This window comes from Odocoileus virginianus, chromosome 25, assembly GCF_023699985.2.
Source record: "Odocoileus virginianus isolate 20LAN1187 ecotype Illinois chromosome 25, Ovbor_1.2, whole genome shotgun sequence".
Classification (NCBI taxonomy): domain Eukaryota; kingdom Metazoa; phylum Chordata; class Mammalia; order Artiodactyla; family Cervidae; genus Odocoileus; species Odocoileus virginianus.
The window spans coordinates 50,472,125-50,543,981 of record NC_069698.1 but is presented as its reverse complement, the minus strand read 5'-3'; the positions used below and the strand labels follow the sequence as shown (position 1 = coordinate 50,543,981).

Genomic DNA, 71,857 nt, shown 5'->3' with positions numbered 1-71,857 from the left:
TCAGTTTGAACTGGTTTTGTTTCTCTGCCAGAAATTTGCTTGTTACAGATCACGTTTGCAATGGGTTCCACGACTGAATGTCTCTTCAGTTCCTGCCCTTCACTCTCACATAGTCTTCAGCAGGAGTGACTTGGCCTCCTCTTTCACCTGCCATCATGTAACATTCGGTTCATCTGAATAAGCCCATGTTCTTATGTGATGTTTCCAGAGACCTAAAAACGCACAGACCCAAATGACACTTTGGTGTTTCCAAACAGTGGCACAGCCTCAGCTGGCGGGGGATTCAGGCATGAGGCTTCAGATGGTTGGCATTTGTGATTTTGCCTTCTTGCCCAGCCTGCTCATGAACAAATACATAGCTGCTCCTCTGTCTCCAAGCTCTGGACAGGACTTAGACTGGGTGGCAAGGTGGCCAGTTTACAGCACTGGTTATTTAATGCATCTCCCCTTAGCGTGATGGGAGGGCCATCCCAAAGGAAAGTGGTATGTGAGCAGTAGGCTTCTTTTTTTTTTTTAATATTTATTTATTTATTTGGCTGTGCCGAGTCTTAGTTGTGGCACTTGGAATCTTCGATCTTTGTTGTGGCCTGGGAGATTGCAACATGTGGGCTCTAGCTCCCTGACCGGGGATTGAACCCTGGCCTGCCTGCATTGGGAGTGCGAAGTGTTAGCTCCTGTACCACTGGGGACGTCTGGAGCAGTAGGATTCTGAAGAGTCTTACTCTTTCCTGGAAGGGGGTGGGCCCTAAGAATGTGCTCGGGGCTAGAGGATGGGGGGCCCTAGGACTGACTTCACTGTTTAACTCTGGAGTCAGTTTCACCAGCCAAAATGGCAGAGCAAGGACTGGAAATTCTTGAGGATTTCAGCGACTCCATAGGAGTCAGAGGGGAGAGATGACTCATGAAGGAGGGGACTTGGGTTTCCCAGCTGGTGGTTCGCTCAGGGGCATCCCCCCCATCTTTGGGGCCAGAGAAATAGGAGAGCAAGTTCCCCAGAGGGGACACTGTGGGGCAGTGAAGGGGCGTGAACTGCTGGGTCCCTCGGGGAAGGCAGACTCTCAGGAAAGGGAGGCTCTGGGCTCCTCCTTGGGGAGGAGAGAGAGGAACCGTGGCCAGGAGGTGAGCCCAGACCCTTGGTCCTGGTCCCTGCCCCACACACCCAATGGGCAGGACCTGCCCTCCTGGGAGCACTTTCCACTAAAGCTGGAGAAAGGTCAGATGGCAAAGGAAGAGGTGTGATGTCAGCCAAAGGGCCCTGAACATGCTCAGCTAAACAAAGCTTGGATTCTCCTGACGGCAGCGTCAGACAGACCTTGGAGCACGTCACCAGTCAGCCCCAGAGCTGGTGAAGCGCCAGCAGGAAAGAGAACGCAGAGATTTGTCTCTCCCAAGGCGTGTGTTTTGTAGAGCCCACACTGCGCGGAGCCCAGGCGGTTATGCAATTGCCTTGTCGTTTGTGCTCAACCTGCTTCATGAAAATAGCCACCTGGCTCACATCACACCACGAGCTGCTATGTGGTTGACGTGAGAAGACACTTTTACCAGTGGTTACAGCCCTTTGGATTTTTCACTGTTGAAGACAAAGCGACATGTGGTTATTATGTTATAACCACACAGTATCAAAGGTTGCTTAGCTAAGTGTGAAAGTCATCGTAAGCACTGCAAACATCAAGAAGCTCAGGAAACTATTCCTCGAAGCTGTCTGAATACATCCAGTACTGGGTAAAAATCAAATAGGATCTTCTCAGGTTAAGATCAGGTGTTAAAGCCCCCTTCCCGGGTGCTGAGAAATCAGACCTTGGTGAAACAGTCTCCTTTGTACATTTTTTTTAAATAAATTTTTTAGTTGAAATGTAGTTGATTTATAATGTGTTGATTTCCGCTATACAGCCAAGTGACTCAGTTATACACATATGTACGTTCTTTTTTAGATTCTTTTCCATTATGGTTTATCTCAGGAGACTAGCTGTAGTTCCCCATGCTCTTCAGTAGGACCTTGTTTATCCCAAACTCCCAGCTCCCTAGCTCCCCCTTGGCAGCCATCAGGCTGTTCTCTGTGTCTGTTTTGTAGATTGGTTCATTTCTGCAATATCTTAGATTCCACATATAAGTACATGGTATTTCTCTTTCTCTTTCTGCTTACTTCACCCAGTCTGATAATCTCTAGGTCCATCCATCTTGCTGCAAAAGGCATTATTTCTTTCTGTTTTATGGCTGAGTAGTATTCCATTGTATATGTGTATGCTGTACTTTCTAAGGTCCCAGAGAAAAGCAATTGAGAGGTTCTTGATCGTTTTGTTGAGACACAGGGGAGTTTAGAGTGGGAGAGGTGGACCTGGTTTTCTTCCGGAAGTACATGTAAATAAAGAACCCAAGTGACATCAAGTCAACCCGTATGGAAGAACTGATTAGGCACGTGATATCCCAAAGGGTGTAAAATGATAACGTAGACTGTGCCTCCAGGATCTTGCAATCACATAGGAGAATCAGATGGGAACATAAAGAAGGCGGAGGAGGAAGAAGACAGAGGGAGTTCTTAGAACGAGGGGGCTGGTCACTGCTGAAGAGCGAAAAGATGGGAGAGGTTGGACCAAAGCGTGAGGTGTGGCTGCCGGGGAGAGCAGTGGCTTTCAGAGAGCCTCAGGCAAAGAAACCAAATTGAGAGGGACTCATCAGTGAGTGGGTGTGAGGATGCTGAGAAAAGTGTGGTGATGGGGCACGGTGGTGAAGCCAGGAAGTGGTAAGGCCCAAGGAAATTGTGTCTTTTTTTTTTTTAAGCGTAGGGAGACCTGGGGGTGTTTACAGATGGGGAGGGGGCACTGGTGGAGGAGAGACTAAAGGCACAGAACACGTGAACACATGATTACCAAGCCCTCCCCAGGCCCCGGGTGCAGACTGCTGGAACACATTCAGAGCACGAGTGTCTCGTCATTTGATGAGCATTGTTTTCAGTTTTGCTTGTCTTACAATGGGAACATATGAATATTTGTGAGGTTAGAAACAACAGCTAGAAGAGGTGTTTGCTGAGGTCTACCTTGTTTCATAGGTCAGCAAATTTGGAAAACTCAGCAGTGGCCACAGGACTGCAAAAGGTCAGTTTTCATTCCAATCCCAAAGAAAGGTAATGCCAAAGAGTGCTCAAACTACCACACAATTGCACTCATCTCACACACTAGTAAAGTAATGCTCAAAATTCTCCAAGCCAGGCTTCAACAGTACATGAACCGTGAACTTCCAGATCTTCCAGCTGGTTTTAGAAAAGGCAGAGGAACCAGAGATCAAATTGCCAACATCCGCTGGATCATCAAAAAAGCAAGAGAGTTCTAGAAAAACATCTATTTCTGCTTTATCAACTATGCCAAAGCCTTTGACTGTGTGGATGACCACAAACTGTGGAAAATTTTTAAAAAGGTGGGAATACAAGACCACCTGACCTCTTGAGAAATCTGTATGCAAGTCAAGAAGCAATAGTTAGAACTGGACATGGAACAACAGACTGGTCCCAATAGGAAAAGGAGTACGTCAAGGCTGTATATTGTCACCTTGCTTATTTAACTTATTTGCAGAGTACATCTTGAGAAACACTGGGCTGGATGAAACACAAGCTGGAATCAAGATTGCCAGAAGAAATATCAATAACCTCAGATATGCAGATGACACCACACTTTTGGCAGAAAGCAAAGAGGAACTAAAGGGCCTCTTGATGGAAAGAGGAGAGTGAAAATGTTGGCCTAAAACTCAACATTCAGAAAACTAAGATCATGGCATCTGGTCCCATCGCTTCATGGCAAATGGATGGGGAAACAGTGGAAACAGTGACAGACTTTATTTTGGGGGGCTCCAAAATCACTGCAGATGGTGACTTCAGCCAAGAAATTAAAAGACACTTACTCCTTGGAAGAAAAGTTATGACCAACCTAGACTGCATATTAAAAACCAGAGACATTACTTTGCCAATTAAAGTCTGTCTAGTCAAGGCTATGGTTTTTCCAGTAGTCATGTATGGATGTGAGACTTGCACTATAAAGAAAGCTGAGCCCACAGTTTGCTGATCCTCACAGTGATTGGGCTGGTTAACCACCTGGCCCCCTCACAACCCCAGCTGACTTCCTGATGTCCTCCGCTCAGCGTGGATGGGTGTATCTTCCTAGAGCTTAACTGCACCTCCGTCTTTAGCTGATGTTGTGACTGAAATGTACCAGGCTCTGCAGGGTGGCTCACAGTCCCGGCTAAGCTGGGATGGAGTGTTTCCTTCGATGAGGGACTTTCAGCCCTGAAACTGGGGTGAGGAGGTTTGCCCTGTCTCATGCTCTGCTCCAGTGTTTTGCAGAAGTCTGCTCCAATTTGGGGGGACAGTCCCAACTTCTCTCACCCTGAAATGGCCTTCCCCCAAGTCATGATGGTCACATTACAGAGACATATTACAGGGCTCCCATGGGCCAGGGCAGGGTTTTCTTTTTTTTTTTGGCTATGGGGCTGGTGGGCCTTAGTTTCCTGACCAGGGACTGAACCTGGGCCTTTGGCAGTGAGAGCACGGAATCCTCACCACTGAACCACTGGGGAATTCCCAGACGTCTGCATCTCAAGATTAGTGGAGCTTATGGGCTAGAGTAACTTCTCCTTTCGTAATGGAAACTGGAATTTTTTCTGAGGTCCACTTTGCAGCCAGGATGCTAGCGGGGGACAGAGATGCAAGGCGACCTCCCATGGATTATGCTGATGGTAGTGGGGTGGTGGTGGTGGGGAGCTTGGCAGGACCCTTCAGGCTGGACAAGCACCTGGGACTTAGATGCAGTCAGTAGGGGAAATTCGGAGGTGCCTCAACCTGGGAGACGCAAATTTATAAGTGATGCCGAGGAGACTCTGAGATAAAGTGACTGGGACTCTCTACTGTTTTGCTTTGAAGTCCAGTGTTATTGGAGCCTGTCTGATGCATGGAGGCTGGACTAAAGCTGATGGAAGAAGGAACACTGGGGGCCCTGGTTCACCATAAAGGCCATGATTCTGAAGAGGTTAGGACTCAGGGGATGTGAATGGTGGTTCCAGAGCCTAAGGCATTTGGGAGGAGCAATTGTCTGGGTCAGCCTGTGAGGGACACGGCCGCTGGTGCATTGTGCATTCTGGGAAGTGGATGCATGTGAATCAAAAGTGGGCACTAACACACTGTCACAGCCCCAAAGTGGGAACAGTTCAAATATCCATCAGCTTATGAGCAGATAAATAAACTCTGGTCCATCCATGTACGGAAAACTTTTCAGCAATTAAAAAAAAAAAAGACTTTCTTACTGGTCCAGTGGTTAAAACTTCACACCTCCAGTTCAGGGGACACACATTTGATCCCTGGTCAGGGGAGATCCAAGGGCTCATATATTATAGCACGTATGGGCCTTGAGAACCTTGAGTTAAATGAAAGAGCCTAATCACAGGTCACACGTATGATTCTCTTCATATGAAATGTACAAGCTAGGGAAATCCATGGACAGAGCAGAGAGGCCAGGGGATGGGAGGAAAGGGGATGGGAAGGGACATGGGGGGGGTCAGAAGATCAACTTGGGGTTCACACATCCCCCTAGTGTGCCCTCTGGGGCCATGCCGTTTACCCGCTGCGGCACCATCATCTCTGGGCTCTGTTTATGCTTCAAGACCAGCTCTTAGTCACTGTCGTTTCTTTATAGATTGATGTCTTTGTTTTTGTTTTTTGTCTATGCTGGGTCTTCGTGGCTGCATGCGGACTCTTTGCAGCTGCACCGAGCAGGGGCTACTCTTCACGGCTTCTCACGGCTGCAGACCGCAGGCTCCAGGCTTCCGTAAGCGCAGCGTGCGGATTCCGTGGCCCTGGCTCTTGGGCTCTAGAGCCCACGTCCCTTGCACGGCCAGGCAGCGTCTTCGTCACTGGGCCACCAGGAAAGCCAAGACCAGCACTTCGTGAGGGAGTCTCTGAGGCCTGGGAACGGTGAGGAGGGTGAGCTCAGGAGGCCCAGCCAGAGTGAGGACAACAGGGCCCACGTCCTCTCAGCACCCTTAGTCTCTTTTGCTCAAATGTGGGTTTTCTGGGGCACAGAGCTGCTGGTGGCCCTGAGGTTTCAGTTTCCTGTCTCTTGCCAAGCTTCTGTTTGCCATCCTGTTGTGTGAGTCAGAGCGAGTCATCCCTGGGGGCATGGGAGGCTTAGATTCTCAGTTCTGCCCACATCTTAGAGGTCTCTGGGTCTGCATCAACACTGGCCACACCCAGGCTTGCCCCCCAAGTCCGAGTCAATTGAGGTGGGTGGTGGGGACCCACACCTTTGACTCTTCAGCCAGGAAAAGAACCCTTTTTCTCCAGAAAAATATTACACAATAGATCAAAGTGCATGCAGGCAAAAACAGAGGGGCGAAAGTAAATATTATAGAGAAGTCTCCGGCAGTTGATTAATACAAATTTGGTGTTATTTTCCGGGGTTTTGTGCTATCCATGATAATTGATTCCTTTTTGAGATTTGTAACTTGTGATTTTATTTTCTCATTGTACACAAACATTCATTTTTGCATCTAATTTTGTTTTCTTTTTCTTAAAAACAGACTCCCAGGATTCTACGAGCTTTACGTCCCCAAACATTTGGGATCTGCCTCTTGGCTAAGGGCTTCCCTGGTGGCTCAGCTGGTAAAAAATCTGCCAGTAATGAGGAGACTTGGATTTGATCCCTGGGTTGGGAAGATCCCCTGGAGAAGGAAAGGGCTACCCACTCAGTATTCTGGCCTGGAGAATTCCATGAACTGTATAGTCCATGGGGTTGCAAAGAGTCTTTAACTTTTGCTAACTTTCTTGTCTAGAGGTGGTGTTGGTGGTAAAGAATCTGCCTGCCAGTGCAGGAGAGGCAAGACATGCAGGTTCAGCCTCTGAGTCCAGAAGATTCCCTGAAGAAGGAAGTGGCAACCCGCTCCAGTATTCTTGCCTGGAGAATCCCATGGACGGAGAAGCCTGGCGGGCTACGATCCATAGGGTTGCAAAGAGCCAGGCACAACTGAAGTGACTTAGCATGTATCTTGTCTAAAGGTTCACGTAGGTTCAAGTTTAACATTTGGTAAAGAATATTTCATACTTACAGTGAAAATTAAAGTTGCTCAGGTGTGACCAACTCTTTGCAACCCATGGACTATACAGTCCATGGAATTCACCAGGGCAGAATACTGGACTGGGTAGCCCTTTCCATCTCCAGGGGATCTTCCCAACCCAGGGATCGAACCCAGGTCTCCTGCATTATGGGCAGATTCTTTACCAGCTGAGCCACCAGGGGAGCCCATGAATCCTGGTGTGGGCAGCCTATACCTTCCCCAGCGCATCTTCCTGACCCAGGGATCGAACCGGAGTCTCCTGCATTGCAGGCGGATTCTTTACGAGCAGAGCTACCAGGGAGGCCCTCATACTTACACATCACATCAGTTCTCCCAGGATGTCTGTGTATCTCAATTCGAGTGACCACTCAGTTCAGGCAGGGACTTGACAGCTAGATCTGTCCACTGTAAAGGTCCATTTGCCCCACTGCAGTCACTATGCAGTCAGTGGGGTAGTATGTTGTCACTATGCAAATACTGCACTCCCTGACTTATCACTGAATGGTTTTAACAAACATTGATGAGCCTTTCCTGAATCAGTTATATCACTGGGAGTTGCAATAATGCTAAATTATCTGATTCCTTCACTCATTCTGGTTTTGTTGGCTGGAATTTTTTTTTATGAAGAAAGCTTTCCTTCATTGATTTCACAGATAATTTTAATGTCAACCAACTATGACTTGGAAGCACCAATATAATCTATTCATTTATAGATGAGAAAAACCAAGGTTCATGGAGGTATAAAGATTTGCTGAAAATCACACAAGAACTAGCAATCAAAGGCTGTTTTTTTTTTTTTTTTTTTTTGATACCAGAAGAAAAATCTTTCCCTTGAAAAAATTTCGAAACATCACAGTAGTGCATCCCAAGCTGTTGTTCTTTTAGAACTCCTGTCAACATTTCCCAGAACAGGGCCTGGCTTGCAAAATACAACCAGGTTTTCAGAAACATAAGAAGCCTTTTTGTTTCATCCAGGAATGAAACTGGCTCCCCACTCTCTCATGGCCACTGCCCCAGTGTGTCTACGTGCTTGCTAACTCGCTTCAGTCCTGTCCAACTGTTTGTGACCCTATGGATTGCAGCCTGCCAGGCACCTCTGTCCATGGGGATTCTCCAGGCAAGAATACTGGAGTGGGTTGCCATGCCCTCCTCCAGGGGATCTTCCTGACCCAAGGATAGAACCTTCGTCTCTTATGCCTCCTGCCTTGACAGGCGGCGTTTTTTGTTTTTGTTTTTTTACCACTAGCGCCACCTGGGAAGCCTCGTCATGCTCTGGAGCTTCTGGCTAACAACGACAAAAACTAAAAAAGAAGTATAATTGCTAGAAATAAGAATACAAAATCACCATTATTTGTGTACAGTATAATACCTTTTCTAGAATGTGATGGTTATTTATTATATTAGAAATTAAGACTGGGAAAAAACAACTTCAAAATATTTACTTATCGGGACTTCCCGGCCGTCCAGCAGTTAAGAAGCTGCCTGCCAATGCAGGGGACACGGGTTCAATCTCTGGTCCGGGAAGGTCCCACCTGAGGCAGAGCAACTAAGCCTATGAGTTGCAACTACTGAAGCCCCTGGGCCTAGGCCACCGCAATGAGAAGTCTCCACACCGCAAGGAAGAGCAGCGCCTGCTCACTGCAACTAGAGGAAAAGCCACACTTAGCAACAAGGGCCCAGTGCAGCCAAAAATAAGTAAAAAATGAAAATCACTTATCAAGTCATTCAGAAGTAGGAAAAACCAGCTACATGTGAACGCAACAAATTCTTATGAAAATTATTATATTTTCTTAAACAAAAAGCATTTGGTGAGAACTGTGCTGCTCTTTTGTAGCTTCACAGATCTCTCTGACTTCGGGACAGCAGCTGCTCTGGGACAGTAGCTGGGTCTTTATGGCAGCACTGCACACAGCAGGCGGGCTGCCATACGTGACGCAGCTGGTGGGAAATTCTACTTCACACTCGTGAGAGAATGAAAGTGAAAGATGCAAATAACCTCTTGGTTATTATTTTGAAAATAGCTTTTAAAAAAATCAATTTATATATTTTAATTGGAGGCTAATTACAGTATTGTGGTGGTTTTCCCATACATTGACATGAATCAGCCACAGTGTACATGTGTTCCCATCCTGTTCTCCCTCCCACCTCCCTCCTACCCCATCTCTCAGGGTCATCCCGGTGCCCCAGCCCTGAGCACCCTGTTCCATGCATTGAACCTGGACTGGCAATCTATTTCATATATGCTAATATATATGTTTCAATGCCATTCTTTCAAATCATCCCACCCTCGCCTTCTCTATTTTGAAAATAGTTTTGACTTTGCCTACCTCCTGAAAGGGTTTCTGGGGCTATGCTTTGAGAGCCACTGTTCTGGAACACTCAGGAGACTCAGCTCAAAGTTTTACTAGTATCTATTAGCTTGTCAAAGTGACTGGATAAATGATAAATGTTTGTTTGTTTGTTCAGTCGCCAAGTTGTGTCCTTTGCAACCCCATGGACTACTGCATTCCAGTCTTCCCTGTCCCTCTCCTGAGTTCACGTCCATTGACTCAGTGATAGTGATAAATATATGAAGACAAGTTACTTCCCCGTTTACCAGCATCTCTAGAATGTCCCAGGCTCCACACAGTGTGTGTGTGTGTGTGAGTGTGTGTGTGTGTGTGTGTGTCCACTGTATCACCTTTATAGAAAATCTGGAGCCTCAACAATCCACGGCTCATGCTGCTGGGAGTGGAGGCTTTTCAGAGGTTCCTTTTTCCTAGTCTTTCCCTCTAGGGCTCCCGGATGGGATTAAAGGGGCAGACAGGATGGTCCCCTGCCATTTCCAGGGGACCCATGACTTCTTGTGGTTAAATCTAAAAGATGATTATTAGTCTCTTTATCCTAAAGCAGTGGATGTTTTCAGGGTCATTCAAATTTATAACAAAAGAAACTTCTTTCCTTTGTAAACAGAAAAAACGCTTTTTAAAATTCTTATTTTCTGGGCCTGTCGGAATTTTGTTCATGGTGCTAATTTCCAAGTATCCCCAAGACTTTATCCTAATTATGTTCAAATACTGCAGAGTCTAGTTTTGTCTCAGCCCCAGAATTCTGTTCAATATTTTTCATACACAGAAACACTTTTACATGACTAACAGTTCATTTATTTATTTATTTTTCCAACAGTTCATTTATTATTCATTATTACTTTGAGCTGTAAATTACATACCATAAAACATTTATTATACTTCAACAGTTCTTCATAATTTTACAGAGTTGGGTAACCACTATCACATTCCAAAATATTTGCTCATTTTGTTTGACTCTTTAAAATATCTTAAGTACAATTAGCATTAGAGAAAATATAGATGTCTACTTTAAAACTAAAACACCCTGAAATTTGAAGGTATTTTAAAGTAGTGTTTCATCCGTCAGTGACTCTGTCTTAAACTAAGCCAACTGAACTCACTTTAATGTCAGTCAACTATTAGATAATTTATTAAGGACTTCCTTGGTGGTCCAGTGGTTAAGAACCCACTTGCCAATGCGGGGGACACAGGTTTGATCCCTGGACTGGGACGATTCCACATACCGCAGGGCGACTAAGAGAGAAAGTTACGTGCCACAGTAAGAGAATCCACCGCAAGGAGAAGCCCACGTGCCACGACTAGAGAGAAGCCAATGAGAGAAATCCCGCGTGCAGTAATGAAGACGCACCGCAGCCAAAAATAAATCTGAAAAAATTTATCAAGCATCGCATCGTTACCAAAAGTTATGTGTGTGGTGGGTCCAGCTGCTCACGGCTCAAAAGCCCATAAAGAGGCCAGATTGGTTGGAAGGAAGGTTTGCTGAGCCAGCAATGGTGAGGGGGGAATGTCTGTCCAAGGCCCACGGCCCACTCCTGACAAGCAGAGCTCTTGTCGACGGGGGGCGAGGGGGGTGGGCTCCATGCAGAAACAGCACAGTCGTCTCCAACAGCCATCTTCAGTTTGGTCAGCAGTGGTCTCAGAAGCATCTTGGTTGTTTCAGGTACAGATCATCTTCAGTTCCAGGGTGCACTTGTTCCCGTTTCTTTGTGGCCAGTTCTCAGAATTGCGGCAGCTCGTGTCCTGGGCGCCGTCTGGTTGTCACGTAGTGAGCTTCTCCACCTGGTGTTTTGGTGTCTGTAAGGCAGCTCCCAGGATGTGGCTCAGAGTAATATCTACAGCCCTTGGGAAGGAACTAAAGGTTCTTGACTGCGCTTCATGACTACATGATTATTGTTTAGTCGCCTTTGACTGTTTTTCTTTGATTCTGCAGTTCTCATGTCTCTGACTAAAGGCACTCGTTGACTAAGGTTTTCCACAGACGGGCAGGCAGAGGACACGGTGGTGGTGTGGGGGAGGGCACGGACTATAATGTCTTCTGCTCTGTTCCAGCTTAATGGTTCATTTTCTGTGTCAACCTGGCTTGGCTGTGGCGCCCAGATATTTGGTCACTGTTCTAGAGGTTTCTGTGAAAGTATTTTTTAGATGTGTCCCAGTCTTTCTTTTCTCATGAAGACAGTAGTTGTATGAGATTAGGGCCTAGCCTAATGACTTTATTTTGCCTCAATTACCTCTTCAAAGACTGTCTCCAAAGACAGCCATTCTGAGCTAATGGGTGTTACCACTTCGACGTTTAAATTTACAGGGGATGAGGAGAAACACAGCTAAGCCCATGGAAAGCTAGTCTACTTGACTAACTTCTTTTAAACTTTTAAAAATTATTTTTCCTCTTGAGACATTCCATTGAAAATAAGAATTTCAAAGTCACTTTGGGTTGATGTAGCACAACACCACAGACTGGTGGCTTATAGACAGACATTTATTTCTCACAGTTTTGGAGGCTGGATGTCTGAGATCAGGGTGTAGGCAGGGTTGAGTTTTGGTGGAAGTCCTTTTCTGGGTTGCAGATTGGTGACTTCCTCTTTTGTCCTCACTCTGATGAGAGCAAAGAGGGGAAGCGAGTTCTCTGACGACCTTTATAGGGGCACCGATCCCACTCATGAGAGCTCCACCCTTGAGAACATATCTAATCCTAATCACCTCCCCAAAGCTCCACCTCCTGATAGCACTGTGGCTGGTAGGGTTTCAGCAGATGAGCTTTCAGGAGACATAAACACTCCAGTCCAGAACACCCAATTTCAGTTTCCAATCCTCTGAGCTCATTGTGCGATTAACTTAACATTCTTGTCAAAGCGATGGTGTCTGGGGAATGGCAGCAGCCATGGCAGCTTGTGTTTGCTCACGTTTTCAAAGGTGTAGAGTGAATTGAAATCTATAAAGAAGGTTGAGCTCCTCCGCCTGATTTCCCCTCCTACAAGTCACTTCAGGTTAAGTCAATGAATAGGGCTTAACACTTTCAGTTTTTCTTAACACTTAGTAATTTAGTGAGTAAATCATTTGTCTGTTCATTCATCATTCAACTGTATGTTATTCTTGTGTAGATGTGCCAGGTACTCTCTAATCTCTTTTGCAGTGATCAAGATTAAAAAAAAAAAGAAAAGCACTGAAGTTCTCCCCAGCTCGAACTTACATTCTAGTGGGAGAGACAGAAAATATTCAAGAGAGAAAAGATGATTTTTTTTTCCCTAAAGGGAGAAAATAAGTCAGGGAAGGGGATTAGGAAATATGTAGTATGCATGTGTGTGTGCAGGGTCGGGGGGTTGCGATTTAAGGAGAGGGAGCAGAAGAGGCTGCCCTGAAGAAATAACACTGAAGTCAAAACTTGAAAGGAACATATAAGTCACGGGGCTAAGCATGACAGAGCAGCAGAACTAGGGAGAGCAGTTGGCAATGCAAAGACCCCGAGGCAGGGCGGGCCTGCTGTGCCCGAGGAGCAGCAGGAGGCTGATGTGGCTGGAGCGAGGGTCAAGCGGAGGTGACGTCAGAGTGCTGATGAAGTGCCCTGGAGATTTTACCGTAAGAAGGAAGCTGCGGGAGGGTGTGGGGTCACCGAGCAGCATGATTGGCTTACAATGCTGAATAGTTACCTAACATGGTGGAAGAGGGGAAAGGGCTGAGGAGGAAGATCAGCCAGGAAGCAGTGCAATCACTTTCCATCAGATGATGGTGGCTTAGACAAGGTGGTAGTCGCAGAGTGGCTGAAAGTAGTCAGATTCGACATGTTTTAGTGGAATCTGACAACAGATAGAATGTAAGGAGTCAAGAGCAGCACAAATTCTTTGGCCTCATAAAATGGGAGAAGAGAGTTGCTATTTACTGTGATGGGGAAGCCTGAGGGGGCGGGAAGGTTGATTTGGTTTCAAGTCAGCACCAGCATCTCTTATTTCATAACAGACGACTTTTGAAAAAAAGGTACTGTATCTGAGGCACACAGTTCTAAAATCTTCTAAGAACCATACGTGCATCACTGCTTAGCTCAGTAACTGCTTATCTCAGGAACTGCTTATCTTAGCTCATCCGTGTGACATAGAGCGACTTGCCAAATTTTGGTTCATTACTGTATGATGTATTTTGTTATACCTGTGCTGTAATTAATGGTCACTCATGCTTAGCAAGCACTTCTTGGGCTTCAGGCAGAGGTTTACCCAAGCTTATCTAGTTGGTTGGTGGCAGAGCTGGGACCAGTTTGCTGGAGCTTGAAGCTCCTGCCCCTCTGACACACAGATTGGTGCCTAATTGCAAAACTGAATATTGTGCCCCCTCAGAGAGAAGGGCTTGATAATATTCTGAATTATCCATCCTCATGCTTGAGAACAGTGAATTTAGTAGGTTATTTGTTCTTGCAGCAGTCAAGTTTTTGCTTAAGTCCCACCCTTGAAAAAAAATGAGCTTCCCTGCTTTAGAGGAAGTGTAACTAGATAACTGCAAGCTTAGTCAAGGGGAAATGTTTGAAATAAAAGACAGTATACATTTGAGGAAGTGGGTTAACATGCCAACAAGAGGTCAAGAGGCCTGGTCAAGAGGCCAACAAAGAATCAGAGAAATCCACACTTCTCCATGATAATTGTTGAAGACTGAATGGACAACGCAAAAGCAGTAAACATCCTGAATTTGTAAGCAGTCTGAGCTGACGATCCTTGAACATGGTAATGAAGAGACCAGCAAGGTGTGGGGCGTAATACAGTACACAATCAAGGTTTATACGGTGAACGAATGCTCTCAGCCTTCTGCTGCTGCTGCTTCTTTTTTTTTTCCAACTTCCTTTCCCTGAAACGACAGACAGCAACGGAACTAGGAAGACCCAGGCTTCAGTTGACTTATTTACTCTTGATGGTTATCATCGTCGAATGTGAACTACAGGAAGCAGATACCAAGTGCGGAAGAAAGCTTTTGGGTACAACCTCAGTATAGTTTCTGAGGAAAACACATATGCAAGACAAATGTTTCATTTTGCCAAATCTTTTCTAAAAAAAAAAAAATCTACACGCATCTATTATTTTCCTTATGGTTATGATTTTAATAAAATCAAATGAACACTTCTCACTCTGGATAAATATGTATTCAAATCCTGTAAGTCAGTGGTCATTTAAGATGAATTCTCCCAGTTCCTAAGGCTGCAGGTTTGTTAACCACACCATGTAGGCACAGTGAGGTGCTCTGCTCAACACACCATAAGGCAGAAAAATCAGAGTGTTGGCTGGACTGAATGCTTGTCAGGAGGCTCTGGGGAAAAAACCCTCCTTGAAAGTTGTAAGGTACAGTTCCGGCGAGGCAGAAAAGGAACGACGACCTCAACAGAAGTAGGCTACCTTTATTTAGGCAAGGAGGGGCGACAGTCGGCCTAACGACCAGGCTCAGCGCCGAAAGGGATCAGGGAGGCTTCATACTTATAGGGAGGTTTGTGGAAGTGATAAGGGAAACATCAATCAGGTGGGATATTTTGAGTATTCTTCTGTTGAGATGACACTTGTAGTTGGGCAGGGGGTGATAAGTCTTCTGGGCGGGTGAGGGGGTGGTAGGTTTCCGGACAGGGGGAGATAAGTCCCAGATAGATGCAACTGGCCTGGAGCATCAGAATGGAGCTAAAGTTATGCTTTGTTTTCTCCGCAGTTAGATGATTCAGCAAGGGGCCTTTGAGACTGCTGCTCTCTTTTCCAGGCCCAGAAGACTCCTTCAAAAGTTGTTCTTGCTGGCTGAATTCCATTCCTCCCTCTATAGGACTGAGGGCTTGCACCTTATTTCCAAGCTGAATGTCAGCCAGTGGCTACAGGCCATCTGAATTCCCAGCCATGGGGCTCCCACCCTTTAGCAGCAGTGTGTCAAATGGTGCTTCACATTTCTGACTTCCTCTTCTGTGATGAACCAGAGAAAACGCTCAGCTTTTACACGGCTCTTCAGTCACGACAGGGAGGCCTGGCGTGCTACGATTCATGGGGTCACAAAGAGTCGGACATGACCGAGCTGAAGAAGGACTTCATAGGGCCTGGACTCCATCTCAGGCCTGTCCATGCTGACCACGCTTGGCTGCCTCCCCAGTGGACTCTGAACTCTGTGTTCAGTGTCTATGGGAACGACAACAGAAGGATAAGACCCCCTCTGGACAGGGGAACCTTGAAGATCATATCCAGGTTACTCATCACCTAAGAGAAAACATACTCTAATCACCCCTGCCTCCGGACAGGTCATAAATTTTTTCTGTGTCTGTCGGGATGTAACCACAGGCTTATTGATTATTAACTGGTTGGAATGTAACCGCGGGCTTATTGATTATTAACTGGTTGGACACATAACACATGAATGATGGGGTTATTGTGATTATATTTACCCTTCCTTTGTTTATGTAAATCTCAAGGAATTTGGGGTGGTGGGTTCGGACACATACACATGGGGTATAAAAGATTTTCACAAATGCTGATCGGGGTCCCTGGCTAAGAGGAGACTCTGCCTTGGGCCCACCAGTGTAATAAACTGCATTGTCTTTCTGAGTGAGTTTGTTTCCCGGAACGCGTGGCTATAACAGAGCGACTGAACTGAACTGAAGTCGCGCCCATCAGGATAATCTCCCTCTCCCAAAGACAGCTGTGTTCTATACTCTAACTTCTTAATCATGAGTGTAAAACCCATTATACTCACAGCCCTGGGGATCATGCAGATGTTTATATCAGGTGTGGGGATCTTGGGTATCCTCTTTGAATTCCACCACCACACCCAGCTTCAAGGACTCAAGGTCAAAGTCCTTTCCTCTTGTAGAATCAGCTCCCTGAGATGAAGGTTGGCTTCTTGTTGTTCAGTTGATCAGTCGTGTCCGATTCTTTGTGACCCCATGGACTTCAGCACACCAGGCTCCCCTGTCCTTCACTGTCTCTGGGAGTTTGCTCAAACTCATGTTTGTTGAGAATCAGTGATGCTATCTAACCATCTCATTCGCTGCTGCCCTCTTCTCCTTTGTCTTCAGTCTTTCCCAGCATCAGGGTCTTTTCCAATTAGTCAGCTCTTCGCATCAGGTGGCCAAAGTATTGAAGGGTCAGCTTCAGCTTCAGTGCTTCCAGTGAATATTCAGGGTTGATTTCCTTTAGGATTGACTGGTTTCATCTCCTTGCTGTCTGAGGGACTCTCAAGAACTCCAGTACCACAATTAAAAAGATCAATCAACTCTCCCAGCCTTCTTTGTGGTTCAATTCACAACTGTATAGGGAGAAGGCAATGGCACCCCACTCCAGTACTCTTGCCTGGAAAATCCCGTGGATGGAGGAGCCTGGTGGGCTGCCGTCCATGGGGTCGCCAAGAGTCGGACACGACTGAGCGACTTCGCAGCAGCAGCAGCAGCACATCCATACACGACCACTGGAAAAACCACAGCTTTGACTAACCGGACCTTTGTTGGCAAAGTGATGTCTTTGCTTTTTAATATGCTGTCTAGGAGCTTCCCCTCCAAGGAGAAAACATGTTTTAATTTCACGGCTGAAATCACCATCCACAGCGATTTTGGACAAGAAAACAAAATATGTCACTGCTTTTACCTTTTCCCCTTCTATTTGCCAAGAAGTAATGGGACTGGTAATTAACTTATATGCAGAGTACATCATGAGAAACGCTGGGCTGGAGAAAGTACAAGCTGGAATCAAGATTGCCGGGAGAAATATCAATAACCTCAGATACGCAGATGACACCACCCTTATGGCAGAAAGCAAAGATGAACTAAGGAGCCTCTTGATGAAAGTGAAAGAAGAGAGTGAAAAAGTTGGATTCAAGCTCAACATGCAGGAAACTAAGATCATGGCATCTGGTCCCATCACTTCATGGCAAATAGATGGGGAAACCGTGGAAGCAGTGGCAGAATTCATTTTTCTGAGCTCCAAAATCACTGCAGATGGTGACTGCAGCCATGAAATTAAAAGACGCTTACTCCTTGGAAGGAAAGTTATGACCAACCTAGACAGCATATTAAAAAGCAGAGACATTACTTTGTCAACAAAGGCTATGGTTTTCCCAGTGGTCATGTATGGATGTGAGAGTTGGACTATGAAGAAAGCTGAGCACTGAAGAATTGATGCTTTTGAACTGTGGTGTTGGAGAAGACTCTTGAGAGTCCCTCGGACTACAAGGAGATCCAACCAGTCCATCCTAAAGAAGATCAGTCCTGGGTGTTCATTGGAAGGACTGATATTGAAGCTGAAACTCCAATACTTTGGCCACCTGATGTGAAGAACTGACTCATTGGAAAAGACCCTGACACTGGGAAGTATTGAGGGCAGGAGGAGAAGGGGACAAAAGAGGATGAGGTGGTTGGATGGCATCACCGACTCAATGGACATGGGTTTGGGTGAACTCTGGGAGTTGGTGATGGACAGGGAGGCCTGGCGTGCTGCAGTCCATGGGGTTGCAAAGAGTCAGACAGGACTGAGTGACTGAACTGAACTGGCTGAATGGGACTGGATGCAATGATCTTTGTTTTTTGAGTGTTGAGTTTTAAGCTAGCTTTTTCACTGTCCTCTTTCACCTTCACCAAGAGGCTCTTTAGTTCTTCACTTTCTGCCATAAGGGTGATGTCATGCATATCTGAAATTGTTGATATTTCTCCTGGCAATCTTGATTCCAGATTGTGATTCATCCTGCCCAGCGTTTTGCATGAGGTACTCTGTGGAGGACAGGAAAGCCTGGCGTGCTGCAGTCCATGGGGTCGCAAAGAGTTGGACCTGACTTAATGACTGAACACCACCAACAACACTGCATATAAGTTAAATACACAAGGAGACAATATACAACCTTGTCATACTCCTTTCCTGATTTGGAACCAGTCTGTTGTTCCATGTAAGATTTTAACTCTTGCTTCTTGATCTGCATACAGGTTTCTCAGTAGACAGGTAAGGTGGTCTGGTATTTCCATCTCTTGAAGAATTTTCCACAATTTGTTCTGATTCACAGTCAAAGGCTGTCCCACAGTCAATGAAGAAGAAGTAGATGCTTTTCTGGAATTCTCTTGCTTTTTTGATGATCCAGCAAATGTTGGTAATTTGATCTCTGGTTCCTCTGCCTTTTCTAAATCTAACATGTACATCTGGAAGTTCTCAGTTCACATACTGTTGAAGACTAACTTGAAGGATTTTAAGCATAACCTTACCAGCATGTGAAATGAGTGCAATTGTCTGGTAGTCTGAACATTCTTTGACACTGCCCTTTTTTGGGATTGGAATGAAAACTGATCTTTTTCGGTCCTGTGGCCACTGCTGAGTTTTCCAAATTTGCTGGCATATTGAGTGTAGCACTTTAATTCCATCATCTTTCAGGATTTGAAATAGCTCAGATGAATTCCATCACCTCCACTAGCTTTGTTTGTAGTGATGCTTCCTAAGGGTCACTTGACTTCACTCTCCAGGATGTTTAGCTTAGGTGAGTGACCACATATCGTGGTTATCCAGGTCATTAAGATCTTTTCTGTACAGTTCTTCTGTATATTCTTGCCACCTCTTCTTAATTTCTTCTGCTTCTATTAGGTCCATACCATTTCTCTCCTTTATTGTGCCCATCCTCACATGAAATTTTCCCTTGATATTTCCAATTTTCTAGAAGAGAAAACCTTTCCCATTCTATTGCTTTCCTCTACTTTTTTGCATTGTTCATTGAAGAAGGCCTTCCTATTGCTTCTTGCTATTTTCTGAAAGTCTGCATTCAGTTGGGTATATCTCTTCCTTTCTCCCTTGCTTTTTGATTTTCTTCTTTTCTCAGCTATTTGTAAGGCCTCCTCAGACAACTGCTTTGCCTTCTTGCATTTCTTTTCCTTGGAAATGGTTTTGATCACCACTTCCTGTACAATGTTATGAACCTCCATCCATAGTTTTTCAGGCACTCTGTCTATCAGATCGAATCCCTTGAATCTATTTGTCACTTCTACTGTACAATCATAAGGGATTTGATTTAGGTCATACTTGAATTGCCCAGTGGTTTCCCCTACTTTCCTCAATTTAAGTCTAAATTTTGCAATAAGGAGCTGATGATCTGAGCCACAGTCAGCTCCTGGTCTTGTTTTTGCTGACTGTATAGTTTCTCCATCTTTGGCTGCAAAGAATATAATCAGTCTGATTTTGGTATTGACCATCTGGTGATGTCCATGTGTAGAGTTGTCTCTTGTGTTGTTGGAAGAGGGTGTTTGCTATGGCCAATGTGTTCTCTTGATAAAACTCTGTTAGCCTTTGCCCTGCTTCATTTTATACTCCAAGGTCACACTTGCCTGTTACTCCAGGTATCTCTTGACTTCCTACTTTTGCATTTCAGTTACCTATGATGAAAATGACATCTTCTTATGGTGTTAGTTCCAGAAGGTCTTGTAGGTCATCACAGAACCATTCAACTTCAGCTTCTTTGGCATTAGTGGTTGGGGCATAGACTTGGATTACTGGTGATACTGAAAGATTTGCCTCAGAAATTAACCGAGATCATTCATTTTTGAGATTGCAACCAAGTACTGCATTTCTTGTTGACTATGAGGGCTACTCCATTTCTTCTAAGAGATTCTTGCCCAGAGTAGTAGATATAACGGTTTTCTGAATTAAATTCACCCATACCAGTCCATTTTAGCTTACTAATTCTTAAAACGTTGATGTTCACTCTTGCCATTTCCTGCTTGACCATGTCCAGTTTATCTTGATTCATGGACCTAACATTCCTGGTTCCTGTGCAATATTGTTCTTTACAGCATTGGACTTTACTTCCATCACCAGACACATCCACAGTTAGGTGTCATTTCTGCTTCATTCTTTCTGGAGTTATTAGTAATCACCCTCTGCTCTTCCCCAGTAGCATACTGGACACCTTCTGACCTTGGGGCTTGTCTCTGGTGTCATATCTTTTTGCCTTTGCCTACTGTTCATGGGGTTCTCGCAGGAAGGATACTGGAGTGGTATACCACATGACTTCATCAGTAAACATTTCAGCCTTATTTCATCTACAAACATTTCAGCATGTCTTTGAAATACTAGAAAGCATTATCTCATGATCTCATCCAAAATACATTAAAATTCATAATATAAGAATGCAGTTAGTGCTAATTTTTGAAAACCACAATTATCTTTATTATTTTAAAAAATTGCTCTCTAGTTGTGGTGTGGGGGCTTCTTATTGTAGCGGCTTCTCTTGTTGCAGAGTCCTGGCTCTGGGGCAAGCAGGCTTCAGTAGTTCCAGCATGCTGGCTCAGTAGTTGTGGCTCACAGGCTAAGCTGTAGCATGTGGGATCTTCCCAGGCCAAGGATTGAACCAGTGTGTCTTGCATTGCATGGCAGATTCTTAACCACTGGAATACCAGGGAAGCCCCCAGTTTTTAAATTGTCTAATAAGTGTCATGAATCCCTCCTCCTCTCCCCATATTTCTCTCAAGTTTGCTTGTTTGATTTTCAAAGAAACTAGACCATTTGTCTTGGAGACTTGCTCAGAGTCTGGAGTTTGCTAATTGCATCAGTATATAGGATTTTTGTCTCCTGTACTTCCTGTAAGTTGGTAATTGGCTCTAAGGCTTGATCACATCAGGATTTCTTTTTTGGGGTGGACTACTCCGTCAGGAGGTGCACCCTATGTAAATATGTTTCCATCTACTCATCATTGGACGTTTGGGTTTCTTCTACATCTTAGCTTTTGTAAATAATGCTGCAATGAACATGGATGTGCTATTCTCTCCTCGAGATCATGCTTTCAGTTCTTTTGGATATATACACAGAAGTGGGATTATTGGATCATATGGCAGTGCGATTTTTGAGGAACATCCGTATGGTTTCCATAGCAACCGCACCACTTCGCATTCACAGCAGTAGCGCACAGAGTTCCGGTTTCTCCGCCTTCTCACCGGCGTTTCTCTGTTTTGCTTTGATGGTGGTCGTCCTGATGGCTGTGAGGTGATATCACACTGTGGTTTTGATTTGCGTTTCCCTGAGGATTGGTGGCGCTGTGTGTCTCTCATGTGGTTATTGGTCACTTGTACATCTTTGTTTGAGAAGTATCTCATCCTTTGTCCATTTCTAAATCAGGTTATTTTGTTGTTGCTGTTTTTGAGTTGCAGGAGTTCCTTACATGTTCTGGACACTCACCCCTTAACAGATACGTGATTTGCAAATATTTTCTTTCCGTGGGTTGCCTTCCACTCTGTTGATTTTCTCCTTTGATACGCAGCCATTTTTGAGTTTTATGTCACCTGTGTTGTCTATTTTTGTTTTGGTTGCTTGTGCTTTTGGTGTCACATCCAAAAAATATCACTGACAAATTCAGTGTTGTAAGCTCTTCTCTTATGTTTTCTTCTTGGAGTTTTACAGTTTCAGGTCTTACAGTTAGGTCTTTAATACATTTTGAGTTAATAGATGGTATAAGGTAACTGTCCAACTTCATTTTTTTGCTTGTGGATATAAGGTTTTCCTGATATCATTTTTAAAAAGAAGCTGTCCTTTCCCCATTGTGTGGTCTTGGTACCCTTCTCAAAGTTTATTGGAGGGTAAGTTTAGTTCAGTTCAGTTCAGTTCAGTAGCTCAGTCATGTCTGACTGTTTGCAACGCCATGGACTGCAGCACGCCAGGCCTCCCTATCCATCACCAACTCCTGGAGTTTAGCCAAACTCATGTCCACTGAGTCATTGATGCCATCCAACCACCTCATCCTCTGTCATCCCCTTCTCCTCTCGCCTTCAATCTTTCCCAGCACCAGGGTCTTTTCCAATGAGTCAGTTCTTCGAATCAGGTGACCAAAGTACCAGAGGATATGTACCATCAAAATTTTTAGTGAGTTCAGTTGACAAAGAAGGAAGGAGTGATACCAGACTCTGTCCCACGTTGCACTCTGTGCTCAGACTCAAACTGGTACCACTGTGGTCTGGGCGCTCCCTGGAGGGGATAGGGCAGGAGAAGCTACAGTGTTAGCTATCTGTCTTGGGTAACAGCTCTGAATGTTCTGTACCACCCCATCCTCAGTAGCTTGTTCAAAAGGTGAAAGAGATGAGTCAGAGGCAACTCAGCCAGGAGGGGTGCAGGAGGGGCCAAGGTGTCTCCTTTCAAGTCCAACTCAGCTCTGAAGCAGGGTCTACTTCTTCCTGTCCTCCCCAAGGGTATTTCTACAGACGTGGGGCTTCCTTCTCAATGATTTATTTACTGCAAAGTCCTGGTTATTAAAAGGCAAAGGTGGTTGTAGTAGAGGAGGTGGTGGCTGTGGATCTCGACTCAATTGCTTTACCTAGTTTAGCAGAACCAATAACCAAACCATTTCTGGGTCAGGTCACGGTGACTAGCACAAGATTCTTACTTTTTCTTTCCTTCCCTCATTGTTTAAGAGGAGATATTTACAAATAGAAGAACTTCAAGAAGCTCCCTGCATAACCACACTTTGACTAACCATCCTCTGAGGGTAACAACACCTGAGGATTCCCACGGAGCCCTTTAGAAAGGATTGTGCATGTTCAGTTGCTAAGCCATGTCCCACTCTTTGTGACTCCATGGACTCTAGCCCACCAGTTTCCTCTGTCCATGGGATTTCCCAGGCAAGAATATTGGAGTGGATTGACATTTCATTTGCAGGGATCTTCCTGACCCAGGATTCAAACCTGAGTCTCCTGCACTAGCAGGCAGATTTTTTTTTACCACTGAGCTATCTCTAAGGGCTAGAAAGGATTGAGGCACACCATTTAAGAAAAGTTTTAAGCCAGTGTTTTTCAGATTGCAGGTAGGTTATACTAACTTTCTTCCAGAAATTTAAGAATTTGTTTGCACTTTGGTGGTAATCTTAAAAAAACTAATAACAAGCATATTCTGAAATCATCAGAATGAGCATCAGAACGTGTTTGTGTTTAGGGTCTCCTTAAGATGTACTGGGCTTCCCTGGTGGCTCAGATGGTAAAGAATCTGCCTGCAGCGCAGGAGACCAGGGCTCCATCCCTGGTCTGGGACAATCCCCTGGAGAAGGGAATGGCTACCCACTCCAGTATCCCTACCTAGAGAATTCCATGGGTGGAGGAAACTGGTGGGCTACAGTCCATTAGATATACCAGCACTATTCTGATAATTTTCAGATAATGGGACCTAAAGAGAGACAGACTTAGTATATTCTATTCCAGCCAAGTATGAAAAGGAAAGTCACTCAGTCGTGTCCGACTCTTTGAGACCTCCTGATCTATACAGTCCATGGAATTCTCCAGGCCAGAATACTGGAGTGGGTAGCCTTTCCCTTCTCCAGGGGATCTTCCCAACCCAGGGATTGAACCCAGGTCTCCCGCATTGCAGGTGGATTCTTTACCGGCTGAGCCACAAGGGAAGCCCAAGAATACTGGAGTGGGTAGCCTTTCCCTTCTCCAGCAGATCTTCCTGACCCAGGAATTGAACCAGGGTCTCCTGCATTGCAGGCAGACTCTTTACCAGCTGAGCTACCAGGGAATCCCCAGCCAAGTGTAGTCAAATTGTATTAACCATGTATTGCATAAGCAGAGAGTCATCATAGTTTGATCATAAAAAAGTAAGGGTTAAATTTGTTAGTTGTAGGGTACAGGGGAGACAAACCATGCTGAACTCAGAAGAACCTTCATTCTGACGAGATTCATTCTGTCAGTGGCAATTTAATTTCATCAGAGTAACATTATTCTAAATATTGAATTAACGATTTTGTGTCAGTGTTATCATCTTGTAGTTTTGATTGTGCCTGCGCTAAGTTGCTTCAGTCATGTCTGACTCTGTGTGACCCCATGGACTGTGGCCCTCCAGGCTCCTCTGTCCATGTGATTTTTCAGGCAAGAATACAGGAGTGGGTTACTATTTTCTCCTCCAAAGGATCTTGCCCAACCCAGGGATCGAACCTACGTTTCTTATGTCTCCTGCATTAGCTGGTGGGTTCTTTATCACTGTGCCACCTGGGAAGCCCTCTGTAGTTTTGATTAGAATTCATTTATAAATTTGATTTAGTTTTATGGTTGTATGAGAGCTACAAACTGAAGATTATATTTGGTTTTATTTATTTTTTATTTTATGCATTAATTTTTTACTTTTTGGCTGCACAGCATGAGGGATCTTAGTTCCCTAACCAGTACCGCCTGCAGTGGAAGTGCAGAGTCTTAACCATTGGACCTGCCACGGAAGACCCTATATTTGGTTTTAAATTCACACATATTTAAGGAATGTTATAATTTCAAAATTGTCAATATTGGGAGATGCCGAAGAATCCAATTATAATCCAGCTTCCCACAAAGAAAAGCTCAAATCAACGTAGTTTCACTGCTGAATTTTACAAAACATTTGAAAAAATTGACACTAATCCTTTATAAGCTCTTCTAAAAAATAAAAGAGAGGGAAATCTTTTCTAGCTCATTCCATGATACCAAAACCTGATACAAAACCGGACAATGGCATCAGAAGAAAGCTACAAATCAATATCCTTTATGAGTATAAATGCAAAAATCCTCAACCGAATACTAGCAAACTGAATTCAGCAATATGTAGAAAGGATTATACACCATGACCAGTGATAGTTACTCTAGAACTGCAGGTTGGTTTAACATACAAAAACCAACCCATGTGATGTGCCATCTTAATAGTATAAGGGGGAAAAAATGATCTCAGTAGACACAGAAAAAGCCTGTGACAAAAATCTAACACGTGTTCATGATAAAAACAGAAAAGAAACGAGGAGTAGAAGGGGACTTCCTCAATCTAATAAAGGACATCTTCAACCCACGCCCCAGCTCCACCACTCTGCAGCTAACATCTTAGTTAATGGTGAAAGACCGAAAGCTTTCTCACCAAGCTCACGAACAGCTCACTCTTTCGTTTCTATTCAACACTGTATTAGAGGTTCTAGTTAAGGCAATTAGGAAAGAGAAACAAATAAAAGGCACCTGGATTAGAAAGGAAGAAGTAAAACTGTCTCTATTTACAGATGACATAATCTTGTATATAGAAACTTCTAAGGAATTCACCATGAAAGCAAAACACCTGTATAAGATAATAAACAAATTCAGTGACACTGCAGGATATGGGGGATTCCCATGCCGTGCGGTGGTAAAGAGTTTACTTGCCAATGCAGCAGATGCAAGAGACATGGGTTTGATCCCTGGGTCAGGAAGATCCCCTAGAGTAGGAAACGGCAACCCTTTCCAGTATTCTTACCTGGGAAATTTCATGGACAGAGGAGCGGCCACCGGGTCGTGAAGAGTCAGGTATGGCTGAGTGACTGAGCATGCACACACAGAGGATACAAGATAAATATAAAACCAGTTTTGTTTCTGTATACTAGCAATGAATAATTTGATATTTAAATTAAGAAAATAATTCCATTTACTTCAAAGCATCAAAAAGAATAAAACAATTAGAAATAAATGTAACCAAAGAAGTACAAGGCTATCATACTGAAAACTAAAAGATACTGAAAGAAATTAAAAGAAAACTAAAACAGAAAGCTACCCATATTCATGGATTGGAAGACTTAATATTGTCAATATGGCACTATTCCCCTAACTTGGTCTAGAGATTCAGTTTAGTTTCTGTCAAACCTAGCTGGTCCTTTTGTAGAAATTGAAAAGCTGATCCTAAAGTTTATTCTTTGTTGTCCTGGGCTTTGTAGAATATTTAGCAGCATCTCTAGCTTCTACCTTGACAGTCCTTTGCCCTGTACTCCTGAGAGTCCATTGGACAGCTAGGAGATCAAACCAGTCCATCCTAAAGGAAGTCAACCCAGAACATTCATTGGAAGGACTGAAGCTGAAGCTGAAACTCCAAAACATTGCCCACCTGATGCGAAGAGCTGACTCATTGGAAAAGACCCTGATGCTAGGAAAGATTGAGGTCAGGAGGAGAAGGAGACGGCAGAGGATGAGATGGTTGGATGGCATCACTGACTCAGTGGACATGAGTTTGAGTAAGCTTATGGAGGTAGTGAAAGACAGGGAGGCCTGGCGTGCTGCGGTTCATGGGGTCACAAAGCATCAGGCACGACTTAGCAACTGAACAACTGGCTTCTACTTGCTTGATGCCAATTCTCATCACCTCTTGGGTAAAATGGGGTTTGGGAACTAGAGATTTGGAATTTCCCTCAGGCTTGGAAGCATTATATGCCAAGGAGGTATGGGGAGGCACCAGTAGCACCTGCGACAGTTAACCCCTATAGCACTCGGATGGGCTTCCCAGGTAGCACTAGTGGTAAAAGAATCTGCTTGGCAGAGCAGGAGACACACAAAACAAGGGTTCGATCCCTGGATCTGGAAGGTCCCCTGGAGAAGGAAGTGGCAACCCACTCCAGTATTTTTGTCTGAAAAATTCCTTGGACAGAGGAGCCTGGCAGGGTACAGTCCATGGGGTTGCAAAAAGTCAGACATGACTGAGCACACACACATAGCACTCAGAACCATTTTTGTTCTACATTAACTCACTTCATGTTGTAACTGGTTCTTCCAGGTGGTGGCTGGTCATGATTAAAAAAGAATTTAAAAAATCATCATGATAGAGAGATTAGGGGGACAGCTATATTTCCTTTTTCTTAAGATGGTCTTAAGGCCATATTAGACACTTATATTCTCCCTCCTCTTCCACCGATTTGAGATCCTCCTCACTCTTGGCAAGCAATTTTTTTTTTTTTTTTTTTTTTGCCACACCATTCAACCTGCAGAGCATCCATGACTGAGGATGGAATCTGTTCCCCCTGCATGGAAGGGCAGGAATTCTAACCACCAGGGTTATTTTAATTTTAACTGGACCAATAGGGAAGTCCTCAGCCGGCACTTCTGATCTGGGTTGCTCACCTGGTGGGGTGACCCAGACCTTTATCCCGAAGTGGTCTGTGCCCCCATAACTGTGACTTTACCAGGCTGTTATGGTAATTATCTATTTCCCAGTCATGACTTGATGTGAAAGCATGAAGACACGCCCCAGGGAATTCACTGTGTTTTGCAAACACTCCTGACCTCATTATGTAGACGTAGCTGCATCTCCTTATAATAATTGGAGATGAATTACTCTGGCCTACAGCACTTCCCTTTTCTGTCTTCTGGTTTATTGGCACGTTGCTTAGTTGTCAATGTGTTGACAGAGTCAGTTGTCAGAGTCAGTTGTGTCTGACTCTTTGCGACCCCGCGGACTGTAGCCCACCAGGCTCCTCTGTCCATGGGATTCCCTAGGCGAGAATACTGGAGTGGGTTGCCATTTCCTTCTCCAGGATCTTCCCGACCCAGGGGTCAAACCCACGTCTCCTGCATTGCAGGCAGATTCTTTATTGCTGAGCCACCAGGGAAGCCCCTATTGGCATGAGGAGCTCAGAACAACCAGGTTTTAGCCACAGAGTTAGTGGAGTCCCATATCCTTTTGCAAAACACCTCCTTATCCCCCATCAGGAGACTGAGACTTCTAGTCCAGCCAAACCTAAAGTGCAGATTCCTCGAGGGGACCCTGGGAGTGGTGATGAGAGATGCCACTAGACATCCATCCCTTGGTTCCCAGATCTTCAGGGGTTCTACCAATCGGAATCCAGCATCCCCATCCCTCAGTATTCATCTACCAACTGGTGCCTTCACTGTGGTATTTCAGGCCATTTCAATGTCTAACCAAACTGGTAAGTTCTAGGTGATGTTCTATACAGCAGGATCACTGGATCCCATGATCACATGCCCATTGTAGTGCCCATTTTGACATAAATGGAGCCCTTGGTTTGCAGCACGTATCAGGATTCAATCAGAGAAGCAGAGCCACTGTGCGTGACATAGTGACCCAGGTATCCTTTTCTTTTTTTGGCCATGTTATGTGGCATGTGGGACCATAGTTTCCCAACCAGGGATCAAACTCATACCCCTGGCATTGGAAGCACAGTCTTAACTGCTGGACTGCCATAGAAGTCCCTCAAAAGTTTTTTTAATAAAAATTCATAATCATCTCTTTTCATAAGTAAAATGCCAGAGTATTCAAAGCATTGTATAGCAACAAAAAATTTTTAGTAATGTCCCATGCACTATTTGAAACACACTTATACTAAACAATTATTTACTGTTTATGAATTATTCATTATTATTCATTACTCACTGAAATGAAAATTCAGGTTCACTGGGTGTCCTGTATTTTTGTTAAATGTAGCAACCCTAAACGGTATACAGTCTTCAGATACAAACCACTTTCTTCATGTTTCCTCATAATACAACCATTTAGGAACCTGTTTTGAAAACACCAGCTAGAACTGGAGGAGCCAAGATGGCGGAGGAATAGGACGGGGAGCGCACGTTCTCCCCTACAAATTCATCGAAAGAACATCTGAACGCTGAGCAAACTTCACAAAACAACTTCTGACCACTAGCAGAAGACATCAGGCACCCAGAAAAGCAGCCCATTGTCTTCGAAAGGAGGAAACAAATTTTTTTTCCTGTTTTATTTTTTTTCTGTTTTCTTTAAAAGTCCTCTATTACTCCTTAATTTTCATTTTCATTTCACTATAACCTTGCAAAAAAAAAAGTCATATTTTTAAACCGAACTTCATATATATTTCTAAAATTTTTTGTGTTTGTGTTTTTGTTTTTAATATTGTATTTTTAAGAGTCTAACCTCTACTCTAGATTTTTAATCTTTGTTTTTCAGTATTTGATTTCAATTTTGGACATTTAAGAATCCAATATTCAGTACCCATTTTTACTCAGGAGTGTTGATTACTCTCTCCCACTTTTGACCCTCCATTTTCTACCTCAGAACACCTCTTATTTCCTCCCTTCCCCTTCTCTTCCCAATCCAATTTTGTGAATCTCTGTGGGTGTCTGGGCTACCGAGAAAACTTAGGGAACAGAGAACTGCATAGATCTGTCTCTCTCCTCTTGAGTCCCCCCTTTTCTCCTCCTGCTCATCTCTATCTCCCTCCTCCCTCTCCTCGTCTTCATGTAACTCTGTGAACCTCTCTGGGTGTCCCTCACAGTGGAGAATCTTTTCACCATTAACCTAGAAGTTTTATTATCAGTGCTGTATAGTTGGAGAAGTCTTGACAACTGGAAGAATAAAACTGAAATCCAGAGGCAGGAGACTTAAGCCCAAAACCTGAGAACACCAGAAAACTCCTGACTACATGGAACATTAAGTAATAAGAGACCATCCAAAAGCCTCCATACCTACACTGAAAATACCAGCTAGTTGTGAACGTAAATAGGGTGACATGTCTTCCCCTAGTGGCGAATCCAGTCAAGTGGTAGTTCAAAGTCACACTTAATCACTTTAACTAAACACTTACTGTCAGCTGCAAAGTGTGGAAAAAAAAAAAAAGTCCTTGCATTTATGGAGCTTGCCGCCCAGAGAAGGGGCTGTATGTTGGGACATACTATAAAATCTCTCCTAAGGCAGTGTCTCTGACAGTCATGAAGGTACAGTTTAGTTCAGTTCAGTTACTCAGTCGTCTCTGACTCTTTGCAATCCCATGAATCGCAGCACACCAGGCCTCCCTGTCCATCACCAACTCCCGGAGTTTACTCAAACTCATGTCCATTGAGTCGGTGATGCCATCCAGCCATCTCATCCCCTGTCGTCCCCTTCTCCTCCTGCCCCCAATCCCTCCCAGCATCAGGGTCTTTTCCAACGAGTCAACTCTTCACATGAGGTGGCCAAAGTATTGGAGTTTCAGTCTCAGCGTTAGTCCTTCCAATGAACACCCAGGACTGATCTCCTTTAGGATGGACTGGTTGGATCTTCTTGCAGTCCAAGGGACTCTCAAGAGCCTTCTCCAACACCACAGTTCAAAAGCATCAATTTTTCGGCGCTCAGCTTTCTTCACAGTCCAACTCTCACATCCATACATGACCACTGGAAAAACCATAGCCTTGAGTAGACCGACCTTTGTTGGCAAAGTAATGTCTCTGCTTCTTAATATGCTGTCTAGGTTGGTCATAACTTTCCTTCCCAGGAGTAAGTGTCTTTTAATTTCATGGCTGCAGTCACCATCTGCAGTGATTTTGGAGCCCCCCAAAAATAAAGCCTGACACTGTTTCCGCTGTCTCCCCATCTATTTTCCATGAGGTGATGGGACCAGATGCCATGATCTTTGTTTTCTGAATGTTGAGCTTTAAGCCAACTTTTTCACTCTCCTCTTTTACTTTCATCAAGGGGCTCTTTAGTTCTTCTTCACTTTCTGCCCTAAGGGTGGTATCATCTGCATATCCGAGGTTATTGATATTTCTCCCGGCAATCTTGATTCCAGCTTGTGCTTCTTCCAGCCCAGCGTTTCTCATGATGCACTCTGCATATAAGCTAAATAAGCAGGGTGACAATATACAGCCTTGACGTACTCCTTTTCCTATATGGAACCAGTCTGTTGTTCCATGTCCAGTTCTAACTGTTGCTTCGTGACCTGCATATAGGTTTCTCAAGAGGTAGGTCAGGTGGTCTGGTATTGCCATCTCTTTTGGAATTTCCCACAGTTTATTGTGATCTACACAGTCAAAGGCTTTGGCATAGTCAATAAAGCAGAAATAGATGTCTTTCTGGAACTCTCTTGCTTTTTCGAGATTCAGTGGATGTTGGCAATTTGATCTCTGGTTCCTCTGACTTTTCTAAAACCAGCTTGAACATCTCAAAGTTCATGGTTCACATATTGCTGAAGCCTGGCTTGGAGAATTTTGAGCATTACTTTACTAGCGTGTGAGATGAGTGCAATTGTGCAGTAGCTTGAGCATTCTTTGGGATTGCCTTTCTTTGAGATTGGAATAAAAACTGACCTTTTCCAGTCCTGTGGCCACTGCTGAGTTTTCCAAATTTGCTGGCATATTGAGTGCAGCACTTTCACAGCATCATCTTTCAGGATTTGAAATAGCTTAATTAGAATTCCATCACCTCCACTAGCTTTGTTCGTAGTGATGCTTTCTAAGGCCCACTTGACTTCACATTCCAGGATGTCTGGCTCTAGGTGAGTGATCACACCATCGTGATTATCTGGGTCATGAATATCTTTTTTGTACATTTCTTCTGTGTATTCTTGCCAACTCTTCTTAATATCTTCTCCTTCTGTTAGCTCCGTACCATTTCTGAAGGTACAGGTGGGCACAAAGGTGACTTCCATGTATGCACATGGTGGAGGTCTTCCCGGAAGATTTCAGACTGGATGGTGCCCCTTTATTCTGAAACACTCAGAATCTTTTTTTTTTTTTAGCTGCTCCACACGGCATGAGGGCTCTTAGGTCCCTGACCAGGGACTGAACCTGGGTCCACAGCTGTGAAAAGCTTGAAGTCCTAACCACTGGACCTCCAGGAAATTCTCTATGTCTTTTTAAAAGTTAAATTCCAGAAGATTAAAACACTATAAAATCTGGATCAGACAGTGGTACACAAAAAGGCACTTTGCTATTTTATCATACATTTAAGGCCTAAATCCAGTCTTTTGGAAAAATGATCCATCTTTCTAGCAGAGAGATAAGAAAATGTTTTCTTCCTATTCAGTCACTCACTTTCCCCTCTGCTCCTTCTGATGGATCCAGCAAATCTGGGGAAGTACGACTGCGGAGGGATTGGCAAGTCACTGTGAGGAGAAATGTTTATTGAGTAACTTTTCTTGGGCTATGCCACGCAGGATCTTTCCCGACCAGGGATTGAACCCCTGCCCCCTGCACTGGGAGCTGGGAGTCTTAACCACTGGACCACTAGGGCAGACTGAGAAATGTTTAATTTATAAGTGCTACTGAGAGACGGAATTTTTCCATTTTCTCCCTCTTCCCAAGACCTTTTTCTAAGCCAGAATATCGACTCTGCCCATTTTTTCTTTTCACAGTCAGTCAACTACCATGAGCTGTTGACATGAGCTACCATGCAGAAGATAGCTTCTTCTAGAACATGAGTTCTAGTGGGGACAGAATATGGTAGGAAACTGATACTGTATATCCTTTGCATGAAAGATGTATCAATTCTTTCTGCCTTTCCTCTGAAGTGAAAAAAAAAAAAGGATGTTATGGGTATTTGTCACTAGTGTCAGGGTATCTCTTGTGCATTAGAGATGAAATTATTAACATTCACTTCCCTGTACATTTTGGGAAAATATTTGAGGATGCTTACTAAAAACACATGATGAGAGTTCTCAGCTTGAATGTCAATGGTGTTTAACTTCAGATCAATTTACATGTGGGACTGGGGAGTCTCCTTCAAGAGCATATCCGGAGAAGAAACCTTGGTAAAAGGGAACAGCATGCTTTGAGGGGGCAAGGTCTGCATTACGACTGCAGACCCACTGGCTCAAGGCTGTGTCCTGGCCAAGTCTAAACCTGAGGCGGTGGGAAAAAAGCAAAGATTGTGTGAGAGCTCCCCGCCCAGGGGTGGCCCCTTCAGGACACCAATGCCAGGCAGCCCGCCCGGCACGGGACCAGCCCCCTCTGTTACGAACACCTCATGAAGGCAGCAGCCACAGCACCCGAGATGCTTAAGTTCAATCAGTTCAAGCAAAACCACCATGGAACCCAAGACTTTTGGCCTCAGTGTTTATTACAGAAACTGTTAAACTGTTTAAAAAAGAATGGCAGTGGGCATTAAGACAAAGTACACACGAAAGAAGATACAAATACTGGCAACACTGGCTGCGCTTTCATAGAAACACTGGAAATAAAGCCATGTCCTTCTATACCTCAATAAGACACACAAACAGAAACACCCGCTTGGTTCAAATTTTAGGTTTCCGTCACTTGACAATTATTTCCTATGCACTTTTTCCGCACGAGGCACTGCACTCTGGTAGGTACTGGGGATACAGTGCTAAGTGTATATTCCTGGGCTCACAGAGCTTCTGGTCCCCGGGCAGGGGCAGACAGACACCAGATGAAACGAACACAAACGTGCCACGTAGTACAAGGGCTACAGGGATGGGGAGGAGGTAGGAAAAGTTTCTGTACACTTCCAAATTCTTAGGAGCAATCTGAGGCTGCTTTGAAGGTAGGTTTGAGGAAAAGATGTTATACAAACTCTCTCTATACATATACTTAAAAAAATTTATTTGAAAGTGCTGGGTCTTAGTTGTGGCATGTAGGATCTAGTTTCCCTGACCAGGGATCAAACCTGGGGCCCTTGCATTGGGAGCTTAGTCTTACCCACTGGACCACCAAGAAGTCCTTAAATTTATATTTTTGAATTAACTTCATATGTTGCAAATTTCTGGTCAAGATTTTGAAGTTCATAGTTCTAGAGCAGCATTTACCCTTTTCTAACTAGAACCTATGCTAAGTCTTTATGGATGTACTAGTGGCACAGTAGCCAGTATCATGCGTGTGTACATGTATGTTTACAGATCCATGTCACTATGTATATATTAATCTATATTACATATGAATACATGATTTCTGGCTGTAACGACACAAATCTTCTACATAAATGCTTAGATTATATTCAGCCTCTCCAAGAGCTATCAGTATCACAGATCTGAGGAAGTTTATTGCTGCTCTCAAGTATATAGTATTTGCGAGCAAACTATTTTTTCAGAAAAAAATACCATTTTACAAGCAAACACATCCTGATTAAGCTACATGTGGACCACAATGAAGAATGGGATGGAACTGCATTTTCAGGTCTGCAAGATGCAGCAAAACGGAGGGGTTTTTGTTCGAGGCCACTCAGATGCTTGTTCATTGAAAACCACAGGGCATCTTAAATCCCAAAGACACGCATACTCCCACATTCAGGGACCTAGCGAATTCAGCAGCGTCTCTGCCTTATAATGCCCTAGTTTTCCCTCTGCCACGTCCCACAAAGGCACTGTTCCTAGTCCGAAGCAGCATTTTTCCTGGGGAAAATCCCAGGCCCGAGTGCGGGGCAGGCTGGCAGCCCTGACCCAGCGCAGAAGACATCGGGGGCGGGGTCCTCTGGACAGTGACAATTTCCCACGGATGGACGGGACCTTTCCCAGCGAAGGGCCAACCCTGATCTGCTGTAAACCAAACGCCTCTGGTCAGAGGATCAGAGGTGCGTTTGGGTCCCTGGAAGAATTCTGCAGCAGAGAATGGCCCTGGTGGGGGCCCCCGACCCGTGTGCTCCCCGAGGGGCTGAAGGGAGGCCCAAGTGAACACAAGGTGCTCTGGAGAGGACAGGCGGGTGTCACAGGCCTTCCCAGCTGCTTTCAACCTCTTCTTCCACCCAGAAGACCCCGCAGACTACTCCAAACGAGCCCAGCCGGACCTGATGCGCTGGGTGGTGGCATCTCTCTTCCCTCTCAGTTCCGCTGCAATGACTGAAGCTGAGAACTTGGCGTCAGAGGTAGCCAGAATTCCTACGCTTCCTTTCTCTGCAGGAGCTCCACGAACAAGCCCAAATAGCAAAATCATTTAAACATAAGCTATAGATGCCTTTAAGAGGTAGTACATAATTTTAAAAAATTAGGTTTCCTTCCTAGTTCATTTCCTCCCACACTTTGATGATAAATAACTTGAGTGCATGCAGGCTAGCGGAAGTGATAGCTGAATACTGCCCCACAGTGGACAGACACTGGCCTGCTCTTAAGAAATGACACAGATAGCCATGAAAGCAAACGCCGCCCCTCAGGATGTTAGCAATCAAAAGTTGACGATACACATTCTTCTTTTTCACTAAAGCCACCTGCTTCTTTCCCACTGACTCACTCTACTCTGTCAGTAGCATTTTCTGATCCCAAGACTTTATATACACTGTCACTAATGTCACACACTCCCATATCTTGAGATAACAGTAACTTCTCTACTCAGACTGTTTCCCATTTCTCTGTAATTTTAGGGATTATGCCTTCTAATCAGAAGCTACTGTCCTAATGTTCTGAAACAGGAAGGCTTAACATACATATAGCAAAAGATGACATGGTTTTAATCCTAAACTGTGGAAGGGATGGGTGACTGTGATGTAGAGGCTAATGTAATTGGTATGCATGCATGCACGCCCAGTTGCTTCAGTCGTGTCCGACTCTCTGCGACCTTGTGGACTGTAGCCCACCAGGCTCCTCCATCTATGGTATTTTCCAGGCATGAATACTGGAGTGGGTTGCCATGCCTTCCTCTAAAGGATCTTCCCAACCCAAGGACTGAACCCACATCTCTTGCAACTGGTATAAATGTGATTGGTATAAACAGAATTCCCCTGAAAATCTCTAAGGACCATGTTTCTGGCATCTGCAGCTGTTTTCCAGAGTAAGCTATTTTTTCAGAAAATCAAGTGATGGTGGTATTCAAGTTCTTCTTTGAACAAGACCAAATATTCTAAATACCTCCTGAAAAATAGTGAAGTGTAATGCTGCGAGGGAGAAGGAACGATGATGCACAGTGACCACACCAGCTGACGGGAACACAAGCACCCCAAACCCCTGACAGGACAGTGGTGCTTAAGGTAACGCAAGGGAGCCAGAGGGCCTCTTCCTGATTTAACGCCTCTCATCCAAGGCAGGTCCAATGACAGGTCTTTCAAGACTTGACACATGGCAAAGAATCCAGAAAACTTCTCGAAACTCATTTTAAATAGTGAAGGGCTTGCCTGTATTTTTAGGACCTGTGATCTGAAGACGGTTTTTCTTCCTCTGCATGGGCAAACTTCTTTTGACAGTTATTGAGAAGAGGAAAAAGCCCAGGCTCCCACTCTGACTCTTGCAAGACTCCCTAATGTTTTAGGGTTTGTTCCTGGTCACACACTGTCCTGTTGCAGAAACTCTTCACTTATTTTACTTCCACTGTTTTCATCTTCATTTGAATAGTTTCCTGAATCTTGACTAGTTTGGGAATTGTACTTTTTGTGAACTTCATCAATTTCATTAGTCTCTTCTATTTCAGTAATAATGCTTGCATTTTCAATTATAAAACATCTTTCCGTTTGTTCCTCAGAAGTAGAAAGGAGTAGATTCTTTAGTGGCTGATCAGAGAAATACTAATTCAAAAGGGAAAGAACAGAAACAGATTATTTAAAAGAACAAAAAGTAGTTTTCAAGTTCCAATAAGCTTCAGTTTCTTAAATCCTTTATCCATCTTTAGACATGCAGATTAAAAAGCGAGCTAAGAGCATATCCACTGCACTACCGTGTTTAGAATAAAAGCACCACCAGTGAGGTCACATGCATCTCAGTACTGTTCTGGGAATTATCCAAAGAGTTTCTAAGGAAGTCCACTGTGCTGTGAGGGGTAGGAGGTGGAAGAGCGTGGTGGGTAAGGAAGCAATGGGAGGGCACTGGGGTTGGGGACATTTTATTGTGAAATAATAAAAATGCTGGTACCCAATCCGAAAACATCCAGAAGAAGCACAAGGGAGAAGTTAACTTTTCGCCAGTTGGGCTAAGAGTAATGAGCTGCTGTAACCTGCTAATCTTACAGTTCTTTAAAGAACAGCTTTGAATTAGAAGAGCATATAGAAATGACACTAGAAAACTCAGGGATAAGAGGGTGAAACAGCACGTGGGCACAGAGCACGGGCACAGTGGCGGGTCTTTCTAGTCTCCCTCCCTCGCCCCTCACAGATCCACAGGATGGTGCTGCTTTATAGCTACGGGCACTTGCGCAAGTGCTCACAACTGAGCTACGCAGGTTCACAGCCAGTGAGTGCAAACACACTACAGCCTCCATCTCCAAAGCCTGTGAACCTGAAACAAGGCAGGCGTCCAGGTGAAGACGCCACCCCTCAGGGCAGTGTCCACGCTGACGGTCATCACTTCGTGCTTTCACTATAACTATGCCAACAGCAAGGACGTGCCAACCAAAACACCGAGGTGCTGCGAGAGGAGATGCATGTTTCTCTATCTTGTTTTCTGTGATTTCATCCACAAAATAAAGTTTTTGCACTGGCAACAATGTTTTAACCTTTTTGGGAATATAGGTTGTAAAACAAGTGCCACAGCAGCTACACTGCCAGAAAAATAAGGACACATCCTACTATTCCATGTTACATTCCATTAAATGACTGCTTCTGAAGTTAGTTTTATGAAACTCTGAAGGAAAAAACCCAGGTCAGTCTGTATTATTTTTTGAATATCAGGAACACATTTATATTCTGTTGAAATCAAATATATTTCCCTTTCATTTTTAGAAAAATCCAGCTAGCTGTTGACCAAGAAAAGTAACCTACCTCATCAACAGAGGAAGGAGGTTTACTTGATGGAAAGAATACATAATTGACACCTCTCAAGAAGAGTCTCACAACATAAATGACCACAGGAAGAGAAAACAATGCAGTGCAAATTCCAGCTTTAAGCCAGGTTTTGGAAGTGTCTCCTAAAAAAGAAACAAATAGTGTTTAGCATCAATATAGGTTTTGACACCCAACTACATTAAGACTGCTGACAGTTTGTGTGAAAGAAATACAGCCATGTGAAAGGAAGTTTACATTCTGTTAAATAATACCAATAACATAAAAAATTCACAACTAAGGGATTTCCACATGATAATTATATCAAAGGTTATATAAAAAATAAGTCTCATTAAATTCTAAGAGTAATAAAAGAAATTAATTATGTGGGTATGCATGAAATATAAAGCATGCAAAAACCACTGAACTAAGTTGAGTATTAAAAATATTTTCTAAAACTCAGTGTGAAGTTTTGTGAAGGTCAGTGTGAAGCTCTGATTTTGACTCACATAGTTGAAGAAAATACTCTCTATATTTTTGCGGCAAAACACAAATATTTTACAGGTTTCAACAAATTGGTTATTTTTTATTAAATCTGGTGACATTAAAAAAGAAAAAGTATAATAAAAGATCCTGACCTGGTTTTGTTTTCTCACACACAGTATCACTAAAACTGCTGCTTTTATTCCGCCTGTCATTTTCAATGAGTGCTCTGGCTTTGACACAATACACAGTCAGTGGTTTCAAGTCAAGAAAGGTAAATTCGGTTCTTTTCTCTAGAACTTTTCTCTATAAAAAAATAAGTAAATCATTGATAAAATTTAGAACCCCAAGAAATCATAGAGGGAATATTTGTTTTCTGAATTCTTCATATATTCATTCTAAGATTAGCCTCTCCCAAACACTTGGTTGGTATATTTTAAGAAATATAAATTTATTTTGGACAACAAAACAATTACCAAACTCAAAAGTGAAACAATGCTGCTGCCAAAAGAATACCATATAGTCCTAAGACAACTCGAAGTTATTTTATCAGTACATAAGGATTTGGCTGAATTACCATCGCGTTTCCTCTGGTTAGTGGCAGAACAATTAAGTGCAGGGGGGTCTGGTCTCAAACTGCCTGTATCAAGGTGTTACTTACAGCTATGTAGCCTTAGGCGAGTTATTTAATTTCCCTGGGCCCTATTCCCAGATCTGTAAAGTGAGGGAGATTACTACTCCTCTTGGTATGAGCCAGCTGTTGCTTGTCCTGTTACTGTGGTGTAACAAAACATGCCAAGGGCAAAACACCAGTGTGCAATGTGGTGTGACAAAACAGCCCTGGCTCAAAATGCATTTTTCTTTTTTTCAAAAGAACTAAACTTTTTATTTTGTATTGGGGTACAGCCAATTAACAGTGCTGTGAGAGTTTCAGGTGGACAGCAAAGGGGCTCAGCCACACATGCACATGTATATAGAACGTATTTGTTTCTGTTACTCGTGAGCGGATTGGCCGGGGGAGCTCTCTCTGAGGCAGTGGATCACACTCAGGTGTGCTCCACAATCTCTTGTCCGCCTTGGCCCACAGGCCACATGGAGCTTGCTTTCCTCTTGGCAAATGGGAGAAGCGCAAGAGCCAAGTCAAAACACAAAGGTGCACTTAAGGCCTCAGTCATACCACATCCACTCAAGTTTCACTGCATACAGCCCAGCATCAGCGAAGCAGTAATGGATACTCCATCCCAAGTATTTGCTGAAGAGTAATTTAATCGATCCAACTGTCTGGCAGGGTTGCTTGGAAGACTGACTGAGACAATTCATATAAAATACTTGGCCTGGTACCAGATACATAATGAGTATCCAATAAATATGAGCTGTTATTATGACTGTAATTATTGATGTCTTACCCAGCATAAGACAGGATGGCAAACAAAGGTTATTGAATCTCAATCTGTCAAGCAATGTGGTAGGTATTTCCATAAATACTACCTCATTTTAAACCTTATAAACATCTGTTAAAAAAAAATTAAGTTGCTATGACCCCCGCCACTTTAGAGAAGAGAAAAGGAAGTTTCAGTGGCTAAGCACCTTGCCTAAGGTTACACCATTTGGTAGTCTGAGACACAAATTCAGGTTTTCCAGATCTAGGGAGGACTTAGTGAAAGTGAAGTTTCTCAGCTGTGTCTGACTCTTTGCAGCCCCATGGACTGTAGCCTGCTAGGCTCGTCTGTCCATGGGATTTTCCAGGCAAGGGTCCTGGAGTGGGTTGCCATTCCCTCCTCCAGGGGCTCTTCCCAGCGCAGGGCTAACCTGCGCGACGGTCACAGCCTTCAGACAGGCGAAATGAGAGTGTCCGAATCACTGGACTTTCCATAGATTTTTGGCAGGAAATGAAGGTACAAAATTCACCAACTTAACTGTACAGATTTTTAAAGGCTGATTCCTTGACGGTAATTCCACAGGGAAAAGTGATCTAGGTATAATATGGATTATCTGATGTGCATTAGCCTGTCAGTGGTTTCTGAATTTTAGGGTCACAAAGCATGATAACAGCCAAGAGTCTTTTGTCCCCTAAAAACCAGTTTTTGTCCTCATGGAGGTGCCCTGATGTCTGGCACTACATGGAGGTAGTCTGGGTTGTCATACCTGGGAGGGAGGGCTACCGGCACCTAGGGAGGAGTGGGGAGGGGTATTGCTCGCCATCCTATAATGCACAAGGCAGCTCCTGCAACTAATCGTCCAACCCAAATGTCAGCAGTGCTGAGAAACCCTGGTTCATGAATACCTGAGGATCATGGTAAAAATTCCTGAGTTCTACCCTCAGAGATTCTGACTGAGTACAAATGAACTCAGGATCTGAATTTTAGAAAGTAGCTGGGGGTACTTTTCTGGTGGTCCAGTGGTTAGGACCTCATGCTTCTACTTCAGGGCAGACAAGTTCCCTTCCCTGATCAGGCAACTAAGGTTCTGCATGCCACTTGGTGAGGCCAAAAAACCCCCCCAAACCAACAACAACTAACTGGGGCTCAGACGCAGCTGACCGTAACTCTTACCACGTAAAACATGAAATGCCAATTTCTTCCTGTCGAAAATATATGAGTTAATCATATAGCCTAAAAGTTTAAAAATTTCCCTGCAATTTTAACTTCAAGCTTTGCTTATTCAAATCATAGTCATAACTCTGAGTTATAAACCTGTACTACACAGTCTATTTACCTCAGCATTTGAAGTGTTTTCCCAAAAAATTACTTCATAAATTAGTGGGTAGAGCTGATTCACAGACATGTTTTCAGACTCTTCTGAAGCACCGACACTGACATGCAGTGAATCATCAGTAATGGATTTCAAGCTGATGACTGGAGGAAATATGACAGCTAGGAAAAAAAATGTGTAAAGACACAAAGTACAAATTAGACTACAAAACAATCGTTAAGAATTCATACTTGGAGAATCACAAAATAAAATAAAAACTATTGGCTTACTTTTCATTTCAATATAAAATTTCTTCTCTTCAGACCAAAAAGATGTACCATTTCCATTAGATGCTTGTACACGGACATAGTAAATTCCATTTGGGAAAGCATCTCGAGGAAAGACACAGCGGGTAGTTGTGACATTTTCACAGTTCAGTATTTGTTTCCATTTGTCTGAATGTTTCCCAGGAATCTTTTTAAAAAAGGCACTTTAAGACAAAAAGATGTTTTTCATTTCAAACACATTAGTTCAGTAAACATGTACTGAGTACCTGTAATAGGCCAGACACTCTGTTAGGGGTCAAAGTTACAGAGATAAATTGTCCTCACCCTTGGGAAACAGCAAAGTGGAAAAGATACGTGCACAAAAGAAAACCAGAGACCTTGCTCAAGCGTGTGATAAGGAAGTAGTGTGAAGGGTTTGCTCATGCTGGTGCACAAAAACAACTGCTAAATTTTCAGGAATGTTACCAGCTAGCTGTTAAATGGAGCCACTGTTAAAAGTTACATAAACTTACAAATAAATATGTTGTATGAAAAACTAAAGTAATAAAAATGCAAAACTCATCTTGTCCCAATTGTTTTCCCTACATTTTATCTATGCTCAATGCTATTTACATCTATCATGTCTGAACAGTAGAATATGGTGGGAGGTTTACTGTGCCTCTTTCCAACTTCATGTCCAGTGGACAGACATGCTGCTGGGAGCCTGAAAGTGGCCACAGCAGGATTAGCTGTGTTATAAAACCCGGCCAACACTAAAGTAAAGCTTTTTCCTTCTGGAAGGCCAGCTGCTAGACGTGTACCCGCGGGTCAGTGCTGAGACACACACCAGGGTTCTGAGAGCAAGTCTGAACAGTCAGAGCAGGCCTGGAGAAGTTAACAGACTGCTCAGAGACCAACAGCTCCAAGCATCTCAGTTCAAGCCCGCAACCACGGCAGCCTCCAAGCTGGCTCCCTCGTCTGCAGTCCCCCACACCACACACCATGTGGCCACTGTCACGCTCATGGAACACAGGCCTCATGTTACCCATCGCTCAACACCGGAGCCCCAGTGGCACTCAAACGCCTGGAGCAGAGTCTAAGGCAAAGCCTGACTTTACTCCATCCTGTTAACTCCATGCTCCCTCTCGCTGCTCTCCCAGGCCCAGTGTTCTGCTTTTCTCGAAGCAGGGCTTCCCCTCTCGTAGGCAAAATTCCAAACCGGCCCCCAAGATTCCTACCCTCTGGTGCATGAGCCCAACATCATCCCCTCCTCTGAGTGCGGGCAGGCAGAACCCATGAACTCTTGATTAGGTTACATTAGTTGGCAAAGGTGAAGGAATTTTACAAATGAAATCAAGTTCCCAAGCCAGTGGACTTTGAGTTAATCACATGAGAGTCTATCCTGGTGGGGCCTAACCTGATCAGATGAGCCTTTAAAGGAGGGTCTAGGGGGCAGAGATTGTCTCTGTTGACGGCCTCTGAGGCAGCAGGCCACCATTCGTTCTATAGCTGTCAGAAATGGATTCTACCAACCACCACGTGAGCTTAGGAGACACCACGAGACAGCCTGGATGAGACAGCAGTCCTGGCTGACACCCTGATCACAGCCTTGTGAGACCCCGAGCAGAGGACCCTGCTAAGCCACACCTGAATTCCTGACCCAAAGTCACTGAGAGATAATAAGCTGTGTTTTTTAAGCTGCTGAGTTTGTGCTAGTTTACTACAGAGCAAAAGGAAATGGATTCCTCCTCGTTACCCTGATCTGATTTGGTCTCTTCATATCCAAGCTTTCCCGTGTAGTGTAGCCCCAGCCTGGAACGCCCTCTCTCGTCATTGAAAAACACATGACTCAACAACAATCAAGGCCTCCTTCACAAAACCTCTCCTTCCAAGTGGCTTCTGTGGACTCTGGTCCTGCACATACCTCTACATTTCTGACCTCCTGCAACCTTTGTTATTTGTACTCCACACATGAATGCATTTATTATCCAGACCTGTTGCAGGGTGGAGAGGAATCAATTGCAGCAGTATCGACTTCCCTTCTCCCTCACTTTTTCTCTGTCTTTTTAGTCTCTTTCCTCTCACTCTTTCTTCCCTACCTGACCTACACTCGCCTCTAGTCCCACGATTCCTCTGCCCTCAGTACCTCTTTCTTTGTAGTCCCCCTTTCCTGCCAGAGTTCACGTCACCTTCTACTTGATTATCCTCTTCTCTTCTCCCTCTCCTTTTACCCTCTCCAGTTTTCCAATCAACATGAACTATACCCAGTCCTCTTTCACTCATGTCGTGCTGAGCTTTACTCCTGTTTGGCTGGTCTCTACTCAGGCACACAGAGCACAGTTCTCTCTGACTTCCTTAGTTTCCCACTAATCACTAAGGAATCTGCCAAAGTCATTACAACATTCAAGACAGTAGGAGACTGACCTGAACTGAACTAGACTGAGTGACTGGACTGAGATCATTTCAAAGACTCATGGAAGGAGTGGGTTTTGAAGAAAATATCTCGGTCATGTGTCAAGAATTCCAGACCGAGGAAATAACACATGTAATTAGAATCATACCTTTAAAAAAAGAGCCAGTAAGTCCCTGTGGCTCAGACGGTAAAGAAGCTGCCTGCAATGCAGGAGACGTGGGCTCATTTCCTGGGTCAGGAAGATCCCCTGGAGAAGGGAATGGCCACACACTCCAGTATCCTTAGGGGAGAGTTCCATGGACAGAGGAGGCTGGTGGGTTACAGTCCATGGGGTCACAAAGAATTGGGCATGACTGAATGACTAACATCTACTAAGGACACTAGATATTATAATACACCCATTTCATAAGTAAAGAAACTGAGGCCCAAAGAAGTGACTGGGTCTCAGTGATACTGCAGATGGTTACTGGCAGAGCTGGGACTAGAATTAAACAGCCCAGTTCCAATGCATCATAACCGCCTTTCCATCAGGCCGAATGTGTGCAGAGAACAACAGGTAGCTGAAGCAGAGTGAAAAGAAACCTCACACACTGCGCAAAAATAAGCTGCAAAAGGACATTATGGGACAGAACTTACCGGAGCCACTGAGCTCGAAAAGTTGTGTTTTCATACGGGTAATCCCACTTAAGAACACAGACCTGGTTGTCAGCATTTATTTGTATATTTTCTGGTGAAGGCACATTACGTCTCTCTAGACGACAAGGAATAGACAAGAAAGCACACACATTTACTCTAGTGAGATAACAGATGGCAAGAATCCTTAATAGAATGGGCAAGAAGAGAAAAGGCTTGTATCTTATCATTATGAGGTAACAGCTAAATAAATTACGGTGTGTATTCACACAAGGTAATACTACACAGCCATTTAGAAGAATGGGATAGATCTATATGTGTTGACATAAAAAGAGAGCCTCAATATATTGGGTTAGACAAGCAAGAAAATATACCCAACAGGACTTTATTTTTTATTTTTTTAAACTTTTTATTTTGTTTGGGGTATAGCAGGTTAATAATGCTATGACAGTTTTGGGTGAACAGTGAAGGGACCTGGAGATACACGCACATGCTACCTACTCTCCCCCAAACTCCCCTACCATCAGTGCTGCCGCGTGACACTGAGCAGAGCTCCATGTGCGGCACAGCAGGCCCTTGCTGGTGATCCATTTTACATACAGCAGAGTGCACACAGAACCTTATTCCTTAATTCAAATGACAGAACACCCCAAAACTGGAAGTCTGAGTATATGCTAGTATAAGCCCTGAAGAAACACAGGAAAGGTTGTACATACACTGCTGGGGATGCTTGACTCTGGTGAACAGAATGGGGTCAGGAAGCAGGAGAGGAGATCTTTCCTTTAACTCCCTTCTACAGTGCTTGATTTTAAGAACAAAGCATATTAAATCTATAATTAAAGTAATAAATTCAAGTTCCTACCCTTAAACCTTAATTGTTGGCAAGATGCCACAGATAAAATGCATCAGGATGCTTTCATAATTTAACATTTCACCTATAGACATATGCTTTTTGGAATACTAACTGCTTTTCTAATGACTATCTCCCCTTCTCATGGATTCTGAACAAGTAAAAACAATTTCTGTAATTAGAAAGTACTTGGACTTTTACACAGAATTTTCATTACTGTTTACTTGAGACAAAAACCCCAAATAACACTGTTGCTTGTGTAAATGCTGTTAAAATATTTTTGAAAAAAAAAAAAGTATTTCTTTTTAATTGGAGGATAATAGCTTTACAATATTGCTTTGGATTCTGCCATACATCAACATGAGAATGTTTTTGTTTTGATGTCTACTAAACCAACACAAAAAATTCAGCAACTATGGGAAAAATGCCAAAATTAAAAGGCTGCCAATTAATTAATAGATTGCAAGGAGATCAAACGAGTCAATCCTAAAGGAAATCAGCCTTGAATATTCATTGGAAGGACTGTTGCTGAAGCTGAAGCTCCAACACTTTGGCCACCTGATGAAAAGAGCTGACTCACTGGAAAAGACCCTGATGTTGGGAAAAGATTGAAGGCAAAAGGTGACGAAGGCAGCAGAGGATGAGATGGTTAGTGTCACCAACTCAATGGACATAAATCTGAGCAAACAAAGGGAGGTAGTGGAGGACAGAGGAGCTTGGTGGGCTATAGTCCATATGGTTGCAAAGAGTCAGACACAACTTAGCAACTGAACAACAACAAACAACTTATATATATATAGTAACTGAACTAAAAGCAAAACTTCCTTCTTACCTGTGGTATTTATACAATACACTGGACTATAGTAACCAACTCTACTTTGTAAAGGCAGTTCTGCTTTAACTTTTAAACAATAAGTAATCTCTGGTGACAGTTTATAAATTTTATCTTCGGGATAAACAGTTTCAGTTCTTTCCTAAAAAAGAGAAGTCTGTTCTTTAAAAAAAGTCAAATTTTACAATTAATTCAAGTCATTCTTCTCTCACATCAAACATAAAAATAATGCTTACTTCTAGACTTGAAGAGTTTTTCCAGATAACGACGCTATATCTAAAGTTTAAACGATCTGTAGCCCACATGATACTATCTTCTGTTCCAGGGGGAGAGATGCTCAGTATTATTGCCTTATCTTCAGCTTCTAAATGCACATCTGGGGGACCAATCTGAGCTGTGAAAATCAAAATATTTACTATGTAAATTCACTAATACAAGTCAAAACATTCATACAATAAATAATTCTAAGCACTTAAATATGTGCCTGGCATCTAAAAAGGAGACAATCCCTCTTGCAGCTTACACTTTAGTGGGAAATGTGGCCAACAATCCCAAATAAACAAATATATATAATAATGCCATGCATACTGTAAGAAGAAATGAAGTAATATAAAGGGACAGAGAAGGGCAGCAACGACTGTTTTAGGTGAGTAAGCGAGGAGAAGGCTCCCCGAGATGCTCGAGCTGAGGCCTGAAGGAGGTGAGGTCAAACTTGGCAGGCTGAAAGGGCCCCAGGACAGAGACCCTGAGATGGGAACGTGCTCACCATTTTCAGGAGACACTAGGGGGCGCTCGAGTACCCGGGTAGTAGAAAATGAGAACGGAGAGGCAGCTAGACTCTGGGTAAGAGGCAGAACTTGTAGTCTGGATTTGTAAGGTCGCCAATTACATCTGTCCTGATTTACATTTAGGAAAGACCACCCCCGGTAGCATGTCAGGAAGTGGGAAAGCTCCTGGGCAGATGAGAGCGGCCAGGGGACGGCTGATGCCGGGCTGGAAGTAAGAAGCGATCTGATCGCTTGGAATCTGTTGATGGACTGCATGGAGGATGAAAGAGAGGTATCAAAGGTGATGCCAGGGCTCCTGGCCTGAGCAAATATTAGGTGATATCATTAACAGAGATGGCAAAAACTGCAAGAAGATCAGGTCTGGAGAAGGGAAAGCTAGAACTCTGGCCATTTTTAATTTGGGACGAGGGACTTCCCTGGCGGGGAATCCACCTTCTAAAGCAGGGGACATGGGTTTGATCCCTGGTCCGGGAAGATTCTAGATGCCTTGGAATAACTAAGCGCGTGTGCCGCAACTACTGAAGCCTGAGCATCTAGACCCTGTGCTCTGCAACAGAAGCCACCGCAATGAGAAGCCCAAGCACCGCAACTGAAGAAGTAGCCCCCACCTGCCCATGAGAAGCAATGAAGATCCAGCATGGCCAACTATAAATAAATAAAAATTTTAGAAGAGTTTTTTGAGATGACTTTCAGACCTATAAGTGGAGATGCTGACTAGAGAGTGGGTGATGCAGCTCTCTAAGGTAAGGAGAAGGGGATGTAAACAGAGGGCTGAGAGCACGGAGAGTATTGAAAGCCATACGATTCCTGGTGGAGGTTGCGTTGAGAAGAGGTTCAATGGCGGAGCCCTGCAGACTGAGGCCCGCTGCCGTCCAACATTTTAAGATCTGGGGGACAAGAAGAAACTGGCAAAGGAGCAACCAGGGAGCAGGAGGAGAGCCTGGAAAGCGCAGGGCCCGTGAGAACTGAGAGGGAAGGGCTTCACGCGGAAGGGAGTAAATCCACTTGGCACTGTCGAGGTCAAGGTGACCTCGGCAAGAGTGGTCTTAGTGTCGTGATGGGGAACAAAGCTCGAACCAGGAGGGCTGGAGAGGGAGTGGGAGGGAAAGTGTACAGAGAGGGGGTACCAATCATCCTTGTGTGAGTTATGGAATAGGTGGTGGTTCTTGAACTTTCTGGTCTTGGGATCCCTTACACTCTTAAGAGAAACTGAGGGTCCTAAAGAGCTCTTGTTTACATGGGCTGTGTCTTTGAATGTTCAGCATACCAGACGTCAAAATTGATAAAAATGTAAAATATCTATCAATTCATTAAAAAACAGTAATGATGAAACCTATTGCATGATAATAAATGACTGCATTTCTCAAAACAAACAAGCCAAAAAACTTAGTGAGATGAGTGGTGTTCATCTCACATTTTGTTCAAATCTCTTTAATGTCTGGTCTAATAAAGAAGACAGCTGTGTCTCACACCTACTTCTGCCATCACCAGCCACCATCTCCTATCAAACAGCCTCTAGAAAACTCCAGGGTACACCCACGACAGAATGAAGATGAAAAAGGCAAGTAAGTTTTATTAAGTAAGTTTCCACTAGGAAAATGGTTTTGAATTGATAGATCTCTTGGAGACCACACTCTGAGAACCACCACTAGAAGGAAAGCACGAAAATGAAGTCATAGCAGGAAGGAGATACCAGTTTAAGGGAATCTTTGTTCTTTTTGTTTTTTTTAAAGATGGGAGATTTTATATTATGCAAATGAATGGGCTTGGGAAGTGAGCTGTGCTGGTAATATTTAATAAAGAATTCAATATAATTCAGCTGGCAACTTTTTCTTACCTTCTAGAAATGGTACAAATGGTTCAACCTCATACCATATAGAAGTGTTGTTTCCTTCTTCTGCTCTTATGCGCAATTCAATTTTTTCAAAAACATTTTTAAGCTCGACCGAAGAAAAGTTGCATTTGGTACTAGCAGTATTTTGACACCCAGGCAATTTTTTCCAGTTATCCGTCCCTAGTCTTCAAAATAAAAAAGCAAATGAATGAATGAACATTATAAATACAAGAGTGACAAACATGTTTTGTTTTGACACTAACGTTATAAAGCTAGTGTGTGTGTTAGTCTCTCAGTCGTGTCTGACTCTTTCAATCCCATGAACTGTGGCCCACCAGGCTCCTCTGTCTGTGGGATTCTCCAGGCAAGAATAAGGGAGTGGGTTGCCATTTCCTCCTCCAGATCTTCCTGACCCAGGGACGGAACCTATGTCTGCTGTGTCTCCTGCACTGGCAGGTGGATTCTTTACCACTGGAGTCACTAGGGAAGGCTCTAAGCTAGGGGAAGTAGTTATTTCTTCTACTTGAGTTAATGTTTTCACAATATTTTTGTGGGTAACATTCTACTATTCTTTTTCATTGCATATACAACCAAGTTATTATTTATACAGTGGAATCATTCTAACATACAGTTAACTTCATAAAGTTCTGTAATTCTGTGGGTGGTTGCATTAGGATTTCAAAGAAACAGAGAAAGAACCCTTAAGATGAAAGAAGACTTAGTGTTGGCTCTGTTAAAAACAGTTGTGTCACTTTCGGCCAACTGCTTTCTATTCTGGATCCTCTCTTCCTTACTGAAAAATTGGAAACTGGATTTGATTCCCTTCTGATCTTCTCCTAGGAAGAGATTTACTAGCCCTAAGCAAGACCTCAGAATCAGTATGGTTTGAGAATTTCCTCTGCTCTCTTCAAAACCAAACCATCCCTCTGCATACTGATCTCTGTAATTCCTTCTATGACACCACCAGAAACAAAGAACTTACCATGTTAACATAAGCTAACAAACTTCTCAATGTGGACTCAGTCCATCACGAAGCAAGCTTAAGTGACTGATACTGGACTTTTTTTTAAAGCACCTGAAGAAATCAAGTTGACACAGGGTGCCTAAAACAAAAAGGCCATGCTGCCACAAAGAGGAGAGGAGGCTGAAGTGAAGGTGAGCAACAGAAAACAAATACTAGATTCCAAGATTTTTGCTTATGGAAAGCCCTGTCTGCCTCATACCAAACAGGGGAACTAACCTCTGAGAAGACATTTTTGTTAAGCCTAATTCATAGTTCTAGCATTAGCTCATTTTTATACATTATAAACCTCATTTTAAAGATGCTAAAGTGTCTTTAACAAAAAACTAAAGGATGGACTTCCCCGGTGGTCCAGTGGTTAGGAGTCTGCCTGCCAGTGGAGGGAACATGGGTTCTATCCCTAGTCTGGGAAGTTTCCAAGGCAACTGGGACCTATGCACCACAACTACTGAAGACCTCATGCCTAGAGCCTGTGCTCTGCAAAAAGATAGCCCCAACTTGCCAAAACTAGAGAAAACCCATGTGCAGCGACAAAGACCCAGTGCAGCCAAAAATAAATAAAAATTGTTTAAAAAGCTAAGTATGTTCTTTACTAAAAGCTAATAGAAACTAGGAGTGATTTTTTTGTGCTGACTCCAACTCAAGTATACCTTATTTTTCAAAGAAAAGAAACATTTTTAAGAAGTTGCCAATAATAAACACTACCATATGGGCACACTTCATTCCTGGTGAGTCTGCCCTTCTAACTTTACCTACTTAGACTTGGCATTAGTAACACCTTAGTTAAGTTTTTAATGCTCACAACCTTTTATTAAATTATCAAAAATAACTCACAAATAACAGCACAACAGTGGAGTACCCAAAAATGCTATGGCATTGCTACAATTCTGTTCAGAAAAATAACTTGTCTGGATAGAAATCCTTCATGAAGCTTTTGGAAATCATGACTGGCAGCCTGATTGCCAGTTGTTTGCATATGCGGCACACATGATATTCCCTCACTCAGGACATCCTTTGCCTAGAAATGTCAGTCTCCTGAGACTGTATACGCAACATGTGGACAAGTCTGGATTTAGACAGAAAAATCACAGTGGTAAGAAGTGCTTCCAAACAGAATGACCTGCGTCAAGAAGTTGTGACTTCCCTTTCACAAGCAGTAATAATACCTTAATTTACATGCAAATCTTCCTGAGAAACTTCTCTACATCAGAATCTATTTTTATTTATTTTTTAAAAATTAACTTATTTTACTTTACAACATTGTATTGGTTTTGCCATACAGAATCTATTTTAAAAATTTAGATTTTAAACATCTAAACCAAAATTCAGTACCCTCCATGTCATTTATTAGAAAATACAGTTCTAGAGAAATCAGGAGATATAAGGACGTCTGGGAAGTGGGAATGGTGCAGACTTCTTTCAATCATGGGCACAGACGGTCGAAATAAAATGAGCTCCAGGCAAAAAGCCAGTAATGCATCTCTTGTTACCTGGAGAGCTCTTATTATAAGCAGAAAACCTTACAAAAAGTTTGTACCTAAGCCCTGATATGGTTTCAACCCACCTTCACTCCACATCTGTCCTTCCTGCTAGGGAGACACAGCTACTCCCTCTATTATAATTGCTTCTGCATGTAAGGGAGCTATTGCAGCTTCTTTTACATTTTCTTTAAAAAAAACTTTACCATATATAGTACTTAGATCAGAGTAGAAATATAATTTGAAAAATAAATATGCAACCAATAGAAAATTCATTTCATGAAACCAGTGTCATAATAAAACTTCATGCCCTCTTTGTCTCTCCTATTCACTAATGTAATCCCAAGCACTGAGGAGTTTGGCATAAAAGGCAATCACTATTTGTTGAATGAACACACCACGCTACCTAACATCACCATACATTTTGTAATGAAAAAAGCCTTTTAAAAGCTTTGGCTGTGCCAGCGCTTCGCTGCTGCCTGCGGGCTTTCTCTGGTTGTGGCGAACGGGCAGCCTCCCGTGGCGGTGCACGGGCTCCCCTGCCGTGGCTTCTCTTGCTGTGAGCACAGGCTCCGGCCTGTGGGCTTTCGTGGCTGGGGCTCTGGGGCTCGAGTGTGGGCTCAGTAGTTGTGGCGCATGGGCCCAGCTGCCTCACAGCACGTGGAATCTTCCCAGACCAGGGATCAAACCAGTGTCCCCTACACTGCACGTGGACTCTTAACCACTGGACCACCAGGGAAGCCCCGTCATAATACATTTTAGATGTCAGTCACAAACACTGAGGGCTTCCAGGTGGCTCAGTGATAAAGAATCTGCCCCCCACAATGCAGGAGACGTGGATTTGAACCTTGGGTTGGAAGATCCCCTGGAGTAGGGCATGGCAACCCACTCCAGTATTCTTGCCTGGAGAATCCCATGGACAGAGGAGCCTGGCAGGCTAGAGTCCTGGCGGTTGCAAAATCAGACATGACGGAGCAACTAAATAACAATGCAAACAATGATGTCTTAGGTGGTGTATATTCTACAGGCATTGGCATCCCAGTAGCTTATTCATGGGTCTGTGCATCATTTATCATCAGTGATGTGTCTTATGTTCTGAGAAATACTGTACTGAAAAATGTGTCTGCTGCTGATATTAACCTCACTTTTCTTGATCACATACTCTGTACCACTGTTCTGTGTACTTTATACACAATTAACAACACTTGCAACAGGCTTCTGTGTTAGATGCTTCATCATTGGGGTGTCCCAGACCAGTCTGCCTGGCACTGTCCTGCTTTAAATTTGTTGTTGCAGCTTATATAAAATCAAGTGCTTCTGTTCACTCTCAGAAGTATCTTGGTTTGAAAGATAAATTACATGTGGTCATATGAGTTGTTTATCTTTACTTCACAGATAAGGAAACTGATAGAGTAAGTAGCAGAGGATGGACTAAAACCCAAGCAGAACCAACTCATCGGAAAAGACCCTGATGCTGGGAAAGACTGAGGGCAGGAGGAGAAGTGGGTGACAGAGGATGAGATGGTTGGATGGCATCACAGACTCAATAGACATGAATTTGAGCAAACTCAGGGAGATAGTGAAGGACAGGGAAGCCTGGTGTGCTGCAGTTCATGGGATTGCAAAAAGCTGGACTCGACTGAGCAACTCAACAAGCCTGGCTCAAGCTCATACTACACGATACCATACCAACTGCTGAACTGGCTCTCCAAACTTGTAACCTGGCATATTCTTACAAGGCAAGTGCTTATAGAGCTAGCAGAACAGAAAAGAGAAAGAACAGAATAAGAACACTGAAACAGTGCCCTGGACCAAAGTCAGAACGAAGAGTAAGAGATTATCATGAATTAGAGAAGTTAATAAAAACAACAGAATGTGTGAAGCAACAAGAACATGAGATCACTGTCTATGGCTCTGCTCTTTTAATACAAGGGTCATTTTAAATAAAGGAATATGAAATAATCTCCATTATGCCTAAAAAATAGTTTAATAAGAACTAAGGCAAAGAATAAAATTGGTAACAAAACTCAAAGTTCAATTTAAAGAAAATTTCTAGAGATGAAAAATTTTACATGATCAGTTCTGAGGAAAACAATATCTAGTGTGTGTATACATATATACCCTTGAACAACATGGGTCTGAACTATGTGAGCCCACTTACACGCAGATTTCTTTCAGTAAATACACACTTTACAGTATTCTAAGATCTAGGTGTGGGTGAATCCATGGATGCAGATATGAAGAGTCTACTGTGAAGTTATACTCAGATTTCTGACTGCAGCCAGCAGGGGCAGTGGGTAGAAGCAGTGGGTTAGGCACCCCTGTTCCCGCCATTGTTCAAGGGTTGGCTGTACACACACACACACACTAACAGCTTATTCACAATCAACTAGAGAACAACTGGGGCTTCCCAGATGGCTCAGTGATAAAGAATCTGTCTGCCCATGCAGGAGATAGGAGATGCGGGCTCAATTCCTGGGTCAAGAAGATCCTCTGGAGAAGGAAATGGCAACCCACTTCAGTCTTCTCGCCTACAAAAATCCCATGGAGAGAGGAGCCTGGCGGGTTACAGGCCGTGGAGTTGCAAAGAGTTGGACACTGAGCAACTGAGCGCACACACACGCAGAGAACAGCAGGGCTGCGGCTGAAGTGGCGGAACCCTGGTTCTAGAGACCACACCCTGTTTCTTCTTGCCTGACTCCCTGCCTGCTCTTGGGACAGGGGTCACAGTGAGCAGACAGGCCTTTAGGACCTTCCTCTTTCCTTCAGTAACCCTTTCTTCTGCCAACTCCGTCTGCCTATCCTCTTGGCAATCGTTAGGTGGAAAGTTAGCCCCAGGGAGGAGGCAGAAACTCCAGAAACACTGTGGAAGTGCAGGGCGCAGTACACTGATACTCAGCCAGGATATCTAGAACTAAGACTTTGTGCATGATGGAGAAAAGAGGAAAACCTGACCACAGAAGACCTCGTGGCTGATTCCAAGACAGTGGCTAGGCTTTTAGGGACAGTCTCCCATATTCTCAGGGTATGCTCTAGGTCAGACCCTAATTTCTGTTTAAAGAAGCTGGAGCATCCAGAACAGAGAAGATATGGTTGTGGGCTACAGAAGTCTGCTAGCACAGTCCCCGAAATCTCTTGCTTCAAAACCTGAAGATGAAGTCTGAACTCTTAGACTAAGACTCTAATCATAAAAAAGACGTTATACTTATTATGCGAAACTGCCACATATTTTCTTTAAAAAAGAGGAAAAACCAAACGTTTCCCAAATTTGAAAATTTATGGTGTAAAAATGATAAAAATTATTCAGCAGATCCCTGAGTATAGAGTAACGTACATCTGATAATCTGCTGAAAAAGTCACATTCCTGACAGACTCACTGCTGCTGTTCCACTTCAGGAAAAAATTGTCATCAATGATGTGGATCTCGACATTTTCAGGCTTCAGATTTGCTTCCCCTGTCAAGATAATAAGACAGAAGACAGTTACACAGACACACTATACAGTTATATGTACATACATGCTATAGATATTTTTTAAAATATCATTCTTTCCTTGACATCACTGACTGGACAGTGAATACATTTAACTATAACAAAATTAAGTAGATAAATCTAAAAAAAGACCTAGTGCTTGTTGTCAGCATGGGAAAGCTGCTAATTACATCTACCTCTGCATTCAAGAGAACTGGAAAACAGTTGAGGTTTTTATTTTTTTTTTTTTTTGGTTGAGGTTTTTAAAATCTATAAAAAGCAAATATTATATGTCAATTATATCTCCATAAAGGTGGCAAAAACGAACGAACTGTAGAAAGGTAATTGTCTTTTAACTGGGAAAAAAGTCTGTGTATAAAAATAGCATTTTTCTTTTGTCTTACAAGTGATACTGACGTAAAGGATATGGGCTCGACTGTTTAACAGCCTCAACTTGGTTTTTCTCACATACTGTGTTCAAACAGGGATATACTCTGACACAGAACTGAACAGATGTGGTTTCAGAACTGACAACTATTCACAGAAGCCAAACATTCACATACAAAGTTGATAAGAGATGAAAGTTTATTATGTCAGCCAGGTCCTACAGGACCCTGAAAAGATCTTGCCTGCTCAACATATCAAGTCTGAGCCCTTCTGTTTATTTTACAGATTTCCATCTAGAGACCTATTTCATTTCCTATACTGTTAAAAAAATGTGAAGTATAGTTGATTTACCATACTGTGTTAGTTTCAGGTGGACAGCACATGACTTGGTGACATGTACATGTTTATATTTATGCTTCTAGTACAAAGCTGCCGCCGGCTGGACGCTCTCTCTCTTCTGGCTCTTCCTTTTTGGCCCCCCACCCAAACAGCTTTTCTCTTCCTGACCACCCAAACCCTCCAAGACCCAGCTCAAGCTTGCCCTCCAAGAGAAAACCTTTCTCAAACACTGCAGCAAATGCCAACCTTGCTTTCTTTTCACACTGCACCATCAATCTGCACCACTCAATTTTACACTGAAGCAGATGTACTCAGCATGGTACTGACATCTAGTAGGCTCTCAAAACTTGATGCGTGAAGGTGAAGATGTCTTTTTAAAAATTGCTTCCTTATGTTTAACACAACTTCTAACCAGAATGCAAGTTCCTTAAGGCAGGGTCTATATAGCTTCAAACTTAATCGGCATTTCTCAGTGTCCTCAGACTAATGCTGAGTTTACAAGAACTTTTTCCACATCACAGAAGACTGATCTTTCACTATGATAAATTGCAATTTATCATACAGTATTTCTGCCACAGGACAAGGATGCTATCTCCTATAGACTTTCTACCATAGGGGTGGATAACCAACAAAGTTCTATTGTATAGCACACGGAACACTGCTCAATGTTTTGTGGCAGCCTGGATAGGAGAAGGGGTTTAGGGAAGAACGGGAATATGTACGGATGAATGCCTTCACTGTTCACCTGAAACTATCACAACACTGATAATCGGCTACACCCCAATATAAAATGTTTCTGGTGTTAAAAAACATGAAAATAAATATATACATAAAGAAATACATTGTTCCAGTCATGTATGGATGTGAGAGTTGGGCTATAAAGAAAGCTGGGTGCCGAAGAATTGATGCTTTTGAAATGTGGTATTGGGAGATCCAACAAGGAGATCCAACCAGTCCATCCTAAAGGAAACCCGTCCTGAATATCCACTGGAAGGACTGATGCTGAAGCTGAAACTCCAATATTTTGGCCACCTGATGTGAAGAACTGACTCACTGGAAAAGACCCTGATGCTGGGAAAGAGTGAAGGTGGGAGAAGAAGGGGACGATAGAGGATGAGATGGTTGGATGGCATCACTGACTCAATGGACATGAGGATGAGTCAACTCCAGGAGTGGGTGATGGACAAGGAGGCCTGGCATCCATCGGGTCGCAAAGAGTTGGATACGACTGAGCGACTGAACTGAACTGAAAAAAAGAACTTTAAAAAAATGGACTGCTGCCTCTACTTTCCAGTTAAGAGTTATTACGGTACGGAGTCAAAGAGGGAGATGCCTGAGAAAACATTTTCTGAATTTTTTTTAATTTGGGGAGGTATTAGTTGAGTCTCCCCACCCTCAATTACGTATTTTACACTTGTATTCTCTGAGGCTTCACTACCAAATAGAATTACTTCCCTTTATCACACTCTAAACTTAATTCCATGCCAAGCTGTTGGATTTTTAGATTTTATGCAGCCAAAAGAGAGCAACTGGGTTTATGGCGTTAATAAAAGGTTTGATGGCATATTTAGTCTCCAGCCCAGAATACTCTAATTCTAGTAGTTCTTGGCCTTGAGAGAGGATTAGGACATCTGATACCCAGGGTACAGCCAGACATTTCCTTAGGGATGAAATCCTTCTGTTCTAATGGAAGGAGACCCTGGAGTTACAGGCATCTTGGCTTTTACGAGACCAACAAATGTCCTTGGGATTCTCCAGGCAAGAATACTGGAACTGGTAGCCATTCCCTTCTCTAGGGGATCTTCCCAACCCAGGAATTGACCCCGGTTCTCCTGTACTACAGGCAGATTCTTTACCAGCTGAGCTACCAGGCATGGACAGGGACTTGGAAATAGTTATTAAATAAGATTTTAGAGTTCATAGATTTTGTTCTATTGGACTTCCCTAGTGGCTCAGTAAAATATCAGCAACAGCCCTTTACTAATAGTTTACTTCAACCTTTAGCATGTAAAATATATTAATGGGGAGCTGCATGCGTGTGTGCTCAGTTGCTTCAGTTGTGTTTGACTCTCTGTGACCCCATGTAGCCGGCTAGGCTCCTCTGTCCATGGAATTTCCCAGGCAAGAATACTGAAGTGGGTTGCCACACCCTGCTCCAGGGGATCTTTCTGACCCAGGGATCGAACTTGAATCTCCTGAGTTTCCCGAAGTGCAGGCGGATTCCTTATGTACTGAGCTACCAGGGAAGCCCTAAATGGGCATGTAATCCAATACTTTTTATACAATTGGTTGTTTCCAGCCCTTCAGACTCCTACTGATGACTAGAAACAGTTTACTGTATTTTCAAGTCTGACATAAACCCAAACACATACCATCTATACAAATATAAATTTCCTACCATATTTTGGATAGTTTTCTTAGACTAGGATCTCAGAGCTGCATTTACTAGGTTTGAAAGTACAAATATTTTGATTACTTTGGAACACAGAGCAATATTATGATCTCAGGTCACGGTTAACATTACATTTAGTTTTGAACATTACTCTTTCTTTGTGAAAAAAGTAGATTAGTTAATTGAAAGAGAACTAAGTCCTTAACATACAGGTGGATAAACAAGACCAAATTGTGTGGTCTTCAGAAAATAGCTAGCCATAAGCCCCAGGGCTCTGGGGCCAGATTTTCAGGGTCTGATTTCCCCCTAAAGCACAGGCTAGCTATATGACCTCAGCCTGCTCCTCTATAAAATGAGGATAATGGTGCTCAGCTTTATTCTGAAAGCTAAATGAGTTTGTACTTTTAAAACACTTAAGGGAGGGGGAATCGGGATGGGGAACACATGTAAATCCATGGCTGATTCATGTCAATGTATGGCAAAAACCACTACAATATTGTAAAGTAATTAGCCTCCAACTAATAAAAATAAATGGGAAAAAAATAAAATATTATCCGGATTACAAAAAAAAAATAATAAAACACTTAAGAGTAGTGTCTGGTACGTAGTTGAGAGCAAAAAATGCCAGTTGTGTATGAAGTTTACTTTAGCTCTCCTCTAATACAGATTAAAAAATTATGATCTAATGAACAGCTTCCTGGAATGTTAATTTTACATGAAAATTCTGGGCAAATTCTTTTGATATGAAAGCAAACATGAGTTAATGCAAAATATTCATGAACAAAAAACTCCAAAGAAATTATCAGGGGTTTCACCAGGACCCTAGAACCCATATATTATATACTATATTTGTGAGACAGTCTGAGAAATAGGTGTGAAACATAATAAAGGAAACCTCATTTAAAATGAAGTCAGGAGGCCAGAAGCCAGAGCCCTCAAGTATGTTCACTCACCAGCAATTCCAGACTCCAAAAGGAAAAATTCTCTCCCAGCAACCAGTGCAGACAATTCGAAAAATAGCACGGCCCCGAACTCTCACCTTCAATCAATGGAATTTCGTTTAAAACAACCCTCCCAACTTCCTTCTTTTGCTCTATAAAGTAATGTTCTTCTCCTTTCCTTGTTGGACTTGGCTATGGTTTTTGCTGTAGCTTCTTGTTGTTTTTAGTCACTAAATCGTATCTGACTCTTGTGATTAGGTGGTCTGTAGCCAACCAGGCTCGTCTGTCCATGGGATTTTCCCAGCCCACTGGAGAGGGCTGCCCTTTCCTTCTCCAGGGGATCTTCTCGATCCAGGGATCAAACTCATGGCTCCTGTACAGGCAAGTGGATTCTTTACCAGTGAGCCATCTGGGAAGCCCTTGCTATAAGCTTGCTTGCCCTAAATTGCAATTCCTCTGCTATTCTGGAAGAAACCCGTTATGTTGGTAAAAACATATTTTTTGGACAAGATAGATAGGATACCATGTACCCCAGAAAATCAGGGTATGATTTTCAAAGCAAATAAGTATTTAAGGCTTACCAGGTGTCACTAGTGGTAAAGAACCTACCTGCCAATGTAGCTAAAGATACTGAGTTGGGAAGATCCCTTGGAGGAGAGCATGGCAACCCATTCCAGTATTCTTGCCTGGAGAAACCCACAGACAGAGGAGCCTGGTGGGCTACAGTCCATGAAGTCACAAAGAGTTGAACAGGGCTGAAGTGACTTAGCAAGCATGCAGGTGGCCTCACCAACTCCCGGATTTCTGCTCTGTTGCGAGGCCCTGTTTGTCTTTGGTATTTCTTCTCGCTACAAAGTCAATCTTATAATAGCTGCTATTTCCCCCATGTATCTCCCCGCTAAATTAAGAAAAGCGGCAAATTAGCTTGGTGGCTCCCAGCCTTCCTATTTGGCCATATTTTTATTATTATTATTAGACTGATTGAATCCTGAGGGCACAGAAATCCTTGCACACCTTACTGGGCATTTACCCGTGGGATCAAGAACTGTCTACTGAATGGAGGAGACCAGCAGCGCAGCTCTAAGCCTTGTTTATTATGAAACGGGGCAGTGGAGCTGCCTGACTTTTCGGAAGGAAACAAACTGGTCACCAGAGCTGTGCACACCCAGCCCTGCGGGGGTTGGGGGCGGGCAGCAGGCACAGGCAGGCAGGGGTGGCGACGACGGCGCCCCCGAGCAAGCGGCTGGGGAAGAATTTCGAACATGACTTTCTGTTCTTTCATTTTTGGAAGGACCGATGCTGAAACTCCAAATCCAGAACTGACTCCTTAGAAAAGACCCTGAGGCTGGGAAAGATTGAAGGCGGGAGAAAGGGACGACAGAGGATGAGACGGCTGGATGGCATCATCGACTCGATGGACAAGAGTTTGAGTAAGCTCCGGGAGATAGTGAAGGACAGGGTGGCCTGGCATGCTGCGGTCCATGGGGTAGCAGAGAGTCGGACACGACTGAGCGGCTGAAACTGAAGTTTGATTTTTGAGTCCGTTTCAATAAGGCGCTGCGACCGCGGACAACCAGAGGTCTCTCACCGAGGGCGTCTGTCCCTCCACCCCCGTCCCCAGGGCCAAGGTTTCCCGCGCTGCCGCCGCCGCCGCAGTCCAGCTGACGAGGCAGGGCCGGAACCCCTCTCTCACCTGAAGCGGCTGGCAGCACCCACCGCCCAGCGACCAGCATCAGGGTCGTCGCGCCCAGGAGCGCGAGCATCGTCCGCTGGCCGCCGGCAGCCCTCCAGTCACATCCTTCGGCCACCCACCACCGCCGCCGGCACAGCGCGATGGAGACTGAGGCGCCCAGGCCGTCCCGCCAAGGCCAGCGGCCCACGTCCGCCGCGTCCCCTCGAGCCGCTCTGGCCCCGCCCACTCCGCGTCGGCCCTTCCCTCAGCCCTCCGACCCCACCCCGCGCATGCGCCGTGCCTTCATCATGCGTGTCCCTGTCCGCGCAGGCGCGCGGGACAGCAAGGAGCGGGTCGGGGAATCGGGGTGGCCTCTCCTCCGCCTCCCGCCCCTTGGTTCCCGGCAGTGACTGCTCACTCGTTAGTGTTACGTCGGGTTCCGGGAAGACCGCGCCTCACTGGAGGCCTTGACCCCTGGCGGGACCGCGGAGGTCGCCAGTGCGCCTGCGCAAACCTCGAGGCCCGCTGTCCGCTCTTCCTGTTAGAGGCAGCGGGAGGGCACCCTGGTGCGCTCTCGGACCTAGGGGCAAGGCGGGGTGGCTGGGGGGCTATGTCACGGACTGGGGAGCCTGGGGGAGTGGTGTCGGGGAGGCTAAGGGAGGAAGGAATGAAGACGCTCCGAGCGGGTCAAGCCATTTCCTGAGTGCAGAGCTTCTCTGGTGGCGCAGACGGGAATGCGGCTGCCTGCAATGCGGGAGACCCGGGTTGGATCCCCAGGTCGGGAAGATCCTCTGAAGAAGGGAACGGCTACCCACTCCCGTACTCTTGCTTTGGAATATTCCGTGGATGGAGGACCCTGGTAGGATGGTACAGTCCCCGGGGTGGCAAAGAGTCGGACGCGACTGAGCGACTTCACTTTCTCTTTCTGTGAGCCAAGGCATTTATTGATGTTTAGTTGCTAAGTCGTGTCCAACTCTTCAGCGACCCCATGGTCTGTAGCCCACCAGGCTCCTTTCTCTGTCCATGGGTTTTTCCAAGCAAGAATTAACTGTGTAGGTGTGTCCAGAATTAAGCCTAGGCATGTAGAGAGCTGACTCATTTGAAAAGACCCTGATGCTGGGAAAGATTGAAGGCAGGAGGAGAAGGGGACAACAGAGGATGAGATGGTTGGATGGCATCACAGACTCGAGGACATGAGTTTGAGCGAGATTTGGGAGTTCTGATGGACAGGGAAGGCTGGCGTGCTGCAGTCCATGGGGTCGCAAAGTCAGACACAACTGAGTGACTCTACTGATAGAGGTTTTTTAGATGCACATAGCATTTGGCAATGAGAATCACATTCAAATGGAAGTACTTCCAAATGCATTTTTGAATGCAAGGGTTATATTTAGTGAATACCTATAGAGTTTCTTTTGGTTTTCATTTTTATACAATAAAAACAATTTTAGGCGATTTAATGCTTTGTTTTTCAGTATTGCCACATGGCATGCTAATGTTTTCCACTTGTTAAAGAAAGGTCAGTCATATTTTATAAAACCACAATTCAGCTTTAAGTTGACAGTATTTGCATGGCACAGAAGACTTTCATGGTCTTTCCCATCTTAATACAATAACTGTAAAATTTGAATTGTATTTTAATAAAATTGAATTAAAAAACATGACCACAGGCATGACACCCTGTGTTACTTTGTGCACTTCATTTTCAACTTACTTGCTGTAAAAGTTTGTCTCTGGGTGAAGCATGAACTAATTTCCTGTGTGGTGCTAGCTTTGTAACCTTAACCTAGAACCTCTCTTACCCCTTTAATGCAAGTCAAAACAATCCATCTGAGGGTAGATAACTGAGCAGGACCCTGTGAGGCCTTCCCAGAGTACAGCCCCGACCTCTGTGTTCTCCACCTGCCCTTTGTCTGTAGAAAAACTTTGGTCAAAGAATAAAATTGGCCAGAGAGGTGAGAAAATGCAGAAAGGAAGGAAAACAGTCAAGCAAGACAAAATAGTAGTATTAATACTTTAGCCATTAAAGTCAAAGACCTTTAGTTCTTCCTCAGGGACTATAGATAATATTCTGAGCCACGTCCTTGGAGCTGTTTTGCAGATACTGAAACCCCCACTGGGTGGAAGAAGTTAACCGTAAGCTGCCCACAAGCACATAGACTACAGACCTTTTGGAACTGAATGTTGATGCTGACCCCCGATTTCCTCACCACCAACCAGCCAGAAGAATGTCCGTAAGTGAATCACACCCTGCTCCTAGAACACGATAAGACTCCTCACCATCTCCTTCCACCAGGGAGGGGCACAGAGTCTTGAGGGCTTTAGCTCCTTGTGGCCCCCTTTGCCAGGCAAAGCAGTAAAGCCCTTTCTTTCTGTTTCATTGCAAACTCTGTCTCCAAAATGTAATCCAATGCCAGTATATACAGAGGCTGAGATTTGGCATCAGTGACACTTGCAGTTTTTCTATAGAGCATGGTATTTTGGAGCTTCCCAGGTGGTGCTAACAGTAAAGAATGTGTCTACCAATGCAGTAGACTTAAGAGACACTGGTTCAATCCCTGAGTTGGGAAGATCCTCTGGAGAAGGGCATGGCAATCCACTTCAGTATTTTTGTCTGGGAAATCCCATGGACAGAGGAGCCTGGTGAGTTACAAGTTAGACATGACTTAGCAACTAAACAGTAATAACACATTCCTGGATGGAATACTGCGTAAATTGTGTTGTGTCCTCTGATATTCCACCTGAAGCCACACTATGTTCCTTAGTGCCTAATTGATGATGCTAATTTTGAGCAGATGGTCAAGGTGTTATCCAATGTCCTGTTGCCTCCTCACAATAATCTGTGGAGAGATGCCCTGAGATCCTGCAAATACTCAGCTCTTAACAAACTTTTACATCTGGAAAGAACATCCTTTCATGATCTCTGGCTGAAACAGTCTACTCTGATTGGGGAAATGGTCATTTTCAACTCTGTCTCTCCAAATGCAAGTATTGATTGACACATTGTTGGAGAGAGATTTCTCTTCTTTACATTTATTATCAGTATGGATTCACTGGGAAAAGAGTACAGCAAGGTTGTATATTGTCACCCTGTTTATTTAACTTACATGCAGAGTATATCATGAGAAATGCCAGGCTGGATGACTTATAAACTCTAATCAAGATTTCCCAGAGAAATATCAACAACCTCAGATATGCAGATTGTTGTTCAGTTGTTAAGTCATGTCTGACTCTTTTTGACCCCATGCACTGCAGCACACCAGGCTTCCCTGTCCTTCACCATCTCCCAGAGTTTGCTCAAACTTATGTCCATTGAGTTGGTGATGCCATCCAACCATCTCATTCAAGCAGATGATACTTCACTTTCTAATGGTAGAAAGTGAAGAGGAACTAAAGAGTCTCTTGATGAAGGTGAAAGAGGAGAGTGGAAAAGCTGGCTAAAATTCAACATTCAGAAAACTAACATCATGGCATCTGGTCCCATCATTTCATGGCAAATAGATGGGGAAAAACTAGAAGCAGTGACAGATTTTCTTTTCTTGGGCTCCAAAATCACTGTGGATGGTGACTGCAGCCACTGAAATTAGAAGACACTTGCTTCTTGGAAGGAAAGTTATGAAAAGCCTAGATAGTGTATAAAAAACAAAGATATCACTTTCCCAACAAAGGTCTGGATAGTCAAAGCTATGGTCTTTCCAGTAGTCCCATGTATGGATGGGAGAGTTGGACCTTAAAAAAGGCTGAGTGCCAAAGAATTGATACTTTCAAACTGTGGTGCTGGAGAAGACTCTGGAGAGTCCCTTGGACTTCAAGAAGATCATACCAGCCAACCCTAAAGGAAATCAACCCTGAATATTCATTGGAAGGACTGATGCTGAAGCTCCAATACTTTGGCCACCTGATGCAAAGAGTCAACTCATTGGAAAAGACCCCGATTACGGGGAAGATTGAAGGCAAAAGGAGAAGAGGGTGGCAGAGGATGAGATGGTTAGATAGCATCATTGACTCAATGGACATGAACTTGAGGGAACTCTGGGAGATACTGGACAGGGAGGCTTGGTGTGCTGCCATCCATGGGGTAGCAAAGAGTCGGACGTGACTTGATCAATAACAACAGCAACAACATGGATTTATAGATTCTTAATTTATTCAATGTTTATAGTTTATTACTATCCTTATTTATTTAAAAACTTTAAAAATTAATTAGACTTCACTTTTTGGAGCAGTTTTAGATTTATGGAAAAATTGAGCAGCAAGTCCTGGCAGTTCCCTTCCATCTCCTTCCATCACCCCTCAGTTTCCCTTATTGCTAATATCTTGTATGGTACACTTAAAAGATGCTTACTCCTTGGAAGGAAAGTTATGACCAACCTAGACAACATACTAAAAAGCAGAGACATTACTTTGTCAAGAAAGGTCCGTCTAGTCAAGGCTGTGGTTTTTCCAGTGGTCATGTATGGATGTGAGAGTTGGACTATAAAGAAAGCTGGGCACAGAAGAATTGATGCTTTTGAACTGTGGTGTTGGAGAAGACTCTTGAGAGTCCCTTGGACTGCAAGGAGATCCCACCAGTCCATCCTAAAGGAGATCAGTCCTGGGTGTTCATTGGAAGGACTGATGTTGAAGCTGAAACTCCAATGCTTTGGCCACCTGATGTGAAGAATTAACTCATTGGAAAAGACCCTAATGCTGGGAAGGATTGGGGGCAGGAGGAGAAGGGGAAGACAGAGGATGAGATGGTTGGATGGCATCACTGACTCAATGGACATGGGTTTGGGTGGACTCCGGGACTTGGTGATGGACAGGGAGGCCTGGCGTGCTGCAGTCCATGGGGTCGCAAAGAGTCGGACACGACTGAGCGACTGAACTGAATACTTGTCACAAATAATGATTCTCCAAGATAAAGTAAAGTGTTAGTTGCTCAGTTGTGTCTGATTCTGCGACCCCCTGGACTGTAGCCCACCAACCTCCTCTATCCATGGGATTCTCCAAGCAAGAATACTGGAGTGGGTTGCCATTTCTTCTCCAGGGGACCATCCTGACCCAGGGATCAAACCCAGGTCTCCTGCATTGCAGGTGGTCTCCTGCATTGCAGGCGGACTCTACTGTTCCCTAAAGATGTAGAATCTGTCTTCTTAGTATGGCTGAACAGTGACTGGTGGCAGTGTTAGAAGGGAGTGGGTGGTTTGCCGCAGGGCAGCAGTCACACGCCCATTAGCAGCAGGAGGGCCTGTGCAGATTGAGAATCCAGCGGGTTTCCCAGCTGAGCCAGCAGCAGGGCGGACTCTGATGAAAGTGACGGTTTTCCCTTTTGCTAATGTGCATAGTCTAGTAAAGGCTAAGTGTTCAGCAGCCTGGACTCGTTTTACAGTGGGCAAAGATCATGCTTCAAGTGTTTCTTGTGGAGAGACTATGGTATAACTAGCTATTATGTTTCTGTGAAAATTTCACTTGTAAGAGGCATCACAAAATAGAGGTCTGTGTTATCTGGAGGGATGTCTGAGAGGCCTTCTTGTGGCTTTGAGACTGTTTTGTGGCTGCAAGGCAATCATGTGGAATGAACTGGGCTCTCCGTCACCAGGGAGGGGCATGAAGTAGCTGAATTTAGAGTGTTACGATGGTGGAAGAGGGAGGAAGGGGTAGTTAAAAGGGCCACGGGTGGGGTTCCTTTTTTTTTTTTTTCCATTTATTTTTATTAGTTGGAGGCTAATTACTTTACAGCATTGCAGTGGTTTTTGTCATACATTGAATTAGCCATGGATTTACATGTATTCCCCATCCCGGTCCCCCCTCCCACCTCCCTCTCCACCCGATCCCTCTGGGTCCTCCCAGTGCACCAGGCCTGAGCACTTGTCTCATGCATCCAACCTGGGCTGGTGATCTGTTTCACCCTAGATATACATGTTTCGATGCTGTTCTCTTGAAACATCCCACCCTCGCCTTCTCCCACAGAGTCCACAAGTCTGTTCTATACATCTGAGTCTCTTTTTCTTTTTTTGCATATAGGGTTATCGTTACCATCTTTCTAAATTCCATATATATGTGTTAGTATACTGTAATGGTCTTTATCTTTCTGGCTTACTTCGCTCTGTATAATGGGCTCCAGTTTCACTCATCTCATTAGAACTGATTCAAATGAATTCTTTTTAACGGCTGAGTAATATTCCATGGTGTATATGTACCACAGCTTCCTCATCCATTCATCTGCTGATGGGCATCTAGGTTGCTTCCATGTCCTGGCAATTATAAACAGTGCTGCGATGAACATTGGGGTGCACGTGTCTCTTTCAGATCTGGTTTCCTTGGTGTATATGCCTAGAAGTGGTATTGCTGGGTCATATGGCAGTTCTATTTCCAGTTTTTTAAGAAATCTCCACACTGTTTTCCATAGCGGCTGTACTAGTTTGCATTCCCACCAACAGTGTAAGAGGGTTCCCTTTTCTCCACACCCTCTCCAGCATTTATTGCTTGTAGACTCTTGGATAGCAGCCATCCTGACTGGCGTGTAATGGTACCTCATTGTGGTTTTGATTTGCATTTCTCTGATAATGAGTGATGTTGAGCATCTTTTCATGTGTTTTTTAGCCATCCGTATGTCTTCCTTGGAGAAATGTCTGTTTAGTTCTTTGGCCCATTTTTTGATTGGGTCATTTATTTTTCTGGAGTTGAGCTGGAGGAGTTGCTTGTATATTTTTGAAATTAATCCTTTGTCTGTTGCTTCATTTGCTATTATTTTCTCCCAATCTGAGGGCTGTCTTTTCACCTTGCTTATAGTTTCCTTTGTTGTACAAAAGCTTTTAAGTTTCATTAGGTCCCATTTGTTTATTTTTGCTTTTGTTTCTAAAATTCTGGGATGTGGGTCATAGAGGATCCTGCTGTGATTTATGTCGGAGAGTGTTTTGCCTATGTTCTCCTCTAGGAGTTTTATAGTTTCTGGTCTTACATTTAGATCTTGGGTGGGGTTCCTTTTGTAGGGAGATGCTGCGTACTCTGAACTGTAAGGTAGAGGACACAGGGTGGGGAACAGAAACCTGCATTTGGGAGCCTCTTCTTAGAGTACTGGGGCTTCCCAGATGGCGCTAGTGGTAAAGAACCTGCCTGCCAACATAAGAGGTGTAAGAGACACAGCTTCGATCCCTGGGTTGGGAAGATCCCCTGGAGGAGGGCATGGCAAGCTACTCCACTATTCTTGCCTGGAGAATTCCATGGACAGAGGAGCCTGGTGGGGTTAGAGTACTAGCTTTGTGAACCCAAGTGGCAGCTGTGCCCATGCAGGTCAGCGTGGGGCCTTACCTAATGCTACAGGGTCTGTTTGGCATGGAGATAAGCTACAGGACTCATCCAAGAGGCAAAAGGCTATCCTGTAGTGCCTGTAGCAATTCCATTGATTTCATGGCAGCATGATGAAAAGGTCTGTCAAGAGGAGGTAAGCCAACAGCTGGAGGTGTAGCCACAATCTGTCTGGAGGCTGCCAGAGAAGTAGCAAAGGCTTGCTGGTGAGGAGCTGGAAACTGGAAAGGCATGGTGGGTGTTGAGAGGCCCTGCAGATATTAGGGTAAACAGCCGTGGGCAATCAGACAATGCCCGCAGGCTCCAGCTGCCGAACAGATTCAGAAGTGACAGGTAGAGAGAAGACCTTTGAGTGGATGGGAGAAAGTCTCACCAGTGTCAATTAAGAAATCCAATTAGGAGCCTCTATTTTAAGCTTAATGGTAGGCTTTTGGGGTTGAACTGAGGATCAGCTGACACTGTCATTTGAGGGAATTTTTGTCCCTCAGGAGGAGAAAAATGAACCTGGGAGTACTGAGGCCTAGAGGGGTCTCAAACCTTCCTTCTTAAGTGCAGGACAATTTCTCTTCCAGTGTTTGGATTTCTTACAATATCTGCAATTGTCTGGAGGCAAAGAGAAAGATCTCTGAGTAGTCTTGGAGTTGCTCTTAGAGTCATGCTTTTGTTTTTCTGGAGATTCCAGTTGCAAAGCAAGAACTGTTTCTTTTATTAACAACTCTTTTTTCCCCTGAAGCACTTATTCCTGCAGACTATTTTCAAAGAATTGGCTGCAGCTTCCATTATTAGCTTAGCAGTTTCCCAGACAAACCAATCATACCATTTTTTCTACTGCCATGTGCTTTTTTTGTTTTTTTTTAAAAAATATTTTTAATTTATTTATTTGTTTGGCTGTGCTGGGTCTTAGATGTGGCATGCGGGATCTGCTATCTTCTTGGAGGCTTGTGGGATCTTTAGTTGTGGCATGTGAACCCTTAGTTACAGAGTTCTCATTCCCTGACCAGGAATGGAACCTGGGCCCCCTGCACTGAGAAGATGGAGTCTTAGCCAAAGGACCACCAGGGAAATCCCTGGCCACACTATTTTTAATTTGCTTTTAATAATAGGTAAAAAATTTCCCACTAAAGCAGACATGAGGAGATTCCTGTATCTTAGGGCTTTCAGGTTCAGTGCTGTGTGCCTTTGAAAAGTTTGTATAAAACATGTAACAAATGCTTTTGGATGCTCTCCATTCTTCTGAGTATATAATTCCACCTCAGACCAAGTAATTCTGGGGGAAAGGCCTCTATTATTGCTTGAACAGCAGACTTATGTGTCCTATGCATGTGTTCTGGCCTGTAGTTCTTCCTTCTGACAAATGACACAACAGATAGAGACAAGGGAAAACAGAGACCATCTGGGAGGAAGGGATCAATATAAAGCAAGAATACTCATTTACCAAATGGTGAAGGCTCTGTGTCATAAGGAACTGGCTCCAGGACTTACCTCCTGCAAATCTAAACAGAAGAGAGAGAAAGGACTCCCACCACTTTCCCTTCAGCCAGGCCGTGCCGGCAGAGACCTGGGTGTGTGTGTGTTAGTTGCTCAGGCGTGTCTGACTCTTTGTGATCCCATAGGCTGTAGCCCGCCAGGCTCCTCTGTCCATGGAATTCTCCAGGCAAGAATACTGGAGTGGGTTGCTATTTCCTCCCTCAGGGTATCTTCCCAACCCAGGAATTGAACCCAGGTCTCCGGCCTTTTGGGCAGATTCTTTACCCTCTGAGCCACTTAGCTGGTCTTTGTTATGTGTCCCAGGGTTTCTCAGCTGTAGCAGTCTTAGGGTGGCAATCTGGCCAGTCTCCTGGCTGGCTTACCAACTGTCAGAGAGGAGGAAACGTCCTCTGGAGTTCTCGCAGGTGGATCATTATGAAATCGACAGACAGGTTAACAGGAGAAGAGAAACAAACGTTAATTCATGCACATGGAATTCTCAGGGAAATGCACCCTAAGAAGTGGCCAAAGCAGGCAGCTTCTGTACTTTTTCGATTAAGAAATAATAAATCTCTGAGGAATAACAGGACAAAGAAACTTAGTTTTAGGTGCTTAGTTAGTGACAAATCTAAACAGAATTTGGGCTTGGGTAGTAAATTAAGGAAATAACAAGGCTGGTTTGTATAGGTTTCTTGGATTCCCTGTCTTCTGAATTCCCTATCTCTCCTGAGAAAGGTGTCCTCCTCCTACTTTTCACATGGGAGACTTATTTCCTGCTTTCAAGGGGTCAAAGGAGGGTCAGTTTTTTCCTTGCATTGGCTACTTCTCTTTTGACTCAGGGGGAGCATCTCAGTCTGCTATTCTGAAGGATCACATAGCCCCAAAGATCGAAACTTCTTTGTCTAACCTCAGCTGGGCTGAAATTGAAAACCTTCTGCCCTCACTGCAAATCTCTGCCCCACTGCTTTCCATTTTCAACAGATGTCCCACCCAACTCCTACCTTCTTGGAAAATTCAAGCAAGCAACAGATCAGACTGCAGTTTCTCACAACCAAAATCTCACACACACCTGAAACTGCAGCCCTTCTCGCTCTCTCTCTCTTTTAAGTCCTTTATTAAGTTGAGAGATTTAATTTTTAGACTGAAGGCTTTGGAGATTATCTGAAAGGGGTTCTCCAAAAGGAGAAATAACTTGTTCCAACTTTCTACGTAGAAACATTCTGGCAGCAGGGTGGAGAGTGAGTTAGAGCAGTGGGAGAATGAAAGGTTTCTTAAAGTATGATTGCATGCATCCTTTTGGACCACGGTCTTCTTCAGATATATGCCCAGGAGTGGGATTGCAGGATCATATGGTAGCTGTATTTGTGGTTTCTTAAGGGACCTCCATACTGCTCTCCATGTATTCCCTCAACGGGAATGCAATTTGAAAATGAAAGGATACGTGTGTATGTGTAACTAACTGAATCATTTTGCTGTACACCTGAAACTATTACAGCATTGTTAAAAAGCTGAAAGATTTATAGGATCTGAAGAGAAACCAGAGTGTGTAGCTATCACAACATTGTGAGTCAGCTATGTTCCAATATAAAATAAAGAGTTAAAAAAAATACAGTTACAGTGAGGCAGGGATGGAAGGGGTGGCCTTTAAAGGCAGGACTGGAGTCGTGGATAAGGGAAAGAGCTAGTGAATATCATGGAGCAGCATCTGTCTTTTGCTAATTAGCTGTAGAAGAGGTTGTAGTTGAGGATGATGGAAGAAATGTTCACATATGGAAGAATATGGAAGTCATTCTAGTTTACACATGATTTAACTTTATGATAATCAGAACAGCTTGTTTTGTGGCCTATTCAACATGCATTGTACATCTGCTTTGACCATTAAGGAAAAAGAATGCATTTAAAACTCAATATGGAGTAATTGTAGTTTAAGCATTGAAAATGGAACTGGGTAGTTCCTGTGGATGTGGTTTCAGACATGTTCCAGCATTACTGGGAACTTGAATTTTCTTAACTTGAAGACACCATCAGACCATTCTCAAAACAATTATCTGCCAGCAGCTGCCAGCTGGAGCCTTCTGGTCTCAAGTTCTTCTCTTGTAACTAGGCAACTATTTCAGACCCCAACCAATCCTTGCTTGACAAGCACCCATACTTCTTGCCAGTTTCAATTATAATTCTTGACAAACATAATTTTGTGGGTTTTGCCTTTATAAGCTTTCCCTATCTTATTGTCCAGCAGACCACAATTCAAGTGCTTCTAGATCTGTAGCTCCCAGGCTATAGTCTTTAGTTTGGCTCAAATAAAACTATTTTCTATTCCAATTATAGATTGTTTATTGATTGTTTCTGTCAACAAGGATGACTCCTAAGTTTCCACCTTGAAGAATGACTTAATGGTGAGCCCATAACCAAGACATAAAATAGAAAAGGAATAAAGAAAAAGGTGGAAAACATGAGTTTATGTTGAGACCTGTTAAAGCAGGTAATGGCTGTATATAGAAGTCTGAGTTGGAAAAATGGATTTCATAGTCATCAGCCTTATATTTTATTGAATGGGTCCATGCATGTCTATGAGGTCCCTAAGAGAGAAGGTGCATAGAATGAGAATGACAGAAAACTGAGGAACATAGGCACGTAAAATCAGAAAGGAAAAGAAGAGTCTGCAAACGGGTCCCAGAAGGGCCATCCAGAGAAAAAAAGAGAAACCAAGGGAGTGGCATAGTCTTTCTTTCTTTTTACTTATTTGTTAAGTTTTTAAAAAATTTGAGGTATATTTGATGTAGAATGTTATATGCTTCAGATGAACAATTTTCAAAAAAGTTTTATTGGCATACAGTTGATTACCAATGTGTTAGTTTCAGGTGTATGGCAAAGTGATTCAGTTATACATCAACATATTCATTCTTTTTCATATTCTTTTCCCATATAGGCTACCACAGAATATTGAGTATGATTCCCTGTGCTGGACATTGTCCTTGTCAGTTTTCTATCTTCTATATAGTAGTGTGTGCACATTGACCCCAAGCTCCTGATTCACTCCTTCCTACTATGTCTCCATAAAGTTGTTTTCTACATCTGTAAGTCTTTCTGTTTTTGTAAATAAGTTCATCTGCATAAT

General features: G+C 43.7%; 1 protein-coding gene and 1 long non-coding RNA gene across 4 annotated transcripts; both read right to left on the bottom strand.

Annotated features, from left to right (window-relative positions):
- Nucleotides 1-5,422: 5,422 nt before the first annotated feature.
- Nucleotides 5,423-7,558, bottom strand: LOC139031126 (uncharacterized). The gene is made up of 2 exons (XR_011483539.1): nucleotides 7,409-7,558; nucleotides 5,423-5,944 (listed from the first exon to the last, which is right to left on the bottom strand). It is a non-coding gene; the product is annotated as an uncharacterized lncRNA (long non-coding RNA).
- A 25,347-nt stretch (nucleotides 7,559-32,905) lies between these two features.
- IFNAR1 (interferon alpha and beta receptor subunit 1) lies at nucleotides 32,906-60,250 on the bottom strand. 3 transcript variants are annotated; one of them, XM_020888234.2, is made up of 11 exons: nucleotides 60,007-60,250; nucleotides 54,119-54,239; nucleotides 48,289-48,470; nucleotides 45,900-46,057; nucleotides 45,664-45,805; nucleotides 43,985-44,099; nucleotides 40,960-41,159; nucleotides 40,694-40,851; nucleotides 38,134-38,284; nucleotides 37,496-37,641; nucleotides 32,906-36,307 (listed from the first exon to the last, which is right to left on the bottom strand). In XM_020888234.2, exons 1-11 carry the CDS (start codon nucleotides 60,074-60,076, stop codon nucleotides 36,068-36,070), a joined length of 1,683 nt encoding a protein of 560 aa, XP_020743893.2. In that variant the 5' UTR covers nucleotides 60,077-60,250; the 3' UTR covers nucleotides 32,906-36,067. The 3 variants fall into 3 exon arrangements, with proteins under 3 accessions (XP_020743893.2, XP_070311284.1, XP_070311283.1); XM_070455183.1 differs by lacking the exon at nucleotides 54,119-54,239 and having other exon boundaries at nucleotides 60,007-60,104; XM_070455182.1 differs by lacking the exons at nucleotides 48,289-48,470; nucleotides 60,007-60,250 and having other exon boundaries at nucleotides 54,119-54,207.
- Between the last annotated feature and the right edge of the window lie 11,607 nt (nucleotides 60,251-71,857).

Coding starts and splice junctions, on each gene's coding strand:
- IFNAR1 (XM_020888234.2), bottom strand. CDS start 60,076: ATGCTCGCGCTCCTGGGCGCGACGACCCTGATGCTGGTCGCTGGGCGG. Junction 41,160..43,984: donor TTTCGAGCTCAGTGGCTCCG/GTAAGTTCTGTC, acceptor TTTGTCTTAAAG/TGCCTTTTTTAAAAAGATTC. Junction 38,285..40,693: donor AAAACACTTCAAATGCTGAG/GTAAATAGACTG, acceptor ATTTTTTTATAG/AGAAAAGTTCTAGAGAAAAG.